The 72,089-nt window shown below is 42.7% G+C and overlaps 2 protein-coding genes across 8 annotated transcripts in view; both read left to right on the forward strand.

Moving 5' to 3' along the window:
* Positions 1 to 925, forward strand: part of SRGAP2 (SLIT-ROBO Rho GTPase activating protein 2) — a 200,730-nt gene extending 199,805 nt beyond the window's left edge. For all 7 annotated transcript variants that reach the window (XM_044446203.1, XM_044446211.1, XM_044446238.1 and 4 more), the window contains one exon: positions 1 to 925. This exon is cut by the window's left edge and continues 5,715 nt beyond it. The gene's annotated coding sequence lies outside the window, so the exon portion shown is untranslated.
* A 12,718-nt stretch (positions 926 to 13,643) lies between these two features.
* On the forward strand, positions 13,644 to 55,894 carry IKBKE (inhibitor of nuclear factor kappa B kinase subunit epsilon). The gene is made up of 21 exons (XM_044446269.1): positions 13,644 to 13,758; positions 20,888 to 21,161; positions 22,843 to 22,983; positions 24,339 to 24,471; positions 27,608 to 27,789; positions 28,050 to 28,210; positions 28,365 to 28,475; positions 30,285 to 30,464; positions 31,452 to 31,648; positions 33,173 to 33,237; positions 35,016 to 35,107; positions 37,042 to 37,143; positions 41,665 to 41,740; positions 42,960 to 43,072; positions 45,158 to 45,234; positions 46,812 to 46,851; positions 48,022 to 48,123; positions 50,440 to 50,536; positions 51,488 to 51,588; positions 55,120 to 55,191; positions 55,372 to 55,894. The coding sequence occupies exons 2-21, from the start codon at positions 21,075 to 21,077 to the stop codon at positions 55,397 to 55,399; spliced, it is 2,157 nt and encodes a 718-aa protein (XP_044302204.1). The 5' UTR covers positions 13,644 to 13,758; positions 20,888 to 21,074; the 3' UTR covers positions 55,400 to 55,894.
* The last annotated feature ends 16,195 nt before the right edge of the window (positions 55,895 to 72,089 follow it).

Genomic DNA, 72,089 nt, shown 5'->3' on the forward strand with positions numbered 1-72,089 from the left:
GGTTATTCTTGCAAGCATGGGGGTGGAGAAGTATTTAATGGTTTAGGCTGTTTTGTTTTTTTACAAGTTTAAAGTGTCCAGGGTAAATAGATTTGATTTTTTTAAATATATATATATATATATATATATAATATCTTGTGAGCAGGATCTTATAGAAGACGTTTGTCCATACAAGTGAAATGTTCCATGGGATGGATATTCACTGTTCAGTTATTACAGCACTAGAATAATTTTTCAGGGCACTTCTGTGTGCTTTTCTCTCTTTCGTTTGCTCCCTTTTCCTCTGGAAGTAACAGGCTTTAATCTGCCTGCACAGAGCTTCATGGATTGAGTTCTGTGGGTGCCAAACTGCTAGAGCAATATATTTAAAGTATGATGTAAAAAAACGAAATCCATGTAGCCAAAATACAGCAAATGCTGACGCATATGAAAACAAATGGCAGCATTGTCTTTATTCTACTGTATGTAACACAGTTCAGTTGCACAGTCTAGTGATCTTCAACTTTTGTGTTTAAAATCTAATCCTGCAAAGTCAGGTTTGGGTCCATTCAGTGCATTATTTAGGTGGTTGTTTTTAATTAACAGCGGATGTTTTAATAAGTTTGGAATGAAATGTTCTTGTTTTAAAAGCAATTTTGCATTGTTTCTTATCTTCTACACCAATCTATATATATGGTGTATATATTTTCCTTTCAAAGCAAAACAAGCAACTGTAAAATTGAACTTTGTATATACTACTATGTACAATATTGGAGGTACATCTCTTCTTTCTTTTTGGTACAGTATTGTACAGTATTAGAGGAGTTAAATGTGTTGAAAATGTTAAATCCGTACTGAGGGGAAACAAATATATCTGTTGTCGTTAGCAATAGTTTTGGAGAAATAAATGTTTGGGTATGGTGGAAGTGCTGACTTACGGACAAAACTGTGTCATGTCTAATCTGTGCAGGGGAGATGGAGAAAGTGCTATGTATCTCTTTGAGAGCGGCCATCCTATTATAAGCATATTCCAGCAAATATCCTACCTAGCAAAGAGTGTGAATTTTTGTAAACCCAGAAGGTTCCTGATTCACAATCCATCTTATGGAAATATGACTGGGTTTTGTAACTTTGTATGCAAATTGGCCTTTTTAAGCCATGTGGAAGATATTGGACAACATGTTAAGCTGTAGTAGAAATGCAAAGAAGGAACTGAAATTTTCAACAGAATAAATTATCCTGATGCTTTCAAATGAGAGAGAGGAGGTCCAATTACCCCTTTTCAGCCTAAGGACCAAATTCTATTTTGGAGCCACTCTTGGAGGTTGCATTCCAGTGATGGAAGGGACCAAAGGAAAACATGGCAACCACCCAACCTCCAAAATGTATGCAGCCACACATGTTAACATGTTCTGAAATCCAATGCATCCTCATGCTGCATACAGTCTCTACATTGCCTGTCTCCTCAGATGAAAGCAGTATTGTGAGGACATGGACAGAATTCCTCCCCACTTAAAAAAAAAGATTGGTTAGAAGAATGATGCCCAGTTGCTATTCTTCCTGCCATCGAAGTGGGATGGTGTAACTTGGTGTCCTGCAACAGCAGGGAGTTGGATCCGATGGCCTCCATGCCGCTTCCAACTCTACTATTCTATGATTCTATTCTATGTTTCCTTTTGAAACTGGAAATGAGTTAGCCAGGTGTCTGGAAGACAGCCCTCTGCTTGAAAGACTGTCAGAGGATCAGCTGTGTGAAGGGCCATGAAGTCCAATGCTGTGCCAACAACAGCTAGAAGAACTGTGGCCAGTCAGCAGCAGCTGAGCAGCAGACCAAGCAGGAAGTCTGGGAGGCCACCTGATCTAGAATTGTCCACAGTGTGGTAATACATACTCTATTTCTCTTTAAATTATAAATTTGCACATCATGTATAATATTTGAAGGTCACCACCTGAAATGGAGGAGGAGCTAAATAACAAGTGAAAAGTTTCTTTCTTTTCAAGCAAGCTATCTCCTCAGCCACATCTCAGTTAATCTCTCCAACACCAAGAAAGCTCACCCTTGCTCCTCAGTGATCCAAAGGAAGCTATGGCATCTGGAGTGCTTGCAGAAAGACAAACAAGATGGGAACAAGGAGAGCAGAGTTCTGACTAGTCCACAGGGAAATGAACAGAGCAGAAAGTGTAGCTCTCCAGATAGTCCTGGGTTTGCTCAAGTCACAGAAATGGGCTCCTCTTTCTCCCCATACAATCTAGAAGTCTAATAAAAGAGTCCACAATTCACCACTAGCCTTAGCTGAGCCCAAGGCTAGTTCCATGGGGTAGTGTATTTGAACCAAATCTGTAAGAGGACACATAATCATACCAAAATGGGGAGTTAGCTGCATATTAAGTGTGCAACTTTACAGAATGGAACGTGTGCAACTTTACAGAATGGAAATTTGTGGCACTTTGAAAAGCAGGATATCTGTCTCCATGTCATTCAAAAATTATGACACTCATCCTTCTGCTCTGATATAAAGTAGTGGGACCAAGGACGGCCAAAAGGCTTGCACAGAAGTGTCTCTGAGCACTCTTCCTCTCTCAGATGGTAAGTTCTCCACACTTTCATGTTGATGTTCATTACTAGGTCCTAGACCTACTTGATCAATGTACCCAACCATTGTAGATTCCAGTTTTTGTGTTCTGGGGCCACTGGTATTTTTTGCAGGAGTACACCAGTTACTATAATGAAATTCGTGCGATAATATTAACAAAGTACCTTCCAACCTGCCCAGTGGCCGTGATGATGTATGCACCCTAGAATCCTCTGAGGGACATAGATGTTTCATGACACATATTCAGAGTATCTTGAACAGATAAGATGATGTGACCATGTTCCATGAAGATGAGACAATTGGAACTACAGTCAGGCAAGGAACAAAAAGAACAGGATGGGAAATATAAATGAAATAGTCAAGCTACTGCAGAGGCACTTCCCACTGAGATGCGTGTGATCAGTGGGTCTACTATACAGAGTGGGTAACCTCATATGGCCAGGGTGTGCCAGCTGATCACAGACATCTTACAAGGATACTCTGCTTTGCTGTTTGAACATGGCAAAATAAGGCATCAGTTGGAGGAGAATAATAGACTAGGAAGAAAGGAAATTAACTTCATCAAGTGTCCAACAAACTATTCTGTGGAGTAGGGAGAGATTGGGATTTGGAGATAGGTGCTAATTATAACCCCAAGCAAGACTTCCATTCATGACACCCAACAAAGTAGCCATGGACTATATTTGGATCCTGCTTTTGCAGAATATGCTTACGTTTAGGCAAGGGTCAAGAGGTGATGAAGAAAAAAACCTTTTTTATAAATGTGTGGGAGAAACCCAATACCTATGCTGCCTGCTAGTTGTGCAGTGATATAGCTGTACAAAAGCTAATTCAGAAATTTGAGTCTCTAGCTTTCTGTCCTTTGCATTTTGGAACTGCATTTTCCAATATCTAAAAATATAACCTGTTGTCATCTTTCCCCATTTAGTTTAGTGTTTAAGGATAATGATAGCCTTCCTGGGCCTTGGTGATGCTCCAGTAACTGGCCATGAAACTGCTGCTATTATTTCCACTGAGATCATGTTGATGATTCACAGGGAGATTAATGTAAGCAGCAATATGGAGTTGGACTTGCAGACATGCTAGCCTGATGCCTCTTGTGGCAGAAACCCATTGCTTCGCACAGCTGTGATCTGCTTCCTGCTTCTATCAGCCCTATGAGTTCTGAGAATGGAATGGCAAGTCTCCATAAGCCACAGAAACAGGGTGATCATCTGCAAGAGGAAAACAACTAGCATTGTTTGCTGCAGAGGGTGTGGGAATAAACAATGACTTGATGTTAATAACCATACACAACGGTTTCAGTGAGATGCTGTCAGCATAATTTGCCTAAAGAAAAAACAGACAGGACTGAAAGTATTTGGTGAGATGCTGGAGTAGAACCCAATGGCTATTCGAAAGGAGTATAAGGAACTGACTGAAAGAAACTGCAGGTTTGCTATGCTGAGACCAGTTTACCAGGTCTTGGCAAAGGCAATCAGCAGATAATTCCTATTAGCAAAGATACAACTTAAACATTCTAACAAACTCCACTCAAGGAATTGCATGGTTTGAAGAGCCAAGGATGCAAGCATTGTATGTGCCTTCCCCCCCACAGGTGCCAGTTTTGCAGAAAGCCCACCCCTCCCCACAGGTGATAAGGCAAGAGCTACTGATAATGAGTGATTTCCCTGCAATTTGAGGGACAACTTTATAAATAGCACTGCTGTCTGCTATAGGTATTATAGGCAGAAGCAGCCTAGATCAAAGGAATGTTGGTTTTCAGAGGGAAGTTTCTAGCCCTTATTGTAGCCAGTCAATGCTTGGTAACAATGACATTTAATGAAGGCTCAGAGGGTCAGTGAGGAAGGATTCACTGTCATTACATAATACTTTTGCCTTCCCTGGGCATGGGCTGCCTTCCCACCTCAATGGGATTTTGGCAATGTAGGTTGGACAGCCAAGTGGGACAGGCCAGCATAGAGGAAGAGTGTGTGTGTGTGTGTGTGTGTGTGTGTGTGTGTGTGTGTGTGTGGCATCTCCTACCCATTTCTAGTCTTCCTACATTATCATTCTGTTAGTAACTAGAACTACAGGGCTCTGTTCATGTTTCCAGACAGGGAGAACAAACAGCCCAGTATGTGAGAACTTCACAACCTATTGGTGGTACCTCTTTCTTACACTATATATCACACAGACACAAACGCTCACACACAATTTAGTGCTCCTGCACAAAATCACCCATGAGGAACACCGCCATCTGGACACAGCCTTCGTGTCTTCTCCCAGCGCTGCACAACTTGGGCACTCCAAATACATGGCATGTAAGGAGGCGCAGCAGCAGGTCTGAGCAGAAACCCAGCTAACCAAGTGATCTCGGCTTTCTTCCCTCCTCCGTCTCAGGGGCTTCCTCCATTGGCCTTGACCTTTGACTACCCAAGGAATGTTAGCTGCTAATGAATGTGGAAGCTTCTAATGCTTTCCATGCTTCCTCAGCTCTCATCCATTTTAGATTAAACACACCTGTCCCTTCACTAACAGGATGTGGCTGAGCATGACCACCTCCTGCAATGCCTTGATTACAAAAGGTTTCATCTTGGTGCTGCTGCAGAGGCAGCCTGGGGGCCGAGGGGGGGCAGCATCCACCAAGTCACCCCCAGCAGGAGGGAGGCAAGCAAAAGGAGTGTTTTCTCATTCAGAGGGTGCTTCCTTTTCTTTTTTCTTCTTCACCTCCTCTTATTTTGTTTTCCAACAGGAGAAAACCACATCATATTTTTGTAATTATGGCTCTAAACGTCCCCTGTGTTCAGGTTCCAGGGAGTTAATTATTCACAGTAAGGTTTGGTTTGGGGAAGAGGAAAGGCTTTTGATGTTTAATCAAGCTGTTTTCTGTGCAGGGCTGAAATTCAGCTGCTTGCAACAAGTTCTTCTCTCCCTCTCTGGTTTCACAGGAGGGAACAATGCCAGGGTTCAGGGGAGGGATGAATAACTCCCCATCCCAAAGTGATGCAAGGGTTTTAACTCATTCAGCCCTGTGTTTCTTCTTCTTGTTGTTGTTAGTTGCGAAGTCCTGTCTGATCCATCATGACTCCTGTCCTCCACCATCCCCCGGAGTCCACCCAAGCTCACACCAACTGCTTCAGTGACTCCATCTAGCCACCTCATCCTCTGCCGTCCCCTTCTTCTTTTGCCATCTATTGTTCCCAGCATCAGACTCTTCTCCAGGGAGTCCTTCCTTCTCATTAGGTGGCCAAAGTATTTGAGTTTCATCTTCAGTATCTGGCCTTCTAGAGAGCAGTCAGGGTTGATCTCCTCTAGGACTGACCGCCTTGCAGTCTAAGGGACTCTCCTCCAGCACCACAATTCAAAGGCCTCAATCCTTTGGTGCTCAGCCTTCCTTATGGTCCAGCTTTCACAGCCATACATTGCAACTGGGAAAACCATAGCCTTGACTATACGCGCTTTTGTTGGCAGGGTGATGTCTCTGCTTTTTAGTATGCTGTCTAGATTTGCCATAGCTTTCCTCCCCAGGAGCAAGCGTCTTTTAATTTCTTGGCTGCAGTCCCTGTCTGCGGTGATCTTGGAGCCCAGGAAAATAAAATCTGTCACTACCTCCATTTCTTCCCCATCTATTTGCCAGGAAGTGAGAGGACTGGATGCCATGATCTTAGTTTTCCTAATGTTGAGTTTCAAGCCAACTTTTGTGCTCTCCTCTTTCACCCGCATCAAGAGGCTTTTTAGTTCCTCTTCACTTTCTGCCATTAGAGTGGTATCATTTGCATAGCTGAGGTTGTTGATATTTCCCCCAGCAATCTGAATTCCAACTGGTGATTCATCTAGCCCTGCCTTTCTCATGATGTGCTCTACATATAAGTCAAATAGGCAGGGTGACAGTATACAGCCTTGCCAAACTCCTTTCTCAATTTTGAACCAATCAGTGGTTCCATGTCCATTTCTCACTGTTGCTTCTTGACCTGCATATAGGTTTCTCAAGAGACAAATAAGATGGTCTGGTACTCCCATCTCTTTAAGAACTTTCCACAATTTGTTGTGATCCACACTGTCAAAGGCTTTGGCATAGTCAATGAAACAGAAGTAGATGTTGTTCTGGAACTCCCTAGCTTTTATAGATCCCTTTCTCCCAGCTTGATGCCCTCCAGGTAGAATGATATGTGAGTGGGGAAGGGGAAGGGGAAGGGGAAGGGTTCTATTGTAGTGCTTCCTCCAATCCACAAGGCTCCTACTCTCGAGTCTACCACCAATTTAAGACATATCTGTGTGGTCCAGTGTTTCTCTCTGGAACTGGTTATGTTAATATGATATTGTTGTGTTTACTGTTATGTTATATTTTATCTTGATTTTGTCATCTGAACCAATTCAAGATTTATTTAAATGAAAGATAGTACAGAAATATTCTGAAATAGATAGCTAAGACTTGGTTACCTCTTAGGTTAGCTAGACCAGAATGTCCATGCCAAGTTTTTATTTGCCATGAGAGAGATTAAAAGCCAACTCTTGAAACTACAATGCGACTGTAAGAGTGAAGCCACATCTCACATGGCAAGAACAGTGAAGCAGCTCTTAAAGCCCCCAACCCTGTTTATTTCAAAAACACATTCTAACCTAGCACAGTACAGATTGTGCCTCCTATTCCCCCCATACCTCCCCCAATTACCAAAGCAATTTTGTACTTTCCTTTAAAAAAACCAACCAAAAATAAAAAATAACTAAATAGCTAAACAAGTGGAATTCCATGCTGCACTATTTATACAGATTAGAAGGTTGACATCAGTATTTCCAAAGTGTTTGGGGGCACTATTCAGTCTGCTAATATAAGTGTCTGTCACCTTATCTGAAAGCTTGAGCACTCACTTTAATTGCTCTTCAAATATTACATCCATCATCTTTACCCTTTGCCAACTTTGCCCCATGCCCCATCAAGTTGAGAAACAATATTGTCAGTAATAGGTACTGGCCAAGGCCTGAAACAGAGCCCAAACAGTAGCCCTCTCCCTCCATTCAGGTCATCCCTTTAAAATGTTCCCACACCATTTGGTCACCATTTCCTGCCTCCCTGCCCAGTAATTATCCCTGATAACCTGAAACAGTTTGCAGTCACATATACTAGCATCAAAGGATGTGGACATAGCACAAGCAATAGGAAAGTGAAATGAAGCATCCGTTTTCCCTTTGCTTCCTCCTGAAACCTCTTCTCCACAGCCACAGCTTGGGCTCTGAACAATACCATACATCTCAGGTTGTCTGGTGAGTCTGGTTGGAGCCCTGAAGAACATTTCTCTCTAGCTATATCTTCTTATGAATTGCACTCATTCATTCCTATCTGCTATTCAGTAGCAGTACACATTTGTGTTTGAATTTTAAAACTTCACTAAGGCTTGAAGTATATTTGTTTTTGAACACAGGTTACAGCATGTAATAATATAACTAATCTCTATCTTGAAGGATAGATATTTAAAATGAAATTGTTATACTTAATTTATAGCCAAAGAGAAGAAGAATATGTTGATTTCCCCTCCAACAAGGTAGCCTTGCCTACACAAGCTGCAGTTTCATTTCTGCAGGTCTCCATTTGTGAGCCACAAGCTAGGAAGTCCAGAGGAAGTGTATCACCAATAGAGTCTGGTTGAGTAGAGCAATCTCCATCATAGCCTGCTTTTTCAGAGATATCAAAATTTCAGGTCTCTTGGGACCATACTCCTTCAGCAAGCTACTTCTTACTATAATGTTTAAAAATTGCTCTCTATTCTCCAGTGTATGTTAAATAATTGAGAAGAGCAGGACTCCATCACCTGGAGCAGCACCATTCCTACAACCAGTGCACACGTAGGCACGTTGAGACCAGAACCCAAATCTCCCACCACACCACACTGGCTCTCAGCTGGTTGGATGGACCAACAGCCTGACAACAGCTTTATGCATCTATGGCATGCATGTCCCAGCTGAAGTCCAAATTCTTCTCTCTGGATGTCCGGTTCTTCAGTCTGGTGGAAATTTCAAAACACCCTGCTGGAGAGTGGAGCTGCCCCCCTATTCTAAGGGCCTAAGCAGAATATTAGCTGTTGCAAAGCTTTGGTACACTGTTTGGTTCAGTGCTGATTGCCTCTTGGTGGTGCGATAATGCTCAGAAAAGGAGGCCTTTCTCGTTCAGTCATCTTCCCTTGGTGTGGGTGATCCACACTGTTGACTCTGTGGTTTTATTTCTATCCCCAGTTTCACTCCATTTTATATATATAAATTAAGTCCACACCCAGAGATTTATTTTCTTCCCTGTCAATTTCCCAGGCTTTTGGTGACTGGGGCAATGTATGAAGCAAAGCTGCCACCTTGTGGGGTCTTTAGGGCAGCATTTCTTCTGGTTTTCCTTAAAACATATAGCAAAATATAAATTTTCCTAAAATAAACAAGCATAAATCCCCAACCCCCGCATTGGTACTATAAGTATTAATTAAAGTCCCATTGTTCTGGTGACAATTAGAATATCCAAGATCAGGCATTGTTAAACACTGCAGCTGAAGAAAGGGAAAATGAAATACAGGAACAAACCCAATTGACAGGAAACAAGAAAAGGCTCGAGGCAAAGGACCTTGGCTCCTCATCCTGACCCCTCCCACAGCTTGCCAGGATCTGGAAACACCCTCCTGGAATCCCGTCCAAATATGGGTTGAATGTTTGGCTCAGTGGAGCCAGTGTTCAGTCTCTCAACAAAAGTTGTCACCAGTATCTGCATGTCCTTTTCCATGTGTTACAAAAGCAAAACTAAGAAGCATCGGGCTGTGTGCACTGTGCCCAGCAGCATCCTCACATGTGCAGCCGCTCCATAGTGAGTAAGGGGGTCTACAGGGGGCTTCTATTCATACTTCAGTGAGCATAAATCCTTTGTTTAATTCAAAACCAAGATGAAGCCGGATTCCTGAAAGTGGTAGAAACGCCCTGCAGGGCTTTCCGTTTAACACAGGGAGCCAAGGACACCAGAGCTGGAACTGGCACCTGCTTTTCTTATGCAGGCATCAGGAACAGGCGGCCCTCCAGATAATTTGCACTGCAGCTTCTCTCAGCATAGCCGAGGGTATAATGGGAGTTGCATCCCAATGGACACCTGGGGGGCCACACCTTCCCCAGTTCTGCTTTTATACATGATCACAGTAGCTGCACAAGATGTCTGGCCACCTGAGATGGGAGGACATACACTGTAACCACTCCACTGCAGCAGATGCTGACACCATCTCCCTTTCCCTTCTAGTGGGAGATTGAATGGACAGCCTGCTGTGTGGAGGGAGCTGCCCAGGCCCAAGTGATGTACTTTGAGGCGTCCTCCCCAGTCCCTAGTGAGAGCTTGGTAAGGTGGTTGGAAATGTTGGCCACTCTGTGCTGCTCAAATGGCTCTCCAGAGAGGCTATTCTTGTTCAAGATGTTAGGAGGCAGGTGCTCAAGGGAGCCCAGCTGCCCAGTATCTCACTCAGTGCTTTCTCCCAAAGTGAGGGGTCACGTGGAGAGTCTTTCCAAGGAATGCACATGTGACCTCTCACTTCTGGAGAGCCCATGATGCAACATGTGAACATGGCTGATCTACCTTCCCCCCTGATTCACTGCCTGGGCAGGAGATTCACTCTGCCAGCCCTGCAAGGTCATGTTTATAATTCTTCAGGCATGATGTCTGGACATGACTTAGTCAATCTGGTATCCAGTGACAGGGACCCTGAGAATTCCCAGGCAGATGAGACAGATATCATGCTATGCTTTTTTTTCTTTTTCTTTTGGCTGTCAAAGTAACCAAACGAGAAAGTTCCAGACAGGCAGCGATCTTGTAATGTCTGAGACTAACAATAAGCAACTTTGCTCTTCAGCAGAAGTGAAGCACTTCCTCAGTTCTCTCTTGCATCCTGGAAGTACATAAGAAGAATATTGCTTAATCATATCAATGGTCCATTTAGAATGCTATCCTATGCAAGTTAGACAGAAAAAAACCTAAAGCTCCCAGCATCCTTTTTCTAAATGTGACCAACGAATTGCATGGTGCCTCTGAACTGGAGGCTGCATGAAGCCATTGTTCTCTTACACGGGAAATCCCTTTTTAAAGTTTTCTACTTTATTGCTCATCTTGTGGCAGTGAATTCCATAGGTTAACTATAAGGTTAACTATAAAGTCGTCTATCCTGATCTTTTTTCCAATATGTATTGTTCGCTGATGATCTAGTACTATGAGAGAAGGAAGAAAAAAATACCTCTGTTCATAGTGTTAGAGCAGAGTTTTGCAACTATCCTGGGCCAACAGAAAGATGAACAAATGGGTCCTAGAATTAGAATCAAACTAGAACTTTCCCTGGAAGCAAAAATGACAAAACTGCAGCAGTTGTACTTCAAGGCAAGGCTCACTGGAGAAAACAATAATGCCAGGGAAAGTCGGAGGCAGAAGAAGAGGGGGAAGATCAACTATGGAATGGATAAATACCATAAAGCTGCCACCTTGAGTTTACACGAGTGGAGCAGGTCTGTGAAGGACACAGGACCCCTGTCCTTCATTTGGCCCCCACAAGACAGATGACTTGACAGCACCGTAACAACTTCATGTCTCTGCCTTAATTTTTTTTTTTTTAAAGCTGCTAATAACTTTGTTTTTTTAAAAAATACTATACGGTCTCAAAGGATATAGCCTTCTTTTGTAGAGAAGTTGTTCTAGCCTCTTCTCTATGAGAATTTTGGTCACCCTTTCAAGGACCACTTTCAGTTTTCCATCCATCCATCCATCCATCCACCCATCCAGGTTGTGACAACAAGGACTGTACACCACAGATTTGTACAGAGACATTATAATGCTGGTAGTTTAATTTTCAATCTATTTCCTTGTGATCCTTAGGGGAGGGTCTGTCTTCCTCTTGCCCACCATCCCCTCCTCTATCCATATCTTGCTTTGAAACGCTCAGAACAACTCAGAAATAACTAGAAGTCCAGCGAGGCAGGCATTCTTGCCAATCTTGAGTGAGATGGTTCAGAAATTGCAGTTAGTTCAAACTACAGCCACAAGATTGCTATGTGTGACTGGGTATTCCGATCATATTACATTGGTACTTTGCTGATTGCACTGCCATTTTCATGCTCAATTTACATTGCTGGCTTAAAGACTTTCACAACTTGGGAGCAGAGTACCTAAAATGATAGCCTGTTCCTGGCTCTCCACAAAGATCTGAATCAGCAGCCTTTAACTGTGTGTTTCTAAATGTATCATCTAAGTTGTGGCATGTTATTACTGTAAAAGACCCTCTCTGCAGTGGCACCCTGCTGTCCCCAGGCAAGCTACTTGGTCAATTACTGTGACATAATTTCAGTGTCAAGTGCTTTTTAAAAGTATTTTAATATTGACTATTTTATCACTATGAGATTTAAACTACTAGTTGAATCCTGCTGCTCTGAATCAGGGGAGGGGGATCAAGGGCATAAGATCAAGACAGTATAATGATTTTCACTGTGTTCTGTATTTAATATTGCAAGCTAACCTAACCTGGGAATGTATTTGAAGGGCAGGATATAGATCCCCAAATTATGAACCAAGGGCACAATCATATGCATAACTGGCTGAAGAATGCTGGGAATAGTCTAAATGTGTGAAATATTACACAATAAATAAGTTAAGCCCACAGTCTTCTGACCTTTTGGAAAAATCATAGGATATAGCAAATCTTCTCTTTTATTTGCAGAAGTTCATGTTTGGAGGAAGATGTCTGTCAGCTCAAACATCCAGACTGTAGGCCCAGAAACTTCTGCTGTGCTTGCTATCTACCCATCAATGCTTCAATAGCAGTATTAGCAAATAAAATTTAAAAAGGCATTGGCAACTGGTAGATTTGGAGAGGTTTTGCTTTAGCTGGATTCAAAGCCCCTCCCAATTCCATGACAGGCACTCCCCCAGAATGTAAGGTTGGAGAGGGAGACCACTCACACAATGTCCATCTCTATCTCTGGAGTCTCCCTTTCCCCCTCTGTGGGAAAGCTCCGTCCATAAAATGCTTACCATCAAGTCGTGCTTCATCCATGTAAGAAACCCAGAGCAACTTTATAGGCTAGATCTGGCAAATACCTGCTACAAACAAGGTTTCCTTTTGTATGTTAGATCAGAGAGCTGATTTCTTTGAGTCTGCCTGCCTTGGCACTGTCTACTCATATGCAGCATATGGCAGTATTTGGGCAGGGACCTCTCCCAGCCCTTCCTGTAGATGGTAGGGATTGAACATGAGGCCTTTTGCATGATCCATGTGTGCACTGTTGGTGACAAGAACTGGCCCTATGATACAGTAAAGTGGTGCTCATGATCACAGGCAAGGAGCTCAAGAATCCATTAGCTTGCTCAAACAAGTTGTTTCTCAGAGCCCAACCAAATAGGCAGGAGTGTGTTAAGCATATGCTTGCCCATTTGGGAATTCTACTTTCATATGAAAATTAATGCATGATGTGGATAATGTCTGTTTTCTGACTGTGACACAAGCTGTCATTTTGGATTGTGCCATCGACTGTGTGGGTCTAATGTAATATCTGCCTCTCATTGCTAGATATTGTTGCTAGGGGAGTAATCAGAAGGTGCAATAGGTCAGTCCTCTTCCCAAACCCAAAGTGTTCCAGAAGTTTTGCACTACAACTCCCATGATTCTTGACCACTGGTTGGGGCCAACGGGAGCTGAAGTCCAGGACTTCTGAAGAAAGCTGCCCAAGGTGAACTGGCAGCTTGTGCGTGTCACCTGCCTGCCTGCCCAAATATTACCTCTGACTTTATTTTTAAGTGCAGGAGCTGGCGACCTTGCAATTGAATAGGGCGGTTGAAAACTTGGTTTCCATGTCGTTCTATTAAGCTTATTTTAACTACCAAAGAAAGCCAAAAGGTACGTGAAAACGAAGCCTCCATTTAAAAAAAAAAAAAGTGGAAGGGAAGGTAAAAGAGGCTAAAGGAGGCCTGCTGCGCGTTCTGCCTGACGGGGCGAGAAAACCGACGTGTCTCTTTAAGAGAAAAAGAAAGCAGGAAGTCGTGCCGATGCGGCAAGCGCAGGCTTCCACGTTTCTGGATGAATCGTGCGCAGGTTGCCCGAGAGTGGCGTCTGGCTCGGTCGACTCGCCCGCCTGTCTGCGCTCGGGGCACCTGGTGCCCTCGGCGGGCATCGCCCTCCCTCGCGGTGCGCTAGAGAGCAGTGCCGGGGCTCAGGTGAGCGCCTTCACGCGCGTCCCATCGCCGCGCGCGGCCGCTGCGTCGCCTGCTTCGCTGGCTTGCGATGGGGATGCCCCGAACAATCTGCCAAGGGGGGCTTTTCTTTTCTTTTTTCTTTTCTTTTCTTTTCTTTTCTTTTCTTTTCTTTTCTTTTCTTTTCTTTTCTTTTGTGCACGCTTCCTGGCGGTATGGCGCAAACCGTATCCTGTCGTGGTGGCTTTGTTCCTTTCCGCAAGCCGATTCTGAAACGTTTATTGTCCTCCTCCGTGTATGTGCGTGGGTGTGCCCTTGCGCAAAAAGTGATTGTATCCTAGTGTTAGTTCGTTCATTAGGGGGCAGTTGTTAAGTTTCTGTAATGGGATTCAGAGGGAAGTTGGGGTAATTTTCAGAGGCTATGGACCGATTGCTAACTTAAGTTTCACGTTTCTCTGTGGAAACCTAAACAACTTCATAGCGATATTTTCCAGTTTCTTGACCCAAGCTGGTGCGCTCTGGATGTTTTGGACTGCAGCTCCCAGGATTCCTGATCGTGGATCCTTGCTGAGGTTAGTGAGCATTGAAGTCCGGAACATCTGGAGCACATCAGTTGGGGAAGGTTAGCCCCTTGCCATCTTTAAGACTGAGAAGCCCTTGTCCCTGCAAGGAGAGGAAGCTAGATGCTTCAATCCAATTAAAGATGCTAATGCACCTTATCGTTATCACATCCATTTGTGATATGTGTTACTAGAAGTCCTGTCGGATTAGCACAAGGGGCTTTAAAGGTATTCTAAATACAGTCCTGAATTCGCATTCTAGCATGCAGATACAGGATCGGCCCAAGATGCTTTGCTGCATGAGGAAAAGAACAAGATGGAACCTCCACACTGAACCCTATTCCAGGTAGCGAAGGTGGGACTGGCAGATGAAAGCTACTCCAGCAGTGATGATGGGGCACTGCGCTGAAGGACAAGCTAGCCTGGAAGTTCAGGGCAAGCTGTGCAGTGCGTGCTGTTCTGACCTCCAACACTGTGCTGGTGGTTCCTCTCTGCTGTCAGAGGTGGCTACCTCGTTTTTCCTAATGGCAGGGCCAGCACAGGTGAAATGGCCTTTTCAAGACTTGGTTCCTGGGATCCACTCTTTTCTGGGTTCATTAAAATAAATACCCATTACACTAAAAATTCTGGTTGGTTCATATTTCCATTCCCAAAGTGAATACATTCAGAAAACAGTATATTTGGTGAATAAATCCACTGAAGAGACCTACAGTAGATCTGTGAAAGTGAGGCACACTGGTGGCATGTGGACATTTACTGGACCAGATCTACTGCTAAAGTTGGTAGAACCAGTTGGCCTGGTAAGGCTGGGTCCATTTTTTGTCAGGTGAACTATGGCTTATATGTTGCAAGTGGAACCAAATAGTTAGATAATTGCTTCCTGGTCCGTGGAATGTTCAGTGGGAACAGCACTTTCACCAATCTTTGCTAAAGATGATATTGGATGTGTCAAGTCATATCCCTCTGCATGATTGTATGAACTTGGCCTTAGGCTAGTTTTGTGTTTGAAAGGAGGCAAAAGAAGGCTGTAGTTTTGAGGCAATTACCTGATTCACAGGACAGCTTGTTAACCCCACCATGTTTGCCTGTCACATGCCAGCCACATTTCCCTAATCAGCCTTGCTGGTGCACCTGGCTGTGCCATCTAGATCCAGGTGGCATGGTTTGTTTGAGGGGGGCATTGCAACAAGCCTTTCCATCCAGGTTGGGACAACATAGCAAGCCATCCTAGCAAGAATAATCAGGGAAATCTAGCCAGCAAGCAACCGGCATACTCAGCAGTGGAGGTAAGCCATGGTGACCTCAGTGAATGTATATTACTGGGGAGGTTAAGAGGCTACTGAGAACACTCTATGGAATGCGCTCCCCACAGAGGTCCACCTGGTGCCGTCATTATATGTTTTTCGGTGCCAGGTTAAGACCTTTTTTTAATCAATATTTTAATAAGTTTTAATATTGAATTTTATCATCATATCTTAATTGCAACCAGAGTGGGTCGTTTATTTATGTTGTTGGATATTTGTATTTTATTTGTGTAAGCCATCCTGAGGCTCTTGCAAATGACAGCATACAAATATCCTAAATAAATAAATAAACCCTTTGGCTGTTTTAGGGTTGCTGGGGGTTTGTCAGCTACCCCAACAACCACTAGGTTCATGTGTAATGACAAGCTAGAGACCCCACCAGCCACAGTTGCAATATTCAAAATAGCAACAAAAAGTTACATGAGGCAAGTTATCCTCCATGGCTTCTAGTTATGTCCCCCTTTAATGGTCTTTTGTGGTAAGAAAAAAGTCGTAAGAACTGGTAAAAAACACAAGAGGGTTACAAGGTAGGTGATGATGTCTGGAGCTCAGCTAGTGCCTTCAAAGCTGAGTTTGGAATCTGGCTGTGTTCCTGGAGACCTGATCAGTGAGCAGTGGCTTTTGTTGGAGGATTTTTAAAGCTGTCCCTCCCTCTCTGCCAACCCTATACACTTGTAAACAAATACTAATATTATAAAGTGCCAGCTAGCTTCCAGCAATCAACTTACAAGAAAGCAAATCTTGGAGCCAGATTTTTAGAATGTAATGACAATATTTCCAAGAGGAAATGTATGTATGGTTCATATATGTGACCTAATTCTTCATCTTAACAACCCATGGTTAAGAAGCAGTAGGTTGTTGAAAAGCTACGTGGGAGTGAGTGTTCATGTTGGTCACTCATTGCCACTGAGATAAAATGGTTTGCTTGTGATATCAGAATCCTGAACTCTGGATTCTAGCTCTGGGTTGTCTGTTCTACAACAACCTAGAGTTCTAGCTTGAAATGTTGTCCCTAGGTTGTTTATTTCAGTGGGGGTGTGCAGGCAGAGCCAGTGTGCATACAGGTTCCTGTTTGCATTCTCAACAAGCCATAGTTAAGAAATGAATGTGCAATCGTTGTTACAACATGCAAACCAGATCATAAGGTGACTTTTGGCTCATTCATTTGGTATAGAAATTAAGTCTATGGTTTTTTCACGCTGGTCAAAACTGTGTTTGTAGTCTTCATTCCTACAATTTACTGAGCTAGCAGTGTGTGCTAAGGCAACGTGGCCAGGGATCACTGGTGCTAAGAAAGGGAATGCTGCTGGTGTATATGTGGACTGATCAAATAATTTTAACCTCTGTTCTCATGGATGGATAAAACTCAGCCTTCCCAAATCTGGTGCTCTCCCACTGTGCTGGACTGCAGGCACCACCATCCTCAGCTAAGTCATATTGACTGGCATGGATGGGTGTTGTAGTCCAACATGACTGAGAAGGGTGATATAATTTCTCAAGAGTTATGGCCATTAGTTAGAAATGGTAAAATATTGCTATCAGGTAGCTGAATGTTTACAATTGACACTAGGTCTTATGTGTTTCAGGAAATGCTTTCCTTGGACCTGCAAATTGAATAAATAGAGAGTCTGGCTAAAGTGATGCCATGGAAACATTCCAGATGAAAGTCTATTCCACAAACTATATCACAGCCTTCTAAAACACAATGCTTGCTTGCCTCTGTCTCTTAGATAAAGCTGAGTTTTTTCCTTTCCCCTTTCCTTTTTCTTTTTCTTTGCTAATTATTCTTAAACATGTCAGGGAGTGTGCCAGATTCTGACAGATGTGAGGAGAGTGGGGCCTTCCAAAGCAATAGGCAACATTCCTTAGGCCTGACACTGCTCTTCTTCTGGGCTTTAAGTGAGCTCACTTAAATGTGGATCCAAATGTTACTTTGTCCTCACTTGCCCCCAAAACTCGATAGTTTCAATGGCCAAATATACTAGGTCAGTTCCAGTGACTAGGGACCTAAACATGCATATATGGTGTTTGTGTGTGCACTTGTGGATTTCCAGACTTTCAAATCAGATCCTGTTGCAATCCTGGGCATACCTGTAGGTTCCTGGATTGAATCTGGGACTTTCTGCATACTGAGTCTACTATAGAACTGTGGCCCATTCTCTACACCGTGGGAGACAGTCTAATGCTCATCAGAAGTTTTGGATTGAAATTCCCATAATACCTGCCCATTGACTCTGCTGGTTAAGGTGGAAAGTCAATAAAGTAATAACACCTGGAGGGCCCCAGCTTGCCTACCTATGCTCTGAGGGGCCATATATGAAGGCCTGGTGGACCTGGTGGTGGACCCGGGTGCCAAGCCTAACTGTCACAGGTAGTTGCAGAATGTGCTCTGTGCATCAGTCACCTTACAAAACATTACTATGAGGTGATGTCAAATTGCATAATTTATGATTATGGTATTGAATATAAATCAGTGACTTTTCAATGCCATTTTCAGATATCTCAAGGCATGGGTGTTAAGATGCTTGTTGACTTAAAGATAAAATGTAGTAAGAGGGCCTGAGCTATTACTGACTGGGTTTGCAAACAGGGCAATCCATCATGCATGACAAACCATGATGGGTTGTCTTGTCATGGGAACCTGGACTCTTTCCTTCAGGGTGGCTTGTTTGAGGGCAACAAGGTAACCCATAGCTTGTGCTATGGGATGTGGGGCCCACAATGGGCTGTTGTGTCATCTGAAGCTGACCAGCTGACCACATCTTTTGGATACCAGAGATCTGCCAGTGAGCAGCTTGTAGCAAAAATTCTTTGCTGCCCTTGCCAGGATCACCACAGCCATCACTAATGCTACCTGCTCCAGACGTGCCCAAGCAGTATTGACTGTTGGCTTTCAGGACCCTCATTTTGACAGCCCCTTCAAAGTGCCCAAGCAGCACCTTGGAGACGGTGCTTGAGGTTGTGAACTAATTTTTAATTATCTTTGGAACCCCCTAAGCTATGCAGATATTTGTGTACTATATGGTCTTTTGCAGGTGGACAGCTGTGGATTTATGAAGGTCAAAAACAGGTGCACTTACCTGACCAAGCTCCAGGGTGGTACCTACTAGCAAAGTGTGATAGGTACCAATGCTGGACACTGACCCAGAGATGGTTCAAATAGCCTTCCCCCAACTTTTGGTTCAGTTTGACAGGTTCAAATTAAGCCAAATCAAAGATGCAAGGGATCTGTGCTTGTGAAAAGTGGGTGGGTCATCTTTGGAACAGGGAGCTGCACTGTCCTGAGGGTGTTTTCACTCTCCACTTCTTCCTGAGACTCTGGGTGTTTGGGATATGCAAATATGCAAGCCACTCCTCTTTAAAAGGGGGTGTCAGTTTTCACAACTAACTCTTAAAGCTATGCTTTCAAAAGGCTTTTATTTTTTGACTGAGCTCCCCATGGTTTCTTGACAGGGTGAAGGCTAAACCTCCCCCCCCCCCCCCCCGCAAACCTATGGTGAGCCAAAAGTAGCTTACAATGGCAGCAGGGTGTAGGAAACAAGCTGGCCGTGGGGGTGGGGTGGGGTGCAACCGGGATGCCCATGGCAGTGTCAAGGGGGAGAGAGGGGTAAACAACCCCTGGTGAGTCCAGCCATCTGCCAGGCATACTGTGGTTCTTCACAGAACCATCTGCCTCCTGTGGCTTATTGCCAGGGTTGGTTGGTGTGACATGTGAAAGTTCAGCTGCTGATTTTAAAGAGGAACTCAGGAGGTAAAATCTTGATCTTGGCCATCAGATGCTGCAACTCAGGGAATTTTACTTTTGTGTATGCAGGAAGCCTGGCATTTCCTCTTCAACCTGCTGTTTTGCAATCCTTTTACTTTCTGTACTTGCAAGAGGGTGATGCCTCTTCAACCAGAAGCCTTGACAATTATGTTTTTGCTACCATCTCACATTTCTTTAAAATTGTCTTTTAGTATTTTTAAAGAAATCAACCCCTCTTTATGCACAAGGGATCCTGGACTTGTGCTCTTAAAATTACAGAAAGATGCATGCTTACATACTCTGGAAGGGACTGTGGCTTGTGATGAAGCTGGAGGTCTGGTGGTAGATGCTTTTCATCCAACATTGCAAGTTTGGCTCTTTGTATATGGAAGAACTTAAACAGATAACTTGTTGGGGATAAGAAGACTTCCATATTCAGAAATGAATGAGGCAGGCTGAGGGCAGTGTAAAAGCCTGATCTGGAAACAGTGTCTGTACCTGCTTACACAAACTGCTTTCTGTGTGTTCAAACAAGTATTTGTTCTGCCTCTCTATTTGCATCCACTACACACCTTCAAAAACCAACCTTCTTGCTAAGAAAGAACATGGAACAGCTTGATCCTCAAATAAGTTTCACTTTCCTGCTAAGTCTTAAGGTGACTCCTCTCAGTCTTTGTTCATGTATTAAACTGTCCACCAGTTTATGTCAATTAAGGCTGTTTTCCCTTCTTTGTTTTCTCACTTAGTTGCTTGGTTATATGGTGTTGGTATTTTCCAATGGTAATTATATTGCATTCTGTATATTTGGTGTTATTAAGTTTGTTGTAAGCCACTTTAAATTCCCTTCTTGTTACATTTACAATTATTTATTTATTTTTCGGTTTATATCCTGCCATTTTCCAACAAAGGACTCAAGGCAGCTTACATCTCCTCCTCCATCTTATCCCCACAACAACCACCCTGTGAGGTAGGCTGGGCTGAGAGTCTGTGACTGGCCCAAAGTCACCAGTTGGCTCCATGGCTGAGCAGGGACTAGAACCCAGATCCTCTGAGTCCCAGTCCCATGCTCTTAACCACTACACCACACTGGCTCTATGTAACAATTCATATCCTGCCTGCCCTCCAGGGGGCTCAAGGTGAAATACGTGATTCTTTTCCATTATTTTACTTTTATACCCTGCCTTTCCTCCTCTTGCAAGGAACCCAAAGTGGCTTACAAGGTTTTCCTCTTCTTTCTTTTATCCTCACAACAGTCCTATAAGGTAAGTCAAGCTGAGAGTAAGCGACTGGCCTAAAACTCAGTGAGCTTCATAACCAATTGGGGACTAGAACCCAGGGGCACTTAAAACAATTAAAAACAAATAAAATCAGCAATAGTCTTTTAGAAATCAGAACTGGGGACATTTGAAATACAAATAATATTTTTGGAAGAAACATTGTCTAGCAGTGTTAATAATAATCTAGCAGTGTCTAAGCTTTATTCAGTGTCCTTTATCCAAAGTTATTTTTGCCACCACTCTCACTGCATCTTATTTGTTCCACAGGTGTGAAGTCCTTTAAATTGTAAAGAAGGTGACTGCCCTAGTTTTGGGGTTCATTCATCAGAAGTGAAAGGAGACTTCCCTCCGTTGATGAAAGATCTGACCAAGCTTGGCTCATTCCAGCTAGTGGCATTTGCTGCTTGCCTCCACTTTTCTTGCAACCAGGAAGCAGACCATCTTCCTTCTGACCATGCAAAGCACACTGAGCTATCTCTGGAAAATGGATGATGTGCTGGGTCAAGGTGCCACTGCCAGTGTGTACAAAGCCCGCAACAAGGTAAGGAGCCGTGTGTTGAATGGGGCCCCCTGTGCATGGACTGATACATTTAAGACAGTCCTGTGCCTGTTAAGACAAAGAATGGGCCTACAGTTTCCAGCTGGCTGGGATGTGCTGGGCATTGTAGGCCCTTTCTCTGGCTAAATGTGCACAGGATCATGCCCTTAGTTTGTTAGACATTTTACTGCATAAACGAATCACAAGAGGAGAAAATGGGCATCCTGGTCAAAAAAGGGTTTTGCGGCTGAAATATAAAATTATTGTCCTAAAGCCATAAATGCTTTTCTGAAATATTGACTTTAAATAATAGAAAGTAGAATTTTAGCTGATAGCCCAGGATAAAGTATCCAAGGCATAATTACATGATTACTAGCTAAGGAGAGAAAGGCGTCAGGGTCAGATCCCAAAATGAGATCAGCTGTTGCAGCCAGGTTCTGAACTGAGAGCTTGGGTGCCCCACAAATAAAATCCAAGCTGGGTTTTAGAATATGGAAGGTGCTTCTCTGAGGTGCTGATGAGGAACTTTCTTTTGTACCAGTGGTGTTTCCTGTGAACAACTGAGAGATTCTTAGTTTTCTCTTATCAGCAGGTAATTCTCAGGAATGCATTGTGGTGGCTATTTCAGACATGAATGGCCTGCATAAGAAACAGGCAGAGCAACCCTATGGCTCCCAGAAGGCTGCTGGAGAGCCATAAAATGGAGGAGATCTCCTCTTCCATGGCCATAGACAAAGCTATGATGGCCTTGGGGGAGATCTGATCATGAGTTTTCCCCCTGTGAATTCTGTTCCAAGGTTTCAATGGGACCTTAGCAGACATCAGAGTGGGAGACAAGGGACAGGAAGGGAAGAAGAGAAGCCATTGTTGTCCCTGCCGACTCTCTGGTGAACAAGCCAGATGGGCTGAGAGGTCCATCTAACTGAACTAGTTTCCTTCCTTCCTTCCTTCCTTCCTTCCTTCCTTCCTTCCTTCCTTCCTTCAGCAGAGGATAGAGATTTTGTGATCTGTACAGCTCTTGCCAGCAGTCACTTGGCTAGATTGCGGGCTCTGAGATTGAAGCCATCTGTTTATTGAATGTCAGTTCCTTAGGATTGCACTCGGAAGCAGTGAAATTGTTTCCTAAAGACTAGGTTGTCTTTGAAGAAAAATGTGACATGAGCCCAGTTTGTACATGTGTCTACGGCTGAGTATGGCTAGTTAGAGCAAAATCACGGGGAAGTGGCACTACACGGCAAGTGGCTCTCTGTGTGACTCCAGGATTCTCGACCAAACCACCTCAGATTTGGGGTGAATTTGTACTTATGCCACTGAAATTGCAGAAGCCATATGAGGAGATAGACCATGCCAATAGGAAGGAAGTACTTCATTATTTCTATGAGCCTTTGGCCTAATGTACTAACTCAATATATATTTAAAGTTTACAGCTTGTCTTAGCATATTTTAAATGTAGGAGTTGATTGTGCTTTATTGCTGATTGGGTTAATCTGTTCTGGTTCTTTGAAAACCATCTTATTATGGATTTTATTGTGTTTTTGTCTTTGTCAGGTGACTTTGGTTCCAGAAAGGCAGGAAAAAAATTTATATAAATTCTCTACTGCAAATTTGGAGCTGTATATTTCTCCTTAATTTCTGATGCCATGCAAAATGTGATCTCTTCTCATTTCTTTTTCTTTCCCACCAGAAATCAGGAGAGCTGGTTGCTGTCAAAGTTTTCAATACTGCAAGTTACCTGAGACCTCAAGAAGCGCAGATAAGAGAGTTTGAGGTACTAAGGAAGTTAAACCACCAGAACATTGTCAAACTCTTTGCTGTGGAAGAAATTGTAAGTCTCTTTAAGTCTGTTCTCTTTAAAATGAGTTATGGTGATTGCAGCATAAACAAGCCCTCTCCTGCCTGCAACCCCATTTACTTACAGGCTCATTCTACCTACATAGCATCCTGATACTTTAGTCCTGCCTAAACTGCACTGTGCTTTATTTGCTTGCTTGTTGAAGCCATTTGGAAATGGCACACCAGGATGTAACACAACCCTGCCCTTTTCAGCACTGCATTCTGACATTTCCTGTCCCACAGCCTACTCTGTGGGAGGGCCTGGGTTGCTCAGCAGTGGAGCATGTGCTTTTTATGGAGAAGGCCCTAAATTCAATTTCCAGTGTTAGGAATGAGTGCTTTGATTGCTAACCGATGTTACTCATCAGGCTGCATACAATGAGCAATGAGGGGATGGGAAAATCACTCTGTCTGGGTCATGATTAGTAATCCTGGGCAGTGAAACAGCACCGTGTCTGCTTTATCATGAATCTGTTTTCATGAGGCATTTACCTCTTTAACAGTATGTGTGCAAGCCAGGTGAATAGCTATTTTTTGTGCTATTTTGAGAACACCATTATTTTTAAGAAGGTCCATTTCTTACCCTCTAATGGGACTGTGTTTTGGAGTATCAGTGTAACAGGATCACAGATCTCCTCACCCACAGACATCCACAGAAAGGTTGCTTCCTGTTACTGGGTTGTGTGTTTGTCTTCAGTTTGTTTGTGTGTGCATGGCATTCTCTTTGCTTCCTTTCTGCCTGCCCTTCTGTCCTCCAATTTGGAAAGAGGTTCAGGATTTTGTACAATAAATAAGTTCAGGTGGAAGGTTTCTAGACTGTTTCTGAACATTGCTTAGAGAAGAGTGTCTGTCTCTCGCTCTGTCTCTCCCTCCCTCCTCTGTTCCCTTTAATTAACCCTGTCCTGTTCATTAGCCAGGAATTGCACGTTAGAGGTTGCTGACAATCTCAGCTTCTCAGCTTTTCTCTGTCAATCTCAGCTTGACAGAGAAAAGAGTACCCATAATTTCCCTGGTGAGAAATAAAGTAGCTTTGGGGCGGCGGGGGGAGGGGTTTAAGTCCCACCCACTACACTGATCTTCCAGTTAAAAACTAGCATCAGCTATAAGAGAAACAAATAGCTCCCACCTAGATTTTTTTTTTAACCCTTCAGCAGCAGGCCATCTTACATTCCAAAAGCCTGACTGCGCTTTTTTTTTTTTTAAACCCATGTTAAAAATGCATCTTAAGGCTGCCAGGAATATGGCAAAATGAGGTATTTGGAACCATGGCATATTCTATAGCTGAGTTCTCACTATAACAATTCAACTCTACTGATGAGATTTAACTTTCGCCCTTAAATCCGAAAGCAGGAAAGCAGCAAACAGAAGGTACTAGTGATGGAATACTGCTCCGGTGGAAGCCTGCTGGGCCTGTTAGAGGAACCAGAAAATGCCTTTGGTTTATCAGAGTCTGAGTTCCTCATTGTGCTGCGCTGTGTAGGTAAGTGGCAGAGTTCTGCTTGGTTCTGGAGCGAGGAGTCTGCAGGTCGGTGACTTCATGCAAGGGCGCAGAATGTGGCTGCTCCACGGCCCCAGCCAAATGCTGAGCTCCACAAGTTCAACAGAGCCTTTTACAAAATGCTTATCACTGTTTCAGTTGCATGTGGGGTCCCTGCTGACTCATCCCATGGTTGGGAATCTCCCCTGGGTAAACCGCTGACAAACACTGCGCCTCTTGCAAGTTGCTGCTGCCACCTGGGATTCTTTTTGAGGGATGCTGCAAGGGATCAAAAAGAAGAGCTTGTAAAAGTGTGGCCCCGTGCGTGGCCCCTCCCTGCTTCATTGTGAATATTCTGGGCTAAGCATTGTGTGAACTCATCACGAATATATTGGGCATCATATGCCCGAAGTTAGAGCATAAGAACATAAGAAAAGCCATGCTGGATGAGGCCAAAGGTACGTCTAGCCCAGCACACCATACATATGGTGGCAAACCAGCTGCCCATAGGATCCCTCGAGCAGGATGAGTGCAAGACCTCCTCCTGTCCTAGCATGCCACCTCTGGTAAAGGAGGTAGCATATAGCCAGCAAGGCTAGTAGCCAGTGATAGCCCTCTCCTTCTTCATGAATATGTTCAAATCCCTTTTAAAGACCTCCGGATTGGTGGCCATCACCACCATCTGCGGCAGCGAGTTCCATAGTTTAGTTACACCTTGTGTGAAGAAGTACTTCCTTTTATCTGTCCAAAGCTCCCCGCAGTCAGCTTCATGGGTTGATGCTGGGTGCAAGTGTTATCAGAGGGGGAGCAAAATCTCTCCCTCTCCACTTCCTCCACGCCATGCATTATTTGGAGCGCTTCTATCGTGTCTCCCTTCACCCACCCTTTTTCTAAGCTCCCAGTTGTTGTCGCCGCTCCTTATAGAGGTGTTGCTTCAGCCCCCTGATCATTTTTCCAATGCAACAATTCAGTCATGACCTTTTTCAAGTAAGCTGGACAGAGCTGAACATAATATTCTAAGTGTTGCTGTGCTACTTTGTATAAGGGGAACAAGATTTTTGCAATCTTCTATTCTGTTCCTAAATATGCCTTGCATGGCATTTGCCTTCTTCGCAGCAGCTGCACACGGGGCTGCCATTTCCCTGAGCTGTCCTCTGCTACCCCAAGAGCCCTGTCTTGTTCAGCCAGCTAATTCGGATTGCAGGTGGGATCTTTTCTCCCAACATGCATTCCTTTATCCTTGCATCAGCTTTTGCCATGCTGCCCACTTGGAGAGGTCCCGTTTTTGCTCCTCACAATCTATTTTGGTTTCAACCACTCTGAATAGTTTACTGTTACCAGCAGACTTGACCTCTTTACTACTTACACCTAAATCCAGTTCACTAATGGATAGATGAAAGCATTAGTCGCAATACAGAACCCTGTGGGACTCTACTGGTGACATCTCCCTGTTGGGATAAATAGCCATTTATTCTACCTTCTGTCTTCTGTCATTTTACCAGTTAATGGTCTATAAGAGGACACCCCCACCCTTTTATTCCATGGGTGCTTAATTTGCTCAGGAGCTTGGTGACGGACTGCATCAGAAGCCTGTCTACTGGACTGTCCCTGTCTGCCTGCCTCTTGACACTCTCAAATAACTCCAATAGATTAGAGGAAGCCATGGCTTTGAGGAAGCCATGCTGATTCTTTTTCAGCAAGGGTTGTCCCCCTGTGTGCTTACTAATTCTATCTTTAATAATGCTTTCCAGCAGTTTACCCATAACAGATGTTAAGGTAACTGGCTTGTAATTTCCCAGATTCTACCCCCTCCCTGCCCGAGTCCCTTTTTTAAACTGGTGTTACATTGGCCATTCTCCAGTCCTCTGATGCACGGGCTGATTTCAGGGTCATATTAAATACTTTGGTAAAAAGGTCAGCAATTTCATGCTTGAGTTCTTTGAAAACTCTGGGATGGATGCCATTTGGACTGGGTGACTTGCTGACTTTTAGTTGGTCAATAAGGTGGAAAATTTCATCTTTTGTCAGTACTATCTGCCTTAATTCCTCAGGCTCCCTTTCAGAATTAATAAGCTCAGGAAAAGGTATCTGCTCTTCATCCTCTGCTGTGCAGACTGACAGAAAAAGGGCATTCAGTATTTTTGTTCCTCAGACAAAAGTATCCTTGTTCCTCCTTATTGTTCCTTTAATTCCATTATCATCCAATGGCTCAGCTGCTTCCTTCACTGCTTTCTTTCTTTTGATAGATGGAAATAATTATTGTAAACCTTGACATTAATGCTCCTCAAACTGTTTCCTCCTTCTCTCTCTGCTTGCATCTCCCTTGTAAAAACTTGTGTCCCCACCCCCATTTTTTAATTTGGTAAAGACTTCCTTTTTTTTTTTTTTTTTTTGAAGGAAGCTCTCTTCTCCCTAAAAGCTTCCCTGACTCTTTCTGTTAACCACGCTGGTGATTTCCCGGACTTTGTACTACTTTTGCTCACTTGCACTGTGCATCTCATCTGTTCCTCTATTACAGTGTTTTTGAGTAATCTCCAAGTGCTTTGAACTTCATGATTTAAACTTCATGATTCCCCTCTTTAAATCCTTCTTAACCATTTCTATCATTTTTAGAAGTTTCCTCTTTTAAGATCTTTAGCAGTCTTCTGTATATTAGTGCCTAAGAAATGGAAACCTTCCCTGTTTATACCACACATTGAAGGTCCTCAGTTGTGCGTGGAGCCAGTAGCATTTCAGAGAAAGTGACCTTGGAGGTCCTGGATTTCAGTCTCCTGCCTAACAACCTACATTTGGCTTACTACATTTCCCCATTCCATTGGTACCAACAAGGACCACAACCACTGAGTCCACCCCTGCTCTGCCTATAAGGCTATTGAGATACCGTGTGGTATCAGCAACCTTTGCATCAGGCAGGCAATTCAATGTGTAGCCCACATGCCTTCTGCAAGCCCAGCTCTCTGTGTTCCTTCTGTCTCACTTTCCTACTATCATGAGCTCCCCACACCATGGCTAGTGCATGCTGGATGTTGTAGAATGTTTTCTGTTTAAACATGTATAGAATTGTCCTTTCAGTGCTTTAAAACAGATGATGGAGAAGGGAAAATCTTCGCACACTGCTTCCCTTCCATTCCCTTTCTAGTGGCAGGGATGAACCATCTTCGTGAGAATGGGATTGTCCACAGAGATATCAAACCAGGAAACATCATGAGGCTAACAGGAGAAGATGGAGAGAGTATCTACAAACTGACTGATTTTGGGGCTGCCCGGGAATTGGATGATGATGAAAAATTTGAATCAGTTTATGGAACAGAAGAATATCTTGTGAGTAAAGTGGAATGCTGGACCCTTTCACTGACGAAGAACACTTCAGGAGGGGGTTCTGCTGCCCAATTACTAAAGGTCCCTTTTTATTGATATGATTACATGCTGCAGGCCTAATTTTAGCACAATTTTAGTCTGAGTTTTTGTGTGTTTTTTTAAAAAGAAGAAGATTATTAATTAGTCCTAATTACTTAGCTGGCCACATCTAAAAACAAAAATTACATGCTGCATTTCTTTGTTTTTAACTCTATCATTAACAGCACCCAGACATGTATAAACGAGCAGTCCTGAAGAAGCCCCAACAGAAGGCATATGGGGTGACCGTAGATCTGTGGAGTATTGGGGTAACCTTTTACCATGCAGCCACAGGCAGACTCCCATTTATCCCCTTTGGGGGACCTCGCAGAAACAAGGAAATCATGTATGTATATTGTCTGCTTTCTTGACATAGATTTCTGCTTCACCTGCTAGTTTTCTGCATCTTGAAGGAAAAGGAACTCTGACTTAACATGAATCAAGGGTGAAAATCCTGTTGTTCTTTGCTGAGTCCTAAAGATGGGATGTTATTTATACAGGTACAAAATAACAACTGAAAAGCCTTCTGGAGCCATAGCAGGCACCCAAGATCAAGAAAATGGGCCCATCGCATGGACCTATGAGCTACCAATAGCATGCCGGCTTTCTCTGTGAGTTGGAAGGGACCGGATAAGCCAATGATCAAAGTTTGAGAAGTTTCATTATATTTTCTGTCTAAACTTGCATAGGATTATGCCTTTAGGTTGCAGTCCAGGTAGGGAAATTTAACACATGGAGACTCACTTCTGCAGAACAATGCACAGGGTTGTGGCACTGCTCCTGCTTCTGTTTTTCAGGCTGGCTCACATGTGTGAGCCTTTCTTATTTTCTTCACCCACTTGCTTACCTGAGTACACACACACACACAGATGCATATGTTATTTGCATCTTGGAGATGATAAAACTGGAGCAGGCTTTAGAAATAGTCCTGCTGGGAGAGGCTAAAGCCTGACCCAGTTTCTTGTTTCTGGCCTGACCCAGCATCCTGTTTCCAGCAGTGGCCAGTCTAGGTCTCTGGCAGCTCAGATTATGAACACAATAGCTTAGCCTACCCTGACCTGGTACCTTCTAAGTGTGTTGGGCTACAGCCCCCATCACTTTCAACTAGGACAGCCATGGTCATTGTGGAATGCTGGGTGTTATAATCCAACACATCTGGAAGGCATCAGGTTGGGGCAGATGCACTAGCTCTTCCTCACTCTTTGCACCTTCAGCTGCCACATACGAAGTAACTATTCCTGCGTGGTTCTGTGAACCTCTCATATGCTTTTTCAATGTGTGGAGTGTGTGTCAGTGGGAGATGCTATAGTCTGGAGAAGTGCATTCCCAGCATCTGCGGGTAGTATTGGAAAAGTCCTGTTTGGAATTCTGGAGAACCTTTGCTACCAGTGGGCTTAGATGGACCAGTGGTTTTCTGCGTTTCTGTGTTTGGAGGGGTGTGAGGGAGGGAGGGAGAGAAAGGGGGAGAGGGAGAACCATGTGTAAGGCAACTTAGACCATGCCCAAATGTTTTAGATTAGGTATTGGTGTGCATACTGAAGTTCACACAACATGACGAACATGAGTACAGGAAGCATAGCGGCTGAGTGTGGGTTGTTGTTGAACTGTTGGTTATTACTTTTGGGCCACTGTGTTGTATGAACCTGGTTATGCTAAAAAAAAAAAAACCCTTCATGGTTTATTAACCATGAACAACTTACAAAGAGAACCCAGTTCATTGTTGGGCTGTGAACTATTGGTAGCTTGTGGTTCACAAGCCACGGATTGTTAGTGCAGCTGGTTTCTTGCAGCACAGCTCATGATTCATCAGCAACCCTCAGTTCAACAACAACTCACACTCAGCCTATACCCTGGCTTGTCATGTTGTGTGAATATGGCCATAAAGTTGCCACATGTATCATGTGACCTGGATGAATCCTGTGCCATGTGTGGCATTGTCCCCATTAATCAGACACAAAGATTTTTCCTTTTTTAACTGCATAGGGGAAACATACCTATCGGGCATAAGAAGTGTTGAAACACAAGTTTTATGGTCTGTTTCTGTAGTGTGGATTGTAATACAACTAATGTGGTCACTCTGCTTGGACAGAGTAATGGCATTCTTCCATCATGCTACTTTGTCAGACAAGTTTAGAAAAAAAGAGCGGTCAATTATATCCACAAAATTAGCTGGTTTGAGCACCTCATAAACTGCTCTGGCACACAAAAGAGCCCTTTCCTTCGAGGTGCGTTCCAGATGAGCTTGACCTCAGTCGAACAATGCACCAAATGGGGACTGCAGTGCTGCACTCAGATGCAATGATGGCAAATGAGCAAAGATGTACAACATCGCAAAGCAGGAGTAACATTCGGAACTGGCCTTTTTCCAGATGTTGAGTGGAAAGAAATAACATCTGGGTTTTCTTCTCTGCCTCCTGCAGTGGACTGAAAAGGCAGCTGGTCCCTGTTCTTGCTAACATCCTAGAGGCTGACCAGGAGGAATGCTGGGGCTTTGATCAGTTTTTTGCTGAAACCAATGACATCTTGCACAGGACAATAATCCACATCTTTTCTCTGTCACAAGTCTCCATGCACCGGGTCTACATTCACTCCTATAACACGTAAGAGACATTCCCTGAGACAGAGAAGACTGTAGAATCTGGGTTTTCTCATTTAATGGTCAGGTCAGAATTTTACTACAGCTTGGTCAGGAAGCTTTAAAATAGTTGAAAAAGTAAAGATGGCTTATAAAGAAGAACACCCACAGCTGAGAGTTAGTGCAGGGGTGTTTCACCTCTCTCAGACTGAGGGATGAATTCAATTTCAGAGACATTTTGTGGTGGGGGTATATTCCAATTGTGGGCAGAGATATAAGCAAAAGTGGCAGGGCCATAAATCCCAACACATTGTCCTTTAGATCTCTTATTGCCTGTTGTTTAGTCTTAGGAGAGGCATTTCGCTTCGCCCTTTTAGAATGGGGAAAACAGTGCAACAGCTAGAAAACCACCACATAATTGCTGTTGGAGGCGAGGGCTGTGGAAGGGAGTGTGGCCATCTGGGGAACCTGAGAGTGGAACCTGAAGTCCTATATCTCCAAAGTAGTGTATGACAGCACTCTGCATTGCGGGGTAGGGGTCTGTATGCAATGCTGCTACTTGATGGAGAAAATCCTGAAACTTTATAGCCTGATTGTGAAGCTCTCAGGAGAATATTTTTTAATGTATTGCATTGATATCCTGCTATAGAGCTTTCTAGGCTCTTGAGGTACAAAATGACATTGTGGAAAGGTTCCAAATGTGTGCAATTAAGCAACATCAATAATTAAATCCATAATTAAAAATCCAACTTAAAAAACTCTTTTTACAACGGCATTGGAAAGAATGCCATCAAGCTCAGTTGAACAGAAAAATCAGTCAGCTACAGATCGTGAGTACCGACTGTAATCAGAACATTTTGATTAGTTTTCTAGAAGGTGAAAACAAAGCTACTTCCCTAGAGATGGAATTCTAAACAGGGTTTCCCTTCCTAACCTTGAATAAAAAAGAGATGTTGGTTTACTTGTATGTGAAAACAGTTGATCCATTATTCTTCTGCTTTGTCTTCTGCAGAGCCACCATATTTTTAGAACAAGTTTTCAGTCAAACAAATATTGCTCCCCATCACCAGGAATATTTCTTTGAGGGTCACCCATGTGACCTAGAGCCCAACCTCCAAGCTCATAATTTCCCCAGAACCACAGAAAACAGCCCTCTGATTATGCTGAGCATGGAACTGGAAGACCCAGTGGGCTTAAGATACAGAGATCGTAAGTTTGGCCAGTTTCTTGTATGCATAATCTACTCTCCTTTCTGTACCCTTCTGCCTACTCATGCTAATTGCTCACAATTATGCATTCATACTTGATTGCTACAAAGAGAGTTCAGCACAGAGTTCTGTTTTTTAATGGCACAAAGGTGGGACTGGGAGATTCACTACTCAACCACAGGCTGAATAGCATTAGTCGTAACCCATGTGGAGCCGATATCCAATTTAATTTTTGCAGCATCGCTTTCAAGAGTTGCAAAGATAGCCATGTTAGACTGCCTCCTTAATTGGGAAGGAATGACTAACAAGGGACTGATCCAATGTTACCTCTAGTCTCTCATACCCTTTTCTTTAGAACAAGCATGGGCTGACTCCACAGTCACAGGAACTATTTTGTCTTGGTTTTTATTAGAAGACTGAAAACTGCCAACTGGAGTAAAATAGTGGCAGGGCAGGTGTGGGAGAGGTGGGGAGAACCAGATGCAAGATAGTGCCTTGGAGGGTGGAGCTAATTACTGTATGGGATTAGAGAAGGTGTTCTGCAGATACACAGATTTAACTCTACTGATGCCATGACCCCAGAGCCTAGCAGTGACCTGGACAGTGGCTCCAGGGCTGAGGAGCCAGCGGTGACCACAGGAGAGGGACTGGGCTTAAGCACCACTGTGGAACCTGAGACCCTCAAGCTGAGATGCCAGAAACCTCTGGAATTGGTGCATGAGTGCAAGCAGCATGCCCAGCAGGAGTTCTTGGAGAGAGGGAAGAGTACTAGGCTTCAGGCCAAGGTCTGTCCCTTTAAGGCTTTTTTCTTTATACTAAGAAGTGGCTTCTGGACTGAATCATAAAAGACTTCAGTGGCAGAGCTAGTCAGAACAGCTTGCTCACGAGGAGCCCTCCTGGGTGCTACAGCATCTGGCCTGTCTTGAGCCCTGCTTCAGAACAGAAAGTGACGTGAAGTTTGAGGTACTGCAGAAGTGATTCTACCAGCCTAATTTAGGGGCAGTGGATGAAAACGTTGTTGTTTACGGAAACCCTTGATGATAGACTGCAGATCACCCTGCAACCTACGTGTTGGTCCAGATCTACCTTCTGTCCATCCTTGCTTTAAAACATCTAGCTCTAGCCCACTCTCTACAATCGTCAGAAGCACAAGGGGAGTGTGTGAGATGCACTTATAATTGTATAGATATGCATATATGCCATTCTGCCTTGTAGCAGGAGGCATGACCATAAGACAAGCAAAATAGAGAAGTATCAGTAAATAGGTAATCATATTCTGTATTGCATACTGTTGGCACTAGATGTCACTGTAGCTCCACAGCATTTCTTTTCCAACAGAGTGAATGGCAGCTTTTCCCAGCCTGGCATCCTTGAGATGTGTTGGATAATCCCTAGCCAGCATGTCCAGTTTTGGAAAGGCTGCAGTCTGGCGTCTTTCACACTGGGATCCTTTCCTGGATTTGAAATGACAGGGAGTTTACACCTTGCATTTATGCTTTAGCTTCTTTTGCTTTTGTTTTTCCAGCAGCTCTGGAGTTCCCCAAATTCCTCCCAAAGATTGATGTTGTTGTAGATTGCAGTACAGCAAAGGTATATCTTACTTCACGGTGTGGGGCACCTGTGGGTATAAGATTCTATGGTGGTTTTCTTGTATTTTATTGCATTGTTTTATGTACTGCTATAAACCACACAGAGAGCATCAGATGTGGGAGGAGGTTCTTCAGAGGAAGACCTCCGAAGATGACAGATTTTAGACTTGCACATATGGAGGACATGTTTAGTCAGGGAGGGATAACCTGTGACCCTCCAAATATTTGAGTTTACAGTTTTCATCATCCCTAACTGTTGACTGTGCTGGCTAGGGTTGATTTCGGTAATCAGGCCCCAAGTGGCTTGGAGTTTTAACAGCCAGGGTAAGCACCTTGATGGATCAAGGCAAAAGTCTTACCTAAAAGACATATCAAAACACTTTAATTTTAGCAGTTTTTTATTAATGGTTAATTGTGCATGTAATTGCATGATTGTGTCAGGCTGTGGAAGCTGCCTTGAAAGAGTCTGCTTCTTCAAGGGAAATAATATTTCAAGCAAAAAATACATAGCATCTATTGATGTAGCTTCCAAAAGTGCTCATAGACAGGAAGTAGAATATGAACACTGCATCCTTCACTTCTTATCTGTTCCCTGCCTCTAATTTTAAGAGGTACACTGCCTATGTCTTTGGAGTATTCCTGTAATTACTGTGGCTGGTAGATTGCCCTTTGCCCCTGAATGAGTCTCTTCAGAGCCGTCCAAACTGGGTTTCCCTGTACTTGCTTCAGGCTTGTGCTTGTTCCAAAGGGAGGGGATCAGAACCCCTCCTTCCGAAAGAAGCTGCCCCTGCAGGATGGCATGCTTGGAAGCCTTGCTCTCACTGCACCAGTCACCACTGCACTATTACGGATGAGGAATAAAACACCTGCGGCAGCTGTTGCAGTGAAAGGTGCTTCTTTGTTTGTGGTTGCAGAATGATGTCTGTCATAATCACAAGGGAAAATGTGTGCAAAGAAAGACTGTGGTGAGGATTTGGAAATGATTTCATTGGCTTGCAGTTCCTTAGGGTCAGATCCTGTTAGCAGTAGCTGCATGGAATGTATGTTCTCCACAGTGGGCAAGCAATGAATGTGGCAGTAGTAACTCCACATCAGTGCAAATTAAATTTTGCCATGTGTTGTTATGGCTTCATGACTACTAAGCTCCAAACAAATATAAACAAATTGTTTATACTGAAATAAAAGATGAGCAGAACATAACTGAGTGACATAGGGAACCTGAATTTTATTTAGTATGGAATCATGGATATTAAACATGAAGAGCTTGATCTGATCTCCCCTTCTCCCAGTAGAGGAGAAAGCGCAGTTCCCAGAGACGTGGAAAACAGAAAACTGGGATCAAAGGGTGGAGCAGGAAAGCTGAAAGGGACTCCCAGGGTAGGACATTCCCTCCTGCTTCAGCTGTGTTTCTGCCCTACTCCACTAGCTTTCATCCAAAACATCATGCTCCCGCAGCTCCTCTCTGCTACTGATTCTGCTACTGGTCTGGCCTCGGACAGGCAGGAGGAGAATTTCCCATGCTAGCTGCCCAATCCCTTTCCTTTCCAGGGGTCTTTCATTCTCAGCAACATGTTTGTTCCTGATCTTCCACATTCTCCCCTTCATGTAGTGCTCGTGTGTTATGTAGATGGCATCCCACCCTCCATATGTGTGTGAAAGAATGTATAAGTGTATAGGGCTATTAATCTTTCAGCCAAAGGTAGCAAACCTACATGCAATCTGAGTATTCAACATCCCCGCATGCAGGACAGTCATAGGTGCACTTTGTTTATTCTCCAGGGTGTTCTGACTGCAACTTACCAAACACTAAGGATATCTCAATCATTTTTGCAATGCCAGGAGCTCCTCCTTAGTGGCCTGTACTGGGTGAGGTAAGTGAAATACTGGTGCTTTGTAAACAGGATTTTGTTATAGCTGGTTGAATTGCCTTGGGCTTGAAATCAGGTAATTTTACTTTCTCCTAGTCTTCTGAAACAACATCTGCACAGGCATTTTCATGACTGTCTGTAGGTCTTGTGCCACATTGCCTGTTGTACCCTGAAAAGGCAAATCTTTACAACTGCTTTCCTAACCTGGACAGTTGCTTCCTGGTTCAGGACACATGTAATATTAATTTCACATGATAAGTCTGTTTCCATGTTTTTTTCTCCATGTTTTCTTTTCTTTTTTTTCAAAATAACTTGTTTCCAGTTTTGCCAGTGGAATATTGTGAATTTGCTTCACATTGCAAGAATAAACAGTTGACTAATACGGAAAATGGAGTGATGAGTATGTTCATGCAGAAATGCATAGACTTGAATATTCTAGCTGCGTGCAAAATTGCAGTTTGAGGTTGTACGTAGATGAATACAGAGGTTTGGGCTGTCACACTTTCCACATGTCAGGAGTTATTTTCTGAAGATAAAATGTCAACATGAGGTGCAAAGACCATCATGTGGCTAATGTGGGATGCAGTAGCTGATGCAGTAGCTGGAGGAAACAGGCTTGATTTATAGGCTAGAAACATTTTGTACATTTTATGGAGAATCCAGTTAACTATTGATAAGCTCCAAGGCACTCTAAACATGCTTCAAGACAAGGTTTTTATTGTGCCATTACTCTACTTTATTCATAGGGTATTACAAGGGGTCCAGACAATTTCATGTTCAACTTGTCACCCTCCCATGTTCTCCCACTGCTTCTTCAATCTTTTCCTTTACTGTGGATAATCCAGTAAGATAGAAAAAATGGAAGAGTTGTACAGTGCCTTTTTATGGGCAGCATTTGGAGCCGTCCATCCAGAAGCACTCTTCTACTCTTGTCCATAAACTTCTACAAAAGTGTTCAGTTTACATTACAGAAAAGCCTTTAGCCCAGCACTGGGTGACTTGTGACCTTGCAGGTATATTGGCATACAGCTCCCATGATTCCTCGCTATTGACTCTGCTGACTAGGACTGATGGAAGCTTGAAGGTAAAACTTCAGGGTCACAGGTTGCCCAGCCCTACTCTAGATGAATAGGTTTAGAATTATAATCGCCTTCATGTTACTTAGCAAGGCTCTAAAGCAGCAATGGCCAGCTGTCTACCCTGGAGTGTAAACTGTACTGACACGTGTTGTTTGGGAAAAATACATTCCCACCAGCTGTAGCGTGACTGTAGGGAACAACACAGAGCAGCACATTGCAAGGGTGGCTGGGCATCGCTTTCATCTTTGGACCAACCCCCTCAAGAGCTGAAGCATCCCTCCCCTTCTTTTCTGAGCCCAGGGAAAGGCTGGCACCCCGCTGCTACTCTCCAGCCATCTTCCCAGTCCAACAGCAAATTGATAACCAGCTGTAAGGGCTGGATAAATCCACAGGCTATCGCTTTTCCTAAATGTATCCCTCCCTGACTGCTGCTTTAAAAAAAAAAACCCTAAGGTTTAAATGAGGGAGGTCTGTGATTGGATCACCTAACATCTTTTCCTCGTTTTCGTCTGAAATGCAACTGTTGGGGACTACCATAGTTTGGAGGTGTCAGCAGAGGTCTGAGGTGCTTAATTCCTCTCCCTGCACCATAGTCCTAATTGGAAAAAAACAAAACCAAACTACCTCCACACTCATTGCCATGTATTACGCAGAGGAACAACATCCACGTGGTTTCTCTCTACTTTTTTGAGAGGTGCTGGTGCAGTTAGCTTTTCCAGTTTCAACTGAAGAGAATCTCCATTTAAAGAGCAGCAGGGTGGAGAAGGTGGACCTATTACTGTATATGCAGGAACGCAGGACTGGGCAAGTGACATGAAGCAGGAATAGATCAGAAATTGTGGTATTTTCTCTTTCCAGTGAGACCCTGAAAACAGAGTGCCTGCAGATTCTGGAGAAGAGGCAAGCCATAGTGGCAACATTTGGCTGCTTGCAGCAAGAAGAGATGAAGCTCTCAAGGCTGTAAGCATAGCTCGTCAGTGGTGCCTGTGATCCTGCCACCTGCCTAGAAACCCATGTACGCTGTGCCGGGGTGGGCAGAAGGTCCATTGCCAGCTGGCTTGGACTTCACATTCCTGAAGCCCTGCCAGCTTGGCCAATGGTTAGGAATGCTGAAGGGTGAAGTCCAAAGCATCTAGAGATCTTTTTTCCATCCACCCCTGCAGAACACAATAGGGACATGTTCTGCTTTCCCATTATTATTATTATTATTATTATTATTATTATTATTATTACTACTACTACTACTATAACATTTCTATGCCGCCCCTTGCCGAAACCTCGGGGCGGCTTACAACATGATAAAATACATTGAAATACAATAGAACATAATAAATTACCATTAAATACAAAAATACAAAAAATACATTGATTTACAAATATAAAATTAAAATTATCAGTATAAAATAAAAATATAGGAGGAGAAAGAGAAGGAAGAAGAAGTTGCCCTGGCCAGATCATATGTTTTAACAATTGAAATGATGTTTAAATAAAAAGGTCTTTACCCATGGGGTGATACTAATGACCAATGTCTGAGTCAAGGAAAAGGCTTGGAATTATCATGATGTTTTGTGTTACAACTGTTTTCTCAAGATTAAATGAGTATATCTCTTTCCATGGGTGTAGTGGGCTTTCTGCTTCATACTTATTTTTGTTTTCCATGTCTGTGCACGTACTGTCTCTTTCCAAGTGGAAGCTGCAAAAGATCTCTTCTATTGCTGCTTGGTTTTAGACATTTAAAGTTATATTTCTTGAGACTGGAAGGCAGCAAGCCACAAAGTATTCCTGGATCATTTTAGAGAAATATACATTGCTTTGCATCATCAAATTGATAAACTGTGCCTGTTTGTACCAGAAAATATTTGAAGTTTGTTGGAGAATTTAGCTTTCCTCTGCTTTAACCTGTAGATTTTGATTGGTGAAGAGCAAAAGTCCCTGTCAAAGGAATGTAAATCAAAGGTGCTGGTTGCAAAATATTCCAGTTGCCTGAAACTCCAGGAAACAAACAAACAAAATGCTTCCATGCCCGCTGAGGATGGCAAGATGTTCTAATTCAGCCTTTCCCAACCTGGTGCCCTCCAGTTGTGCTAGACTACAGTACCAATCACCCTCAGCTGTGGCCATTAGTTATGATGCTCTAGGCCTGTAGGAGTTGTAGTCCAACACATCTTCATTTTCTCTGCCATTCATCCTATTATTCTCTGCCACAGGCCTGCAGAAATGCAGGTGTCAGTAGCTTCTGATATCTGAAAGATTCAACTCTGATACCAATCAGTGTCTGGGTTAGTAGAGAAGGCAGGAATCAGGTTTCTCCTCCCATGCTGTTTGTAGAACCAGGCTATGACCTCTTTTTATTCTGTTTAGTCCTTACTTTGTTGCTTCCCAACTAAGGCCAACTAGACATGAGATAAATTGTACCAAGGAGAGTTTTTGAAGAAATGTAAATAGCAGCCCCAGAGAAATTATTTTTTCTTGAGGTCTTGGCAAAGAGAGAACTAGCTAGACACCTCCATGCAGCCCATGGTCCCAAGTTGCTCAGTCTACTCTGGGGTTGCTATTCACTCTAAAAAAGATGCACCTATTAATGCCATTTCTAACTTGGCTTCCTCAACTGATTACTCTTCAACTGTTGACTATGAGGAATGCTCCTCAGTCCAGAGCTATTATTTACATATGTCTATAACTGCAACTGAGCAGGCAGTGGAAGCAGTCAGAAACCAAAGCTCCCCAACGGAAACACACCTCTTCCTCTACTGAGAGAGCTCTGTCTGGCGCCATCATTATATGCTTTTCGGCGCCAGGTCAAGACCTTTTTATTTGACCAATATTTTAACATATAGTGATTTTAATTGTGTTAGATTTATTTAAGTTATTTTTAAATGGATTAGTTTCATGCTCAGTGTGGAACAGTTAACTTATTTTATTTAGGATTGAAATATTGTTGTAAGCCGTCCAGAGATGACAGTAATGGATGGCCTACACATTTTCTAAATAAATAAATACTGCTCAGACCTCCATCTTTTCTTTCCCCCAGATTGGTTCCTAAACATTGTCACCATTTCCTCTATTTTGCAAAAATAACTAAATGTCGCTTTGGGAACTGACTTCTTCACTAAGTAGCCCTTGGTTCACTAGATCATCCTTCCCCACCCTCATGCCTTCAAGATGTGTGGGACTGTAATGCCTATAATCTCCAACTGGTAGCTAGGAATTAGAGGGGCTTTGGTCCAATGCATTTGGAAAGCACCGTGTGTGTGTGTGTGTGTGGTGGGGAAGGCTTTTCTTCACCTCAGCTATTCACCCTGACCCTACATGCCACATGTAAGACATTGTGTTGATCTCTTATACAGACTAATCTGAGTGTTGTTTTTAATCTGTATGGAGTGTAGTCCTATTATTCCTGCCCTCAGAGCATGTCAGTGCCCAGACTTGGAGGCTTATGTGCATCGTATGCCTCAAATGGGGTGCAGCAGTGGCTTCTACCCACAACTGTCCCACTCTCTAATTTTTATCTAGACAGCTGTTTTGGCATGAGGGAGGATGCTGGGATGCCAGTAGGAATCAGGTCTTCCCCTTCCTGCCTCTTTCACTCAACTGCAACCTCCATGGAAGTTCTTTCCATGCAGGTTGTGAGGAGAACAGGATGGGGTGGAGTCCTAGCTCTGCAATCACAGGATCAAGGCTGGTCCTCTGAATAATCTTAGGTCCTCTCCTCCCTGACATTTATGGTTATGTCAGTGGCTGCCCTCTCAGACACACAGTGAGGCTCTCCTGGGAGAAATGGTGCCTATACTTTTCTGGAGTGCTTTCCAATTGATTCAGGAATATGGGGAAACTGCTATCTGGAAGAGCTGTGGAATTGGATTTTCCATAGCAGGAAGCTGTTAGTGCTTATTAAGTGCATCAGGACCTACTGCTGTTTACAGTTGTGTTGTGCCAAGAGACGACTAAAGCCAAGGAGAAATCCAGGATATAGTCTGAGTGAAGGGGGACAATAAGCAACCTCCCTTTTTTCTTGGGGGCATTGGCAGTCACACTGGGGCTGCACTTTTCTAAATGTTCTGTCCCTGTTTTTAGGAGAGCCAAGGGGAATTGCTATGTCTGGCTGAGATTTCAGATGTTCTCTATTATAGAGTACACCAAGCTAGTGAAGCCACAGAGATGAAATCAGAGATGAACACTGCAATTTTGAGCTTAGGGCAAGTGGGGAGGGAAAGTCTTACTGCTTATTAAATTTTTAAAAGGCAGCAAAGTAGGAGGATGAAAATGTATTGAAGACTGTAATTACCCAGTGCCATCATGTGCCAGGAAATGGACTAATTCATGTCCAATTGACACCTTGGCTTCTCTTCTACCCTTCCCAGCTCTCCCTTCCTTCCTCATTATTGTTCTGATTCCCAACTCAGCTGCTTCTTTGCTTTTGTTTATTTTCCCATTTGTGTCCCTGTTTTGCCTGTGCCCCATTTCAGATTCCTAAGCCTTGGTTCCCCTTTTCTCCAGCTTGTATGCCATGGGTGTCAAAACTCTTTCATCCCAAAGGCCAAATTCCATTTTGGAGAAGCTCTTGCAGGCTACATTCCAATGGTGGGTGTTGCCAAAGGGAAAAGGGGAAGGGCCAGAATATCAAAATTGCCATCATATTTTAGCTTAAATTTCTTATTGTAAGAAACAAGTTAGAATGCAGAGGAAAACCTGTGCAACAGCTAGAAACCATTGAATGGTCAGTGGCTGGATAGAAAGGGGTGGCCATCTAAGGAATTCTCAATTAGGTTTGTCCATGGCCAGGTTTGGCTCATATGTCAAAGGTTCAGCACCTTTATACATAGCTCCAAATATCTTTCCCCTTTGCCAGGGCCAATCCAAGACATTTTGCCCTCTTAGGCAAAAGGCAAGATGGTGCCTCTTCCTATTCTGTGTAAGAAGCTGACCCCACTAGCAACTGAGTCTTACTGTAGCACTAGAGTCAGGACAATGTCTTTCAGCTCACCAGAAGGCAGCACTCTAATTTAGAGGTGTGTACAGGGCAAAATATTTGGGACACGCAGCTCTGTCTTTGAACATCTTTCCACCCCTGTGAATCTGCTACCTGAGGCAGATGGCTCACTCTGTCTAATGGTAGGACTGGCATTTGTTGTTGCTGGTAGAAGGTGGTTTTGTACCAGCAGCTGCAGTAGCCCCACACACACATCACAGCGAAGTCATCCATTACATCCAAGACTACAGTGTAAGAGCTGTTGCTGCATAAGAGTTGCAGGTATGTATTGGCTTGTGCCTACAACATAGTCAGTGGTGAGATGCTCCTTTCCCCCCAGCCTGTTTAAAACACTTTTAAGAACAGTACTTCTGAGCATCCATGGGAAATTCTTGTGTAAATTGAATAGCTTTTTCTGATTTGGTTACTTTACACATCTAAAGTTGGGGACTCCCCTCTGAAAACAGCTTGATTAAAAACTCTTGTTCTTTTTTGTTCATTTGCCCTAACAGGTATGAGACTATTGCTGCAGAAGGTGAGATTCCAGAGATGAAAACTATGGCTGAATTGAAAACAAGGCTTCAAGCTGTGAGTTGTTCTTGAGAGCACCTGTTAATAGAGTTCTTTGTAGTAAATGATCGTAGAATTTGACCTGAGCCAGAGTGGTTTTGGAGAATTAGGTATCATAGAATGACTGCTTAATGCATGTGTGTTAAGGGTGACCCATTTTCTGATTGATACATGCTCAGAATTGTTATGAGAATTAAACCTTTTCATTTTAAGTTGGTTTTACCTAAAGTAGGCTTGTCAAACCTCGTTCTTCAGAACAATTTCACCAGCAACCTTATTAGATTCTCCAATGAACACGATCTTTCTCCCAGTTGCCAATTGCTGGGTTATTTCCCAGTTTTTGTGCAGGGCTTTCCCATTCTGAAATGTCTCTTTTAACACTTAACAGATGGTAGAAGTCTGGGAGCAATCCTTTTCATGTCTAAACAGAAAACATCCTATAATTCCCTCCATTATAGAATGTTTTTGTGTTTAAACAGGCATAGGATTGCTTTTGTGATGCACCCCCTTTGCCTTCTGCCAAGCTCACCACTGGAATGTGATCCTGAGAGCTTCTCTGAACTGGAATCTGGCTCTCAGGATGAAAGAGGTCCAGGATCCCTGATCTAAAGACTCCCTTATACAAGCTTCTATAAAGAATGTATGTGTGTGAGCAGCAAGATCTGCTGATTAAGTCTTCTAATCAAGTCCTGTGCAAGAGCAGTGGAGGATTATTTTATACATTATCTCTGCATAGGAAACGTCATGGATGGCAAACCATGAGGTACATGAGAAGGAAAGACAGTGCAGTCACCTGCTTGATGGGAGCAACCTTACCTTCTAGACTCAGAACAAATCCTTACAGCCTTCTTTCCACGTTCCAAATAACATTTTTCTCTAAAGAAACAGATTAGGGACAGATTCCTTCCATATTTACTTTTTATTTAAAATACCCTCTTTTCTCTTCTTTTTTAATGAATTGAAGTGTAAACAAGGTGCTCCTTCCCCATTTAATTTTTATTGTGACTTGGTGGTTTTCACTATTTTAATTGGACCTATTTTCAGTGTCAACCTTCTCAACTGGTTTTTACTGCAAAATTAAAAACAACACATAAATAATATGAACTTTATTTTAAATGACAACAAGATGTTTTCATCAGGCATACCTATTTGATGGAGAACCCCCTGCAGACTAATCTTGGTGGCCAGTCTTTGCACTCACCCTTTCCCCACTTTATCTTTGTCTTTCCCGGCCCAGGTCAGTGAAGAGATTTCCAGATATGCCCACAGTATCTCTGAACACCAAGCAACAATACGGTGCATTTTATCTGAAGTAGGGAAAAAATGGAGCCAGTTGAAAGAAGATAGAAGGTTGGTAGAGTGAAATGTTCAGTGCTAAAAGCTGCAGTGTCTTCCGCTGGTCCAGAATGCTGTGGCCAGTTCTTGGGACTGCCATTCCCTTGTCGCAGCAGTATGGTGTAATGGTTAGAGTGCTGGGCTGGGATTGATATCTGTCTATTCATCCATCTGTGCTGAAGCCACTGCTCCACCCAGTGCAAAACCAGAAGAGACTCTGTCCAGGGTTACCAGGAAGGCTGGCTTCACTCTTCACTGAGATGTGGCGGACACTCTGTGTCCAATTCTGATAGCTGTGGAATTTTGCTTGAAGACTTCACTGTATTAGGGGCCATGCCAATCCATCCAATGCCAGGTCCATTCATTCATTAAAATATTTATACCTTATCTTTTCTCCCAGACCAGTATTCAAAGCAGTTCACAAAAAGGAAAGTTACAATAATGGGCCTCAAAAGTCAAGTATCACTACAAAGCATCATAAGCAGCAGATAAAGTTGATAGTTTTATTTATTTTATTTAAAAGTTTATATCTGCTTTTCCCTGCAAGAAACCAAGGGTGGTTTGCATAATCCTGCACCCCTCCATTTTACCTCATAATAGCAGCCCTGTGAGGTAGGTTAGACTGATAGTGAGTGACTGGTCTGAAGTTGCCCAGTGCCCTTTATGGCTGAATATGGGCTAGAACCCAGATCTCTTGAGTCCCAGCCCAACACTCTAACCACTACACCATTCTGTCTTATCTATTGATGTGGCTTACTTCAAGTATTATTTCCCATCATAGACTTTAGGGATGGGCAATCATATGGAACTTGTTTTCTGTGTGGACTGGACTGCCATTGCTTCTTGACCTGAAGAAGAACTATGCTACTTACCATTGAACAAGTGCGTGTTCAAACAGCTTCCTCCTGGTCTAAAGTCTGTGATTACCTAAACCTGAGCAGAAGATGCCGTTTCCTTGGATTATGGATCCCTAGGGACAGCTTTAGAGTATCAACAAGGGCAGGGACTCACTGGCTTTTCCTCACAGAAACCTGCTGTTTGTTTCCTCAGTGGCTGCAGTTTAATCAAAGCTGAATTTCCTACATCACTTATTTTTATGGTGTGTTCATCATCATCAGTCCCAACGCTACTTCTCAGCCAGCATTAAAAATATGGGAAGGGAGGGAACTTAGAGAGACAAGAGGTGAAGTGGACAGATAGGAGTCATTTATTTTTAGTGCATGGACAGAAAAGAAAGAAAAGTGACTGAGTCATGGAAGGATTGTGATGAGGAGTCAGAATGTCAGTGGCAGTCAGCTGGAGATACCTTCAAGCAAGACAGTCCAATGACAAGATCTAAGGGCCAGGATGGATAAATGAGTTCAGTCATGTAGGCAGGCCGGGGAAGAAATAATATCCCTAGGATGTTTCTGGCAGCAACTTCCCACTTAGCATTGGTTTGCCAAAGGATGTCTGCCAGCTTTAAATAGCTTTAAAATATAAACTTTTCCACTGTTGTAACAAGGAAAGATGACAGGTAGGCAGCCTACAGACTTGACTGTGTTACCTAAAATCAAGTCCCTGGAGGTGTGGTGCAGTCACATGGGTGGCTGAGTTACAAGGAGTGCCCTGTGACATAGGTAGGTGGTTAGCTGACATACAGGAGCATCATGCAGGTAGGCATCCTGTTGGCCTTCATATGTAAAACAGAAGACTTGTGTGGAAGACTTGCTGAGATTAAGCCTTCTATCAAGCTATGAGGGGATACTTCTTGGCCTTGCATTCTGAAGCCCTTCAGTACACAGTGCTTGAGAAAGGGGTGAGGCTCATAAGCAATTCAGTGTCCATGGCAAGCATCACAGACAGGGAGGGGATAGCGACGTTAAAAGAGTGTGTGAGGGCATGTGTTTGGATGTGTTTATTCCTTCCTTTGACTCTCAGGAGCTATCTGGCAACCTTGCACAGCCGGTATCAAATGTGAGTACTGCTGAGATGTGTATCTGGACCGTTCCAAGGTCACCATCACTGGGAGCTTCATGTTACAGGAGACACAGCTTCCAGTCCATGCTATAGTTTAACTGGTTTAGTTCACTTGTTTCTATTTCTGACCTCCTTTCTCAGCATCCAGAAGATGGAGGCTTGCCTTGACAAGATGCAGCTCATCTACAGCCAGTTCAAGAAAGTCCGGAAATGCCTGCGTGAGTTGCCATTGACCTTGGTCTAGTGTTTCATCCTTAGTCTGCATAGAAATCTGTTAACTTCTACCAGGTCAGCTACATCTTTTAAAGGCTCTTATTAGATTAAACCCTCGAAATGCTGAAACAGCACCAACTAGGCTTCTTAGCAGCACTACCATGAAATGAACAAAACGCTGGGTGAGCATTACTATTCTTTGGGGCTCACGTTGTCTGTTTAGCAGCACCTGGGCAGAAAAGAGTTTGTGGAGTGATAGCCAATTTCAGGGCTGCTCTGTCCAATCTGAAAAGTGCGGGACTTGAGGCTGCTTTGTGTACATGTGCTGATACTTGCTAAATGCTGGTGCAGGCACAGGAGACGTGACAGTACTGTTTCTGACAGAAGTGCCAATGATTTTTGTTTTACCCTTTGCTGTGAATGTTTTAGGCCTCGTTTTGTTTTTTGTATATCTGGGATCCTTTCAAAATGGTGCAAAATGGTGGAATGATCAGTGGCAGAACCCAGAAGAAGACTATGATTGGATTCAGACTTATGTATGTTTTGAATAAACCCACTGAAAACATGAAAACATGGACATCATTTATATTTTTCCCACAATAACCCCAACATACTGTCATTCTGGGGTATCTGGAGAAATTAAAAAAGTTGCCCCCATCTACCTGGTGCAGTGGATGGTGCTGCCATTGGCTGCCATTGTTCCAGCTAGGTAAGCCTCTCTGACATAAAAGGAGCCCATCAAATCTGATTTCCACTCTGGATCAATGATTTGCTTATGATACAAGGTAGATATCATATTTAACTGGCCTGGGATTATACAGTGTATTAGTAATTGTACAAATGATGCTTTTCCTGGCTGTGCTTCTCCGCTGGAAGGCTGGTTTTCAGAGGTTTTATACTACCTGAAAGAAATACCACTATATTCTAAAAACTCCATTGGCACCCAAACTACAATCAGACAGCACTGCTCTGTTTCCTTCCCTCTTGCCATTTTTCCAAGGAGCTCAACCCACTTACACATGGGTCTCCCCCCATTTCCCAGTCTTGCATGACATGCCTATTACAACATGGATGGCAAATAGTTGACCTTTCTGGATGCTGTTGGATTGTACCTCCCATCATCTCTTTCCAGCTGGCTGGAGCTGCTGGGAGTTACAGTTTGAAATCTCTGCAGGGTTACAACATTGCATTATATGGTTCGGGAAACCTATGGTCTTCCAAACATTGGATTCTGAAAGAAAATTAAGTGAGGGTTGTGTCTTTAGGAGTTTGTATGGCATTTAATGAATGGGCACTAGTCCACCTAATCTTATGCTATACCTACATCTCTTAGCCATTAAGGTGTGTGTTGTGTTTGCTGCTCCATTGCAACAAAGGCAACAGGCATGGCTACCCAAGAAGTTCCCTCTGCCCAATGAATTGGAGGAATTCATTGTTGTATAGTACCACTCTGCTTCCTTTTGGGCCTTCTCACAAAACACTTGATGTGTGACAGTCTCTGTACCCTATGAATTTGTGAATTTGCCAAGCCCCAGTGTTGTTTCTTGGGAAATCCTATTAATATGTTTCCTTTTCTTTCTAGGCTTGGGCTACAATGAACAGCAAATCCACAAGCTGGATAAGTAAGTATAAGGGTCAAGTGCAACAGGCCACCCCAATGGGAAATTTGTGGTCTACCAGATCTAGAAGATGGGAAGGAGTAATGTATAGCTTCTGCCAAGCAACATAGTATATTGAATTTTAATTGCCGTGAGTCAGAGACAGAGAAACCGTTTTCTCTAAAAAGTAGGATAAAACTATATAATAGCCCCAAAGTTTAGAGGCTAAGATTCTTACACTCTCATATAAGCTGTTTTTGTATGGTCAGCTCTTCAACTTCAAGTGGTAAAGTATGCAAGAATCTATTACCTGGAGCTGGTTCACTGATGAATATTCATCACTTGATAACATCACTTGTAACATCAAGGGATAACTTGCATATTTAAAATGAGGTTTTGCAGATATAACACAATGGATAGTACTTTTGTATCATAAATAAGAAATAGACATAAATAAAATATCATCTTGCATCATTCAAAGGCTAATGCTTTTCAATTAGGTCTCAATCAGTTGCCAAGCACCAAGTGTACAGCAAGTGAAGGACACGTATGCATGCACTGGTAGCCCAAATTACATGGGTGCTTTCACACAAGGACCCCTTCTCCACTGTGGGTACCGCTGTTAGGACAGGAAGGAACTGCGCAATTCAAGCTACCTTGGCATTACTCCCGCATTTTGTAGTCCAGTCATATGGAAGCAGATTTTGGTGTCTGTGAGGCCACCTGGGCAACATGGATTGGGACTAATTCAGGAGACAGCAGACTGGAGAAAAGAACAAGGTGTTGGTCATTCTAAATACATTTATGAACTAAACCTGTCCATTGAAAGCAAATGTCTTCCAAATGTTAGCAACTGTAGCCTGGCTTCTGGATGTGAAAAAATGCTTTAGCATGTCATTTTTCTCTATTCAGGATGGTGGTGCTAGCCATCTGAGCTAAGTTATTTGGCAAATATCCTATTGATTTTTGGTAGGGCAGAGTCAGGCTTTGGTTAATGGCGTATGATTCTCTTTAAAACCAGTAGGCATTAATTTCAGGCAAAAATGTAAAAAAAATGTGTACACTGAACAAAATGTCATTACTTTTATAAAACTCCCACTTCTGCCTTTCTTGTTATGTAGATTCCCTTAGGAAACCTTATATAATAACAAAAGCTGGTGAAATAATGCACATTTTATTTTGTTTCATTTTTAGGGTGAATTTAGGACATTTGGCGAAAAAGGTTCTTTCTGTTTTCCATGAGAACTGTGTGCAGCACTACCAGGCTGCTCTCTCAGGACATGGAACTAGAATGAGGTAATTATGTGACTTCTGGGCAGGATTTATGTAATTAATGTTTATTTAATTATATTTATAAAACTTATATAGTCATCCTGAAAAGTTATAATGCATTATGTGAACAGACAGGGAATTAGATTTGTGCTACTATTTCTAGACAGCAGGGAAATTTCTGAGCCAAGGTGATAGCATCAGGATGAAATGAGATGAAATGGTGCTTGTTAGCACCATTCCTTTTCTGTTATAGAGTCAGTGCTTCTTTGAAGCTCTCTGTCAAGTTTTGGGATTCATCATCAGACTCAGTAGTATATATATTTTTATTAGAATCTAATGCATTTCTGAAATCTTGGAATTAACAAGGAATGAAAGTGTATTTTTCCTTTCATGATATGGTGCATGGCAGGATTGTCAAGACATTATTAATAAAGGAATTCTGTTGAGTTTCTATTGCTACCCTTTTCGCTAGTTTGTACACTGCAAATCTTCCTAGCCTCTGAGCTGTAATATTGATGGACTTCTTTGTTTTCAGCATTGAGCAAGTTTCTCATATTGGAATGAAGCCATTATTAAGATGAAGAGCAGCACTTAGAAAGAATGATTTTATGTTAAATGGTGTTTGGGGAATAACACAAAGAGCAAATTACCCAGTGGTGATGGAGAACCATGCACTGACTTATTACATTGAAGAAAAGTGCAGTCACTTAAGGAAGTAGCTGCAGCCACAACTGGGTTGTATAATTGCAAGATGCTTTTAAAGCACAGCATCTTTTTCTGTTGGGTTGCCATGGGCTTAAGAGTTCCTGATATACTCATCATTATTAATCTTTGCTTGTGGGGACATAAGCTGTCAAGCTTGAATTGGTTCTGTCAAAATTTAGGAGTTACAATCAAATTAAGAAGTCACAGTACAGAAAGTAGATGCAAGAATCAGTTGCACATCTGAATCATCACATCACAAAACATAACTGGTCTTCTGTATTTTGGCCCTTCCCACGGCCTCACCCCTGCTAGAGGCACATCTGGCAGGAAGATGAGAGAGGACCTTCTTGACAGGCTGTTCCTAGGTTCCGAAAACCCTTTCCAAGATGGGCTAGGCGCCATCTCTGTTTTCCTTCCATTATCAGACAAAAACATTTTTATTCAGACAGGCCTTTGGAGTCTAAGCTGAATTCAGCCTTAATCTGTTTTGTTCTCCTTATTGATTTGCATTTATTGATTCATTTGATTAGTTTTAATGCTTCATTTATAATAGTATTATTCTATTTTATCATTATTCACTTTGGGCTAGACTAGCAGTGGAAATGTGGGATATTATTATTTAAATATATAGTCATGCTGCAGATTACCCCTTCATTGGCTTCAAGCAGGGAGCATGACTGGAAGGTTGATATCCAGCTGCCTATTTAAATAAACTGTGATCTGTCCAGTAATTATGAACATGATTTTAACAAAGATATGCAAATTAATTCAGGTTGATTTCAATGGGCGTTAAACATGTGCACAAAACCTTCCTGTTGAAATCATAGCGCTTAGATCAAGCCCTGGGTGGTTGTTCTTTATTTTGCGACTCAGACCCTTATTGAATTAATAATCAGATCCAAGTTTATAGAGTTAGCACAGTAATTAACACTTGCTCTTGGAATTTGTATAGGTTTTATACTGGTTTCCAGTATTTAACCATTTACATCTAAGGGTTACAAAGATTCTAAGCAAATAAGTAGTCTTGCAAGAGTCTTTATAAACGGTGAACAAGTTACATGCATACGTTGGATGACTTGATTAGCTGTTCCCTATTAAGCATTGACCATCAGTTTGTTTGCATGTATGTGTGTTTACTGAATTCTCATTCTTCCTTTTAGTTAACAAACTCCCAGTTAACTCCTTTGTCAATATGCAAAAGCACAGAGAAGTATCATATGAAATGCATTCCTCCTTTGTGTGTTTTGTACTGTTATTATATTTATTTTTATTATATATTGCTATGAGGGCCCCCATCACAAAAGGTTTACAAAGCCTTAAAGTAAAGAATAGAGACTTTTCTTTTTTGCTTCTTTTTTCTTTTCTTTTCGATAGTGAGTGACCGTATGTGCTAAGATAAGATAGAAATGTTTCCACCTAAGCTTCATAATGAGGACAGTGTAGGGGAAGTATTCTTTGTGTAGAGCTCCATTAATGTTGCAGAACTTGGCCATTCAGCCAGCTCTGTATGCCTGATGAGTCCTTGTAGCTGAGCACTTAAGCATTTCCATTTTAGAACAGCCTTAATGCAAAATACCGCACAGAAGAAATTAAATAGATAACTATTTGAATATAATTTTCTTCTTATTGCTCCAGGAAGACATTTGAGATGAAGAAGAACTTGAAGAAGTTGAACAAATCTTTAACTATGTGCAGCACAGAGATGTCTGAATGCCAGAACTGTCTTTATAAAGTATAGTAACCTTTTCTTGTGCAAGTTGTTGCATAAAGCACAGCAACTTCATATTATGTATGATTATTGCCAATTATTATAGTTCTAATTTACTGTATATCTGTACCTCAGTTATATTTAAATGCCCCAGTTGCTCAAATCAACACTGAGTCTCCATTCTCCATCACCAAAACCAGCTGATTTTGCCTCCACAATGTCAGAATGCATAGTCAGAAAGCAAAAATGTAAAACAAATTGCACAAGGCTAAAACATGAAGTTATAATCTGGAATTAGAGGATTCTTCTTTCTGAGTCTCTCTCTTGAGGTCAGGCTGCTCGTTCATGGACCATCCCAAAGAGTGGTCTGTGGAAGAGCAGAGGACTTCCTGAGACTAATATTTCTCTTTTCTTTCTCCTAATGCTACCTCAGAAATGAGCAGCCTTCAGATCTTCTGTGTTGACTTCTGTGGGATACTCCTGCAACACAAAGATCTTTTTGGCTGGCAGGAGCAGATAACTTAATTATGGATTCAGACAGCTCAGGGAGTCCCACCAGTCATGTGAGAAAAGGACTCTCAATTAAGTAGTCATCATGTGTTGAATACTTGCAATGACAAAGCAAGGAAAGGATAAATTGCAGGTACTGCTTGAATAACACAGTTGCCTAAATCCAAGTTACAAAACAGAAAAGGAGTAATAGGTGTGATGTTTTTTGAAGGCCACATATTCCAAATAGAGTGCACCTTTGACTTGTATATGAAAATAATATTCTATTTACTTAGTTCTACTTTTTGGTAGGTTTTTCTTTTAGGTTGTGATTTCCCAGAACAGGAAGAAAAACCACTTAGCTTTCAATAATTTCAATTACTAAACTTGAATAAAGACACTTCACTTTAAATAATTTCAAGTACTAAGCACAGAATTGCCTGGCATTCCTCTAGTGAAGTGTGTGCTCTTGCATTTTCTTGGCAGGCTTTGGATGAGCTACCTCAGAGAATTCTTCAATGCAAAATGACATCTTCTGCACCCAGACAGCTTTACGTAAACCAGAAACACCAAGATATGGTGTTTGGGTATGTGCATCGATACAACTGTCAAGTGATATAATGGTTGGGTAGAAGTGGGTTGCTCTCCTCCTTGAACCATTGCAATAATTGAGGTTGAGCAGCAAGTGACGTGCAGTATTTTGTGGTGCCCACCACCAGACAGTTGTGCATGTCATGTGACTGCTCTGTGTGATCTCATGTGCTATATTTTAGGCCAGTCTTTGGGCCAGTCATGGAGTCTCAGACTATGCAGCTTCACAGGGTTGTTGTTGTTAGGAGGAGAACCTTGTTAAGCCACCTTGAGTTCCTTGCAAGAGGAAAAGTAGGATACACATGTAATGTATCAATGTAATAATATCTCCATGGTGAAGAATCATAGAACAGTAGAGTTGGAAGGGGCTAGAAAGCCATTGGGCCCAACCCCCTGCTCAGTTCAGGACCCAAGTTAAACAGTAAATGGCTGTCCAGTTGCATCTTGAATTCCTCTAGTGTGGGAAAGCCCAGAACCTCCCTAGGTTATTGATTCCATTGTTCTACTGCTCTAACAGTCAGGATTTTTTTCCTGATGTCTAGCTTCCTGTAACTTGAGCCCATTATTCTGCATCCTGCATGCTGGGATGATCGAGAAGAGATCTTGGCATTCTTCTTTGTTACATTCTTATTTGTTCTTGAACTACTTGAAGAGTGCTATCATATCTCCCCTCAGTTTTCTCTTCTCGAGGCTAAACATGCCCAGTTCTTTCAATCTCTCCTCACAGGGCTTTGTTTCCAGTCCCTGGAATCATTCTTGTTGCCCTCCTCTGAACCCTTTCCAGATTGCTTGCATCTTTCTTAAACTGTGGTGCCCAGGACTGGACACAGTACTCCAGATGGCCTAACTAGTGCTGAATACAGGGGAAACAGTACCTCATGTGATTTGGAAGGTATACGGCAATTAATTAGCCCAATATAGCATTAGCTTTTTTTGCAGCCATACCACATTGTTGACTTACATTCAACCTGTGATCTATATTCTAAGCCCTCATCATTTGTAGTATTGTTGAACCAAATATCTCCCATCTGGTAACTGTGCATTTGGTTCTCTTTCCCTAGGTGTAGAATTTGTCATTTGCCCCTACTGAATTTCATTCTGTTGTTTTCAGGCCAGCACTGCAACCTATCAAGATCACCTTGAATCTTGTTTCTGTCCTCCAGTGTATTAGCTCTCCCACCCAGTTTTGTGCCATCAACAAATCTGATAATCATTTCCTGCACTTCCTCATCCAAATCATGAATAAACATGTTGAAGAGCAGTAGGCCCAGGACTGAATGCTGCAGTACCCCACTTGTTAAGTCTCCCCAGTCTGGGAAGGTGCCACTGATGAGAACTCTTTGAGTCCGATTCTGCAGCCAACTGTGGATCCACTGATAGTTTTCCATCTAGCCTGCATTTTGCTAGCTGGTTAATCAGGAGATCATGGGGCACTCTGTCAAAAGCTTTGCTGAAATCAAGATAGATTATGTCCATAGTCCATTAGGGAGGTCTACAAGTAACATCTTGTTTATCTTTTCCATTGGAAGAAAAAACAGTAAACTTTGCAGATTCTAAAGTAGATACTAATTAACAATTAATTAGAATCTGTACTGTTAAAAATATATCCTAGTTTCTTAGCATAAGAAAGCTTAGCATGTAGTTCTCCAAAGGCTAACTGTTCTGAAAATAATGGAAGATGAGTGATTTTTGAGCTTGCAAATAGTCACCAAGTTGCACTTTTAAGCTCATTTTACCTCACTTTAATTTTCAATCTAATTTTCATCTCATTCAAATGAGAAATGTTGCATTTTGAATGGGATGCAGTTTTCCAATTAAATGCAACATTTTTGATTTGAATGAGAAAACTGCACATTTCTATGCATAATTTTCAAAAGTACCCATTTCCCCTTTACCTATGTTTTTCAATCCCCATCACAATTTGCATGAATTTTTAATCATTGCCAGAAAGGAAAAATCTACTCTTTGTGTTTGGGATCATGAACATTAGATTTTTAGATGGTTTGTGAATGAACTTAAACAAAATTCCCATACATCCCTTGATAGAGATATAGCATCTTGTCAGAATGGATGAAGCAGGCCTGCAAGTTCATATTTCCTGCTGTTTATATCCACCATAGGCACTGATGCCTTCAGTTCCACCTTCCCAGCACCACTCTCTGAGATACCTGGGGCCATTGCTTAATGAGTTTTCTTGTCCTGTGCTCCATGACATTAAGTGATGGCTCAAAACACACTGTGAGGGATGTCACATTTTGCAGCTGCCGGTCAGAATGCTTTCTGCAGGGATGCTGATCTGAGACTGAGCCTGGAAATTAAGAATTAACAAAGGATGGCAGCTGTAGGCAGAAAAGAATAAGCAGTATACTAATTATTTTGTTGACCCAAGAATTTGTTTTAACTAAGTCCATGTTCACAGTTTTAATTAATGTCAAGTTTTTCAAGATTTGATAATGTTAAGGTTTTGTTTCTAAGGCCTTCATAACACATTTGATAACTTGAAAGGTTAGATTTCAAAATATTCTGAGGAGGAAACATTGACCACTTACATTTTCTTAAGTGATGAAACAAAATGTGGTTTTAAACATTGATCTTTTCACTGCCACTGAATGACACAGTCAATATTATTTTCTTTGTGAGAAGGCAATATTGCCTTTTCTGATTTCACACAAGTGCAGTAGATGTGAATGCAAAACCGAAACAAGTGTGTCATCAGTGGCTTGAGGCACATAAAGGCGAAGGAAAGAGGAAGGAGGAAACTCCTTGAGAAAATAGAAAAGTACATTCTGTGCTCTGATCGGCAGCTTTGTCACTGTGTAGTTATTATAATTGTTATTCAGCAAACCTCCTGAGAGAGAAGAGATTGTCAATGGGAGAGAATTCGTTTAGGTGGCACCCTTAATTGTTTGAACAAGAGAAAGTTAGCTAGAAAATTGCCAGGAAATGCAGATAATGGGATTGTAGTTAAAATATATTTCATTTACCAAATAATAATATATGACAAACTGTCTTTAAACCATATAGAAATAATTTCATTCATTCCTCATATTCCAGATAGACCACTCACTATTTTACATGCAGGCTTACATTCACCCCCCACCCTTTATATATACTGGCCTTATATTATCATACGATACAACAATGAGGCACTGGTCTTTCATACTGAATGAAAAAAAGCAAATTTCGAAGTTTCCAAAACAGTCTGAATGATGATGCGGTGACATATGCCGTGGAATCAGCTTACTGTTCAGGGTTGGTTGAGCCAAAGATTGATAGGCCTGAGAATGGGCTACCTGAGACAGCTTCTGCCACTCCAGCCCCAGGCTGGGATGTGAGAGCAACTTTGCTCAGGGAAAGTGAAGGAGACACTGATCTGGAGATCATGCGAGACCCACTGACAGGTGAGCAGGCTAGTCAGAGATCTCAGTGCCTGTACAAGTCTATGCTTGACTTCCCCTGTTGTTTCTGGGCCAGAAAAAGCTCTAGAAGTATGAGAATATAAAAGGCCCCTTTTGTGTCTTGGACAGGATGCAAGAGCTTCAAGACCAGATGAAAATAGTGGCTCACAACCTGCAGCTCAACAACAGCATCATCCAGCGGTAAGAGGCTTGAAAATATCTTGGCAGCACAGAATGTAGAGTTATGCCTGACAGAGACAGCACTATGCATGGCAGAAAATGCTGTTCTCACAGTCTGCAATATATAGACTTTCAGTAATTAGCTGCAATCCCTTCTCCTTCCCTTCTAATCCAATCCTCATTTTCATTTTGTCTTTGTAGGTTGAATGGTATTGCACCAGGCCTGTAGTGGGGAGAATAGGTTACAGAGCCTGAACCAATATCCCATTGTGGGCAAATCAGTGTCTTCTAAGACTTGAGGAGAAAGTCTCAACCTTCAGGCTAAAGAATGCCAATATATTCTACCTCCTTGCTGTAGCACTTTGGTGGTCCAACTAATCAGTATACCATGTTTGGTAGCCGAGTGGCTGATGTTTTTATTTTGTTATTAGTGCAAACAAAAATATTTTTCAATGTTTATTGTGGAGTCATTTGTTTTTTACTTCTGTCAATTTTGGCAGTGGTGCTAGAGGCTCTCCTTCTTTGGTTCAATGAAATTTGGCATTTTGGAGCATCTCTGCAAGTGTATGCTGGGAAATATTTTATCTTTGGGTTTCTGCTTGCCATGCAGCTTTAAAAGGTACAGTAGGGGATGGGGAACCCTGGCAACCTTATTTCCCTGCACTGTCCATTGTTGAGAAGTGCACATCACTGTATTAAAGATAATAAACAGCACTGTATTGTTCTTGGCCAGGCTTTGCTAATTGCTGAGTCAATTCAGGAGAATCCTAGGTTTGAAGAAACAAGAGCTTTAAGCAGTGAGCAAGACAGAAATTCATGCCAGAAAATTTGTTGGATGGAGGGCAGGGGCTTGTTATAGACCTCTACTGGAGTCAGAAGACAAATTTAGTAAAAATCCTAAGATCTGGCCTCCGGGCAACTGGAATCTCCCTTAGAATGGAAGTATTCTGCACTCACTTTCCTATCTTGACATTGAACCCACATGGAATGAGCTTGCCTCTGCCCCCAGCTTTCTGACTGTTGAAACCTGCTCCCATGTCAAAAGCCTTGCCACTGGGTGGACACACCTTGCCTGTTATCTCTGAACTCCACTCAGGTGAGTGCTTCTCCACCTCTCCCCCTTATTTGTGGATGCACAAACCCACACCCTTGCAGCTTCCCATCTGGCACAGCTAGATGGTTTGAGGAAAGATCATTTCTTCCTCTCAAGAATGAAGATAGACAATAATGTTTAAGAAAGTTGCAAGTGGCATGATAGAGGCATCATTGCCCATGGCAGATACATACTTTTTTGATGTCTCACTGCCATCTCTGACTGAAAAGTTTTCATAGGTCTTTGAAGCATTGCAGAAAAGGGTCCAAACCTGTGAATGGAGATGAGAGTAGAATGTGTGTGGGCAGATACCATGGAAGGAATTGTTTTGCTTTTCCATAACCTGACGTTCCAAATATGGTGGACTGCAACTTTCATCTTTCTTAGCTGGCACGGCCACTCACATGTCACCAATCTGCTCTGAATGGGCCTCTGATCAACTGGAGCATATCTGGGAGAAGAAGGATGGAGAGAATTCACTCTACACCACTACATAATCTTACACTTAAAATGCACGTACGTGTGTGTGTGTGTGTGTGTGTGTGTGTGTGAGAGAGAGAGAGAGAGAGAGAGAGAGAGAGAGAGAGAGAGAGAGAGAGCCCTGCTTGAACATGCACAAATTGTGAATGCAACAAACAAGTATACAATGCAGGTAGGTGTCTGATACCAGTATAAAATAGGAGGGATGTAATATGTGACATGAGCCTGTGTGTTCTAGTGCAATGCATATCTCATGTACAATGCAGTCCCTTCTTGGATATGTTTCACCTGAAAAATGGCTGCTGTATTCATTGTAAATATAAACAGAAATTACTGAGCATTTCAGATATGTGAAAACCCGAGGATGCTGTCCCTTACGTAATTGTCATTATACTGAGTCCATTATGTTGTAATTGCTTCCAGGCCCATTATAAGAGGCTAATTTTTACCTTTAAAACCCTACATGGTCTTGGATCCACAAACCACAGGCATCTCCTAATATCTGTCCCTTAGCAGCTGCAGTTAGAAAATCAGGCCCTGCTCAGCATGCCTTCTTTATGCCGGATTAGAATAGGAATAACAAGGAACCTTTACTGGAAGATGAACATAGTTACAGGTTCTGGGAAGCTCTCTGTATGGAGGAGAGGAGGCATTCTTCTTCTTCACTTTCTGCAAAGTTGCAGAGTGTTTTTATTTCAGCTTTTAGATTTAGCTAATTTCTCTGGTGCACTGACTGTTTTCAGCAGTTTTGTATGTTTTTAAGTTTTAATTTTAATTATGTTTTATCTATGCTGCATCGAGCATTTCAAGTACCCTAGAAAGTTCTCATAGCCATGCCATTGGCTACAGTCCTGTAATTTATTTGCCTGGATATGTCTCATGAAATTTAGTTGGTAATAGGTGTTGCTTACAAATAGACGATAGCTGGGATGTATTTCAGTCTTGCCTTGGAAATGAGCCAGAATTGATTAGGATGAATGTGTGCTGAGCGTCTTGTTGCTGTATTTCCCATGTTTAATTAGAAATATTTCATTTTCTCCCCAAAGCAGAAAAGTATTTTCCAGGTCCTTATTTTCTGTTTGTATTAATCTGAAGCATACAGACTTGGCCTTTTGTATGTATATTTTTTCATTCATTCTAAAAGGCAACAGGCTCCATGAAGATAGAGTTTTCTGCTTGCTTCTGATTAAACACACATATGTGCATGCCTGCACAAACAATGGTTGAGTAGGGCAGCTAATGTCAACACAGGGAAGCTAAGCTAGAAATAGGTTTTCTGGAGCCGTGATCTAGGAGAGTCCCCTTAGGTATTGTACGGTGAACGCTGGTGGGAGCATCCCGCAGCTTCTCTCCACCTTCACAACCACAGCCATTCCTCAAGCATCTTCAAGAATCGCTCTGAACTCCTCCTGGATTTTGGCTCCCATAAGCCCACGCACATACCGAGCTACAGAGTGCAACTGGATGGGCAGAGCTGAACACTTGGTCCTCTGCCTTTCGGTAGGCAAAGCCCACAAGATTATGCTAGTCACACATGACACTACAGCACCATGGGAAAGTGGCCTCAAGCTGCTTGGCATGTGTGATGGCCGGCTTAAATATGGCATGTGGCACCCCTGGGTTGCTGTTTGGGGTGGCAGAACGACCTTTCTGAGCAACAGAACATGCTGTGCAGATCCAGGTGGCATTTTTCCTCTTGCAAACTAATGATGGCAGATGCATATGTCCGTTAAGTAAGGTACAGTGGAAGTGTAAGAAGGATCCATAGGGCAATCTACTCACACATAAGCAATGGAAGAAGAATGAAGATACTTTATGCGATACTTTCAATAGAACAATCTGTTTAGCTGTATGGTCGATACATCTACTTTTGTTTATGTTATTTGTGTGCATCATGAGGGATCAAAGCTGTGCATGAAGGTGGGGGGAAAACTTCCTGCCTGCTTCTTTAGGTGAGGTTGCATGATAAGCGCAGCAAAGTCCTTTGTGATGCTGAGGGAAGGGGCATAGCTTGAAATCTGGAAATAAGACTTGTGGTGAGGCTACAAAGGGCCTTGCCAGGTGCCTCCCAGCCTCTTTGCAAGGCTTCGGCCCTTCATAGTAGGCTTATCCCAGGCACCTGTGAGTCGCTGTACTGAAAGTCAAGAAGGGCCAGCTATGGCCAAGCATGTTTTCTTGTATCCTAGAGGCAAGGGCAGGGGCATCCTGTTGGTAGGTTAGTATTTACATAGTCCCTTGGTTTAAGGTCACGACTGCTCACTGGTTGGGACCGTAAGGGATGGCAGGAGACAGTCCAAGACATTTCACCCAAGGCAAAGGGCAAGATGTCCCCCGAACCCACCATGCCATATACTGAAGCAGACCAGACTGACAGCTGGATTTTACATCAGTGCTTGCTGCCTTTACCACACCTGGGGATATCAAGGTGGCCTGCACAGCCATCCCAGTCTTCCAAGGCTTGCAGCCATTCCTCATGCCCCAGCTTCTGTAACCCGAGGCAGTCACCTCACTCTGTCTAGCGGTATGGCCAGACGTGACGGGAGAGGTGAGACCCATAAATCGAAGGAAAGATTCTTGTCCTAGGCCTTAACCCATGGAGGGAGGAGTGCTTTACAGCTGCTGGAGGCAGGGCATGCTTTCTCACCCTAACGGTATGACAGAGGTTCAGGTTGCAGTACAAATAGCCAAGCTCCAGTATGGGCATAGAGCAAGGAGCACTCATGGCTTGGACAGCTGGCGGAATACAGGAAGCTGCCTCACACTGCACCAGACCATTGGTCCATCCACCCAATACTGAGACCCAGTGTGGGGCAGCAGTTGGAGTGTTGGACTGGGGACCTCGGTGAGCTGGACTACGAAAGCTGCCTTGTGTTTCTTTCTCACTGGACGAAAAAGGGCAGGATATAAATGCAATGCCGCGAACAACAGCAGTGATAGCCATGCTGGCACAGACTGGCAATGGCTCCCCAGGGACTGAGCCAAGGACAGTCTGCATGCGAAGCAGGTGTCCTGCTGCTGAGTTACGGTCCTACATGGAGACGCTTCCTCAGGTATTGGAAACATAGGGAAAGTCGCCGATCCCAGTGCAGCTTCTTGTAAACATTAAACAAAGGTGGTGACATTTTTTTAAATTCCTGATGCCAGCACCTGTCTCATTCTAGCCATCTGCAAAAACACATTCCTAAAGGCCATGCTTCAGTGGTGCATGCAGATGTATGTACTGGGACCCAAATAATTCTTCCCTTTTTCTTTTAACAGGAAAAGCTGCTTCAAGGGCAGGTGATTTGGAGTGGAGAAATGGTGAGCACAGGAAGAATTAAGCACCCTCTCCCTTCCCACTGCTGCTCAGCACTCAATCATTCCCTCTGGGTGGCATTTTCCCCTTAAAAGGGGCGCTGAATCCTTTTTGTCAGAGTTGTGCTGTGGGAATAATCAAGACTGAGATGGAAGCCACACTGAGCATTGAGTAGCGTATGAGTGTGTGTGTGTGTCTTTTGTTTTATCCTTGTTTTGTTTGGCTGAAAATGGCATCCTTAGCTGGGTGAGGGAAGCATGTTGGCTGCTGATTGATTATGCTCCATATCTTTAACCATTTTTTAACCTTGGACTTTATGAGGCCCCGTCTGCTGAGTCAGCTGTGTGCCAGCAGCCACAATGTGTCAAGTGATGATTTAGGAAGCCCAGGGGTCTCTGGGGTACAAAGCATTAAGATAATATCAGGAAGCTATTTGCCACTGGAGAAGCAGCTGCAGCATCCCTGCTTTGCACCCTATTCAGCCTGCTTAGGAAGTGATTTATGGGCTTGAGCCCCAATGGATGGGAGCAGGCAAGATGTGAAGGCTTCAAGTTGCAGATGGAGCTAACCATTTCAGTGATAAATGCAGCCTGTAGAAAACCTGAATGGCTGTGTTGCTCTCCCTCTCTGAACAAAATATTTCAGAATGGCCCTGGTTTAAAAGGAAAACGCTTTGCCTCAGCTTCCCATCTCCCTCCAGCCCCCCAGGAGATAAATTACTGTCTGTGGACTGTTAATTCCCCTGCTGCGCTAATGATGCTACCTCCAGGCTGAGTGACAATGGGTCTTCGGAGCGGGCACCTGCCACCCCACTGCAACCCTGCTGACTGGTGGGAGGGCTGCTCAATTGACCTGAGCTGCCCAGCCAGCACTAGGGCAGTTGAAAAGGAAAGCGAGCCACTCAAGGATGTGGAATGCTTCGCATAATTTCATGCTTCACAAAGCGAAGTCTTTATGCTGTGAGGCAGGGCATACTTTGCTATGATGCGGCCCAACACCCCTGAGAATGGCTGTGCTGCATGAAGCAACCCCAGAAGCAGAAGCAAATGTCTGAGTTGATCCCATCTCATTGCTACCCTCATTCCGGGGAGGGGAGGTATCGAAAGACCCACTTACATAATTGCCACCTTCTCCTCACCCCCCACTACAAGGCTGCTTCATCCAGCCACATTCCTCAGATTCATCTCACCAAGTGGCAAGGCCTCCATTTTTCAAAGCCTCAAACATGCAGCGAGTAACGTGAAAAAAGCCAGGTCACTGCCATGCATCCTTCTAAGAATGTCCAGGCCCAAGGATCCAAATCCAAAACCACAGCAAAGGGTTTCTCAGGCAGAAGTGCTTTGGTAATTGGAAGAATTCTTGCTCCCACCAAATGATCAGGAAAATGTTGACTTTGCAACAATGCTTTTGAAGATGTTGACTTTTCAACAAAGCATTCTAAGCATAAAAACTAATTTTCCCAAGAATTTAGAATCTTATTAAGAATAGGAATGAAAAAGACTTTGTATTGTCAAAATGGAATTTGATCAGTATCCCTTAGTATATTGGTGTGTACGTTTGCAGTTGTATATTGTTACTTAATATATTGGTCTAAGTTATCTTAGGTAAACTGAGTAAATACAATTGTGTATGTACTGGGTTTTGGCTGTGCTACATTATAGCTGAATTTCTGTTTCTCTTTTAACTGAACAGAGAGCTTACTCAAGGCTTTCAGATGGCACAGCTCAGAATATGGCATAAAACACTGACCCTATGACATTCCTGATTAACCAAATCTTTCATATGGAGGCCTGACAGTCTGATCTGTCATTGCGATCTAGAGGGTCTAACTCATCCCTTCCTGAATTCAGACTCTTGAGCTATGAGTGAGCCTCTTTCACTTCTGACACAACAGCTGTGCGATCCTCCTCCTCCTCCTCCTCTCTGGTATTATACTGAACATTTGCTTGGTTATTTCCCCCTCAGGTTCTTTTCATGTATCCTGTAAGAAGCATGATGTGCTTGGAAGAAAGAATCCATATGCAAAGCTTCTCATCCACAAGAAGCTGTTGCAAAACCATAAGGGGAAAGCCCCTGCAGCTAGCTTTGGGCATTCATACATGGCAGCTTTAGAGCCTTCCCTCAGTCCAGCCATTTTCTTATTATCTTCTCTACTTCACAAGAAGGTGATCAGACCTGACAGAATCCATCACTTGTTCTTTGAAAGGATGTGTAATGAGATGGGGAGGGAGGCAGAACCCTGGCTTTTCTTCCTTTACAAGAGCTTCCAAAGTTAGTGCTGATGAACAAATTCCTGGCAGCTGCCACCAGTCAGCATGAACCCCCCCACACACCTGAATCTGGCTGTTAGGAGAGAGTCTGGGTCCCATTGCCAAGAACTCTACACTTCAGTCCAGCTCAGGGAACAAAAATTACAAAAAAGCTGCTGCTTTGGACTTTTTCCACAAAGCCTAGAACCACAGAAATTTAACAAACATTTTTATAATCCTAAAACCATGAGGACTGGTTATGTGGTCTTTCACATGGAAAAGAGTTTGATGCAAGATTCCTTTTAAAACAACACCATAGAAAAATGTCATTATTTGTAGTAGCAAAGGGTGGGGGAACAGAGAAAAGGCAGCAAGCACAAACAAACACAAAGAGAATTCCAGATAAAATTAATAGAGTCAGTCTAGCTAAGCTAGTAACAAGTTACCTACTAAAGGAGTGTCTTGGGCTTCAAGGCACATTCAGAGTTCATTGCTGAGAAGATGGTCTTAGGGAGAGCATATTTCCACTAGTTAGAGAATCTCTCTCCTTTCTCTCTCAAGTGTAAGCTAACCCTTCTTTTATGGAGAATCTCACTTCAGTAAAAGACTAATTGTTATTTTGTCGAGTGTTGTGATAACTTCCATTTCTGATGTCAGTTGTCTAACCTGCACATCAGAAAATTACCTGAAGTTTGGACCCACCTTCTTAACAGCTATGAACTTACATCTCAGAGCCCCGATGCTTGGAGTCAGTCAGTCTGCGCTTTAAAAGAACCTAAGGTTATGGTTGCATTCTGGTGATGAACAAGTGAGATAAGCTTATTTGAGATGCAGGGCAAGGCACCAACTGACCAGATGCCTTGGTTTATAATGCTGAGCTACATGAGCATATTGGGAATTGTCATTATGACAATGACATTATGACAATGGGTGGTTCACCGAGCAGAACTGGATATATCTCTCACTGTTGGTTTGGCTGGTTGCTATGATTCAGTTGCTGGTGAAGCACTGAAAGGCCAATACTTGTGCTTAGAATGGAAAATCTATTCACTACAAGACACTTCTGCAAAAGAATTCATATCTATGTCAAGTTTACCTACATTTAAAAAGCTGTTGTGCCTAAATGTTGTGGTAGTTATGCATCTGGGTACCCCTGCAATATTTGCACTTTTCCATTATACTGGACTTATTTGCTCCTGTGTAAATGTTCCATAAAAACGGAACAGGTTGTGCAGCTTGGTGAGTTAGTCCCTTAGTGGAATAATGTCGCTTTGATATCAGACTGTCTGGCCTGGACCCTCAATTGACCGTCCTGAAAGAACTTCCTAAAGTTCTTAAGTGTTGTGCTGGATCAGACCAAAGGTCTGTCTAATTTGGCATTCTGCTCACTCCACTGCTGTCTTAGTCAAACTACCATAAAGCAGCAATTATAGAGGAAACTCCTTAAATGTCCAGGAAATTAGAGTCTTTCTTTGCCAAGTATACATGGCTTAATGTTTACCCTTTAATAATATCTGTCACTTCTCTGACTCAGATAAATGTTTGAATGTCTGTTCAGAAATGGATATATATTCCGTGTGTGTGTGTGTGTGTGTGTGTGTGTGTTACAATTGATGTTTTCACAAGTTTATTCCTAATTCTTAAATATGTGATAACTATGCCACGTGGTCCTGCTGGGTTTGCTGGAGTAAATTAAGGATTGTCTCCAACCAGTTTTTCTTGGCATTTGGGCAAATATGCTGACACATGGAAATAAAGCCATTTTCCCACTGGATAAAACATACTCTTTGTCCAGAATAAAACCAAATCCATATATAGATGTCTTCTGATCCAAAAAGAAAACTGAGCAGGGATTCTTTAGCAATTATGTTTTAAATGCATGCACATGCATGCTTGCACACACACAAATGAGGGAGGATCATATAAATTCCAGATAAAGAGGAGGAGAGAGAGGAGATGATCCTTAGATAAGTCACTTATCTGCAGCCTTATATGCAGCCTTACCGCAATCATTCAGACTTGAAAAGTTTAGCTGTTAGTGGCTGACAGCTAAGCAAGGAAACTTTTTTTTCTGCTTCTGTAACAGGGTACCTGATCTATAGTGAATGCAAGTGAAGTCTTTTAAAATACTCTTATTCATAAACTTGAGATCAGTTGCATAGTATTGCATCTTGTCCTTCATGTTACATTTTACAGCCATAACACAGTGAAGACAATCATGAAGAGAAAAGATAGCTCTACTGCAATATTCTGGGCTCTGGCTGCCCGCCTCCTATTACCCAACTGCTCTATTAAGACAACAAGAACCTTTCAACATGATGCATTAATTGGGCACTTGAGATTGTTCAATTATGGTAGTTTCCAGCTGCTTAAAATAACAACCTAATTCTCCAGGTTTTTAGAGTGAGAAAACTGTGGTATTATTTCTGAATAATGAAACCCTCATGTATTTTTACAATTCCACTATATACAGTGCCACCTAGTGCTTGTACAATGGAACAAACATGTAGAAAGGCAGTATAAGAAACCCAGGAATAAAATATATACGCATAAAAAAGCCCAACCTTCATCTTGCAAACACCCCAGAAGTAGGAGCAACTAAAGCAGTGAGTTAAAAGCCACATGTTGAAAAGCCACAAGACTATTTGTTTACACGTTAAAGAGAACTATTCTGCAGGACAGAACATGGGTAAATTGTTCGAAAGCAGGAGAAATCCTGCTGAAAAAGAATCAACGTGGCTTCCACAAGGATAAGCCCTGTCTCACTATTAGAGTTCTTTGAGAGTGTCAATAAGCATGTGGAGAGAGACAATCAAACTTTATTTGAATCACCCATTGGCCTTAGCATATAAAATACACGTGTAAAGTATAAATGTACAGAACTAAGAACAAATAAAATGTACTAAGCAAAAATTATCTTAAAACATATTATGATTTATATTAGATATCAGCCCCCAATTATTAGATAATTCATTCTTTCTGGCACCTCAGAACCTATAGAAGTTAGAGTTCTGAAACAAAAGTCGATCTTATTTTGACAGAATTTTGCTGCTCCCTTCATGACATCTTTTTTTTTTTTTTTTTGCTAAAAGACATAAGCAGAAACAGGTCACCCTGGAATATTTAACAACAGGGGAATAATCACCTCAGTCCTTAGATCTTTACAGAAATTACAGAATAATAGTACATAAGCTATTGTTTGAATGCTGCCATCTCCATGTGGACGAAGCAATTTTCCAAAGGGATTTTTAAAAAATCAATCCTCAAGTACAGCTAATGGCAGTACATTTAGTCTTGTATATGGGAAATATTGTCTATATTTTAGAACTATTAAATTTTGCACATATGGTGCAAATGTATCAAAGGACCTAGGTAGAAAATGACTTATACCATGGGCAGAGTCCTAGCTTTAATAAGAACTGTAGCGATCAATGCAAAAGGTGAAGTTTTGTGATAACCCTGTTCATTCAAGTGATCTCACGGGAATCTGGCAAGATCAAGAAGAGTAATCCTGTAAGAGTTAAGTACAGCTGAAGATTAGCTATGCATTGTTTACTTGTACTTCCAAAACACTTTGACAGAGTCCCTCACCAAAGGCTCCTGAGCAAAGTTAGCAATCACGTAATGGCAGGGAGCAGGGGTGTTCTCCCATGGATCAATGGTTCAAGAACAGAAAGCATAGAGAGGGAATAAACAGAAAGTTGATACAAATTCAAGATACTTGAAATACATGTGAAAAACTATCTGAAAACTTGTGCTGAAGGACAGAGAGGGCAGCCTGATTGAGTCGCAGAAGGAATTTCCTGGTACTGCAGCATCATACAAAAAAATTCCGACTCTGGAAAGGTTCCCAAATTAGATTTCTTACACCCACTTTTCCCACAGCAACACTTTCTGCTTACAAACACTGAAAAGTGCTTTCCTTCAGAGGGAACTTCCTCTGGGCAGCATAACTGGTAACATGAATGTGAGTGGGGGGAACACCGCTGGGGAATTTCCTTAAAAACTCATGAAAGAATTTGAAAACAAAACTATTCTCTAGAAGCATTTGTCCAGAACTCATCTATTTTCTTCACCTGACAGAAAAACCCATCTTCCACAGTTAGAATAAGTAATGGTCATGTGAAAGAAAGGAGCAAGCATAACTTTGGAATTGATAGTATACATTTGGGTGCAAGTCTGAAGGTCTTGAGCCTGGATAGTTCCCCACACACACACCCCTTCTTTTTCTTTAATCCTTCAGGAAAATTCAGGTGGGGTACTCTTCATCTTCCAAAAGTTGGATTGCAGTTCCCATCACCCCATGACCACTGGCTGTGCTAGCAGTGGCTGATGGGAATTGAAGTCCAACAACAGAGAGAGTGGTGTATGGTTAGGACATTGCACTAGGATTCAGGAGACGCAGGTTCTGGTTCTCTCTTGGCCATGAAGCTCACTGGGTAATGCTGAGCCAGACAAAAACTGTCTAACAGGCTGCTGTGAGGAGGAGAACTAAGGATGCTGCTCCAGATTCCTTATGAAAGGGGGGGGGGAGAGTATAAGTTGGGTATAAGTCCCAAGAACTTCTGGAGGGGCAAGGCACAGGATATGATAGCGGTTCCACCATGGATTGCCCTGTTAGTTGGTCATCCTGTACCTCTCTTTGGATATATTTATGAGAAGCAGTATGAAAAAACATAAAATGAATTTTTGAAGGCCCAAATCAGCAGTGTTTCTATATTCATTTTTGCACCTGGAGAACATTCAGCTGAGTGCTTCTGCCATTTGTGTAGACAATCCTTTTTCATTATTGTATCACGGAAGAAGCTAGGAAACAGAAACATAGAAACAGAGCGAATCAGAAGGGTCCTCCTGGGCCATCTAGTCTGACCTCCAGCACCAGCCGGCTCTGCTCACGACATGCCCACCATGTGGACGTCCAGCCTATCCTTGAACACCCGCACCAATGGGGCCTCAACGACCTCTCGTGGAAGCCCATTCCACACCCTCGGGGTCCTGACTGTCAGGAAGTGCTTCCTGGCATCCAAATGGAACCTTGGCTCCTGAGCTTTGCTCCGTTGGAGCGCGTCCTGCCTTCCTCTGCAGGGGAGAATAGGTTTCTACCCATCTCCGTGTGACATCCCCTCACATACCTGTATGTCGCCAACATATCCCCTCTGAGTCTCCTCTTCTCCAGGCTGAAGAGACCCAGTTCCTTCAGTCTCGCCTCATACGGCATCCCCTGCAAACCAGCCACCAACCTTGAGGCCCTATGCTGCACTGACTCTAACTTGGCTATATCCTTTCTGTAATGAGGGGCCCAAAACTGAGCACAATACTCCAGTTGTGTATAGAGTGGTAGTAATACCTCTCTTGATCTAGAAGCCACACTTCTGGCTATGCAACCAAGGGTGGCGTTCGCCCTCTTGGCCACCGCATCACACTGCTGACTCATGTTTAGCCTGCAGTCAACCAGTACCCCGAGGTCCCTTTCACAAGTGCTGCTCTCCAGCCACTTGTCCCCTAACCTGTACTTATGACACCTATTCCTATGCCCCAAGTGCAAGACCTTGCACTTATCCTCATTGAACGCCATCCTGTTGTCTCCTGCCCACTTCCATAGTCTCCTCAGTTGTGGCCACTGCTCCGGTTTTAGTGTCGTCTGAGAATTTGATCAGCAGACTGTTCACCTCTTCTTCCATGTCATTAATGAAAAGATTAAACAGGATCGGCCCCAGGACAGAGCCCTGGGGGACCCCGCTTGTCACTGGCCGCCATCCCGATGATTCCTCGCTAATGGTTACCTTCTGCTTTCGGTCAGTCAACCATGCCCTAATCCACTGGACAGTGCTTTGGTGTATCCCAAAACTCCTCAGTTTCTCCACCAGGATATCATGGGGCACTTTGTCAAAGGCCTTGCTGAAATCCAGGTAAACCACATCCACTGCATCCCCTCCATCTAGCCATCTCGAAACCTTGTCATAGAATTCCACAAGGTTTGTCTGGCAGGACCTGTTTTTGCGGAAGCCGTGTTGTGTGGGTGTCAGCCTCCCTTCCCTATCTAGCATCACTAGATCTCTCTCTATTAGGAATACTAGGATGTACTGATATGGGCCCCTTGGTGGGTGAAAGATGGACAGAGGCACAAAATAGGTCTCAAAGGTCATATATAAAGTTATTAAAATATAAATGAATAAGGGATGTTTCCATTTGAAATAATCAGCTTTCTTTTCAGGGTCACAGATGAAAAGGTACACATAAGTTTGCTGAAATGCTAAATGGCAGCCAGCCAAAACGAAGATCATCCTCCCATCCTGGATGTTATCAGGCCTTCAAGAAAGAAGGGTGGTCCCTTTGACTAACTGCAGTCTCAGGGCTTAGAGAAGCAAAGTATGGCCAGATATGAACAGCTGGAACTCAATTCTCTTTTAAGGTCAGCCTGATGTAAAAATGTGGAACCTCCAAGGGGGCTAGTGGTTTTATGATATTACTATTTATTTTATTGTTTAAATGCATATTAAAATTGGTAATTAGAACCCAACTTCTCTTAAAGATCATAGCTTGAATAAGCTCTATCATAATTGCTATAGTCAGCTGAAAGTTTCCTCTCTGTAATGTTTTCCGTGCTTCATTTGGGAACAGTACATTTGTGGTTGGGGTGAACTGTAGTTGTTGCTAGGACCAAAGTAAGCAAACTACCACTTTTTCATTGGTCCGTAAGTATCTGAACACCTGGGTTCAAAGAGACTGCAGCAGCCTTCCCCAACTTGGTGCCCTCAGGACTCATCAGCTGCAGCCAGCATGCCCACTTATAGAAACACAGAAACAGCGCGAGTCAGAAGGGGTCTCCCAGGCCATCTAGTCTGACCTCTGGCATCTGCTGGCTCTGCTCACGACATGCCCATCATCCCCTTATGATTTTATATACCCAGTATTCCTGCTGCCAATCACTGGAAACTAGGAAAGAGTTTAGCCATGGCCTCCTTTGCTTTTCAAACAAGGCCCTCCAACAGCTAAACAGGCACAGCTGAGGAGTCTCAGAGCATGGATGAGATGATAGACAGCAGATGCTCAGATTTGTTATGCACTGGGGAGCATTTTGGGACAGGCCAGGCTGTACAGGAGAGATGGGTTCCACCTGAAACAAAGTGGAACCAAGCTGCTGGCGCACAACATTAAAAACGTGGCGGAGCAGCTTTAAAACTGAACCCTGGAGAAATCCCACAGGAAATGGGAAGCATCCATTTTGGGTTATATCATCCCTAGGGGGTGAGAGGAAAAAGTTTATGATTGTCAAAATATAGGGAGGAAATAAGTGGCTTGATAACCAGTTGGAGAGACTTAAGAACCAAAATATAAGTTGCACACGTCTGGAGAGGGATGCTGTGTTGAGGATTTTTGGTGCAGATATGAGAAGCCTCAGAGCTGAAATAGGAAAGTTGGTGTGCCTGATTTTAAAGGAAAGACTAGATATTGTGGGAATTATGGAAATACATTGGAATGGAGAGGACCAATGAAATAGTGTCATCTCTGAATATAAATTGTATGGGCAGGTCAGGGAAGAACACACTAGAGGGTTTCTTGGAATATGCACTCAACCTCCAGATGAGAATGCTCAGGGTGATCTTGAGATGAAAAATAAAATCAAGGAGGCCTCAAACAAAGGCAGTGCTGTAATGATGAGTGTCTTCAACTACCCACACATTGACTGGATAAATGTATGTTCCATTTCCAAGAAAAGGGTTATATTCCTCACTCTCCTAAATGACTGTGTCCTAGAGCTTGTGTTGGTCATGGAATCAAATGCAGGGAGGCTATCCTGGATTGACTCCTAGGTGGGGTTGCCCAAGACATAGTACAGGATGTAAATGTTTTGAGGCAATTGAAAATAGTGACCATAATGCTATCAGAATTGATATAAATTTAGGTGGAAGATTGCTAAAAATGTCAAACATATAAAAGAGCGTACTTCTTCACACAGTACATAAACTATGGAATTCACGGCCACAGGAAGCAGTGGTGGCTCCTTATTTGGATGCTTGTAAGAGGGAATCAGACAAATTCATGGTGGAGGAGGCTATCAGTGGCAATTAGCTTTGTTGCTTTCATCGGGGTAGCATGCCTGCCACGCCAGCTGCTGGAAAACTTGGGCAGGTGGAAGGTCTGCACCCGTCCTGCCTGAGGGATCGTGTGGGCAGCTAACTTGCCACTGTATGGCTGGAGTGTAGGACTGGATGGACCTTCGGTCTGACCCAGCATGGCTTTTCTTATGTTACATTCGTATACGGCTTGATGAGAATTATAGTTCCAGATATCTGGAGGGTATCAAGTTGAGGAATGTTGGACCACATGTCTTCTGATTTTCAGAGCAGCCAAATAAATCACATTTTCTCACTTTGCTGTCAGAATTGATAATTGACTCTCCCAGTTGTTAGCCATTCCCCTGCAGAATTTGGATCTAACGGGCAAATTGCTAATTAAAACCAGATTGTATCTTATTGTGTCTCAGTCAGATTTGGCAGACATTCATTTTCTTGAACATACTGTATGGATTTAACCATTTTAAAGATATTCAGGCCTTAACAAAGTATCACTAGATAATAGTTATGCACCTTCTCTGTTATGAATTCAGGCCAGTCCTTCATTGTTTCTCGGAGGTTATTATTTGAAGACCATGTGTGAATTATGCCATTCTTTCTGTGATACAGGTGCTACTGAGGACTCATCTCACTGCTCTGTACTTTAGCCCATTTGTGTGGAAATCAGGGTTAAAGTTGTTATGGTCAATTTCAAACTGATTTTCTTCTCAGCCCTCAGTTGTGATAATTTCTTATCTGATGAGATGCAAGATTGGGTCCTGGCTACCTGAACGAGCGCTTACGTCCGTATATGCCCGACCGCCCTTTGAGATCTGCGGGAGAGTCCCTTCTCCGGGAACCCTCCATGAAAGAAATTAGGAGAGTAAGTACCCGGAGGAGGGCTTTCTCTGCGGTGGCGCCCAACCTATGGAATTCACTCCCCAAAGAGGTCCGCCTGGACCGTCGTTACTGGTTTTTCGGCGCCAGGTAAAGACCTTTTTATTTAAACATCATTTCAATTGTTAAAACATATGATCTGGCCTGGGCAACTTCTTCTTCCTTCTCTTTCTCCTCCTATATTTTTATTTTATACTGATAATTTTAATTTTGTATTTGTAAATCAATGTATTTTTTGTATTGTTATATTTAATGGTAATTTATTATGTACTATTGTATTTCAATGTATTTTATCATGTTGTAAGCCGCCCCGAGGTTTCGGCAAGGGGCGGCATAGAAATGTTATAATAATAATAATAATAATAATAAGATATTGTGGCAAAATCAGACCTAAGCTGGTTGCCTATACAAATGAAGTTAGAAATGGGAATGGTTTTACGCAACACTGTGTTTAGTTTTTACTAGCCACATAATTAAAAATTAGCCAAATTTTGTATGAATCATTTTGTTGTTGATCAGCTTGTTTAAATGGCCCAATTGACATTATTCCTTTGTTATTTCTATGTAGACATGGACTATATACATCTTGGGCTGATATTCTAGTTGATTTTGATGTTTGTTTTAAGTTATGCTCACACTTTCTTTTCCTTTTTTCCTTTCCGTTTGATGAACCACAATAGCCTGTAGTTATTGCAATGAGGTCACATTCTTCATTCAGCTCCCATGGCACTTGAAAACACGAGCACCATGTAAAGTACAGTTTCTGGGAGGTAAATACTTAGTCTAACCTTTCCTTAAAAATGACTATATGCTTTTGGGCCTGACATAGGGAATTAAAATATGAGCTG

Source organism: Varanus komodoensis, unplaced genomic scaffold, assembly GCF_004798865.1.
Source record: "Varanus komodoensis strain SLA01 unplaced genomic scaffold, ASM479886v1 scaffold1, whole genome shotgun sequence".
Classification (NCBI taxonomy): Eukaryota; Metazoa; Chordata; class Lepidosauria; order Squamata; family Varanidae; genus Varanus; species Varanus komodoensis.

Excerpts from the sequence above, each read along its gene's own strand:
- IKBKE (XM_044446269.1), top strand. The coding sequence starts at position 21,075 with ATGCAAAGCACACTGAGCTATCTCTGGAAAATGGATGATGTGCTGGGT. Across the intron at positions 43,073-45,157 it reads CAGTTGAAAGAAGATAGAAG|CATCCAGAAGATGGAGGCTT; the intron begins GTTGGTAGAGTG and ends CTCCTTTCTCAG. Across the intron at positions 48,124-50,439 it reads GGACATGGAACTAGAATGAG|GAAGACATTTGAGATGAAGA; the intron begins GTAATTATGTGA and ends TTATTGCTCCAG.